Below are 72,089 nucleotides of genomic sequence, written 5' to 3' on the forward strand. Positions count from 1 at the left end.
TGTGCTTTTTGAGTTTTGACATTTGCAAGAGATGCTCAGAAAAAAATTTACTCATTTCAGTACACTGAGTATGCCTAGCTACACCCGTGTGTGTGTGTGTGTGTGTGTGTGTGTGTGTGTGTGTGTGTGTGTGTGTGTGTGTGTGTGTGTGTGTGTGTGTGTGTGTGCATATATTCGTAAATCTCTCTCTCTCTCTCTAGATATATATATATATATATATATATATATATATATATATATATATATATATAATTCCATTTATTTCTATGTAGTTTGTTCATTCCCCTTTCTAAAGATCTTACTTCCATTTCTTTTATCTCTTTAACAATAGTCAGTACTTCAATAACAGTTTGTTTAAGTTTAGATTTCCATTTTCTAGCAATTACTTTTTAGCAGCCATGGGGACAATATATACTTCCTTCCATTGCTCCTTTGTAAATTGCTTTTCCAGTCTCTTTCCCTTCCCAATAATTTTTAACACCTATATTAAATTATCACTTAAGACATAGACAAACATACATTAACAGAAAAGAAAACAAACCATATCAACATTTTCCCATTTACATGCATTATATATATCATGCATCTTTTCTTTTTCTTTGTAACTAAAGTCATGTCCAATACTACATTAATTGCTAAATTCCTGCCTTACCTTAAAACTTACTCCTCCTCCTAAACAGTTTTCTGCATATATTTTTCCCACAATTTTCATTTATTTCTATGTAATTTGCTCCTTAATTTTTCTAAAGATCCAGCTTCCATTTCTTTCATCTCTTTATAATATTCAATACTTCAAATACAGTTGGCATAGACTTTGATTTCCATTTTCTAGTATTTGCTCTTTATGCAGCCAACATAATTAAACGTAATAAGGCCTTACTGCTTCTATGAAATTCAGATTGTATGCCACAGTTCAAAAATAATTTCCTTAGTTGCAGAAATTTGCTCACCCAATATTTCTGACACTGTACTCTGTGAGGAATTTTTAAAATCTGCCAACTTTATTACACTCCCAAAACATATGGTCTCATTTGTCATTTTCTTCCCTATCACACCTCCCACGTTTGCTCTCTACTTGAGGAAAAATTATTTAAATTCTGTTTGAGGTATAAAAATACCCATGCAAACACTTCCAAGGAAAGATCCTAAAGCTTTTGAGCTTTGTTGCATACCTGGGAGCCATAAATATATCCTTCCATTGTTCTCTTATAAATTGCTTTTCTATTCTCTTATTCAAATCTTTTAAAACCTCCTCTGATTGATTCTTGTAGTTATCCTGCAATATTTTATATGGACTACTAATTATCTCATTTTAACAGCAGCTTCTGTTCTAAATTCAACTAAAACCTCCACAAGAGCACGTTTTTCAATTAAGATCCCACTGTGTCTTTCTCTTGGCCAAATAGGTTGATATTAATCCCTGACATGGAAGGCAGTCCAAATGTCTTTTTGGTCTCATCCCACTCTATTACCTTTCCTTCTCTGGTTATTTGCTCCCAATACCTTTATTCCAATACCTTTATTTCCTTTGCCAAGACTTCCACTGTGGTGCAGCGGTAGCGTTGTTGCCTCACAGCAAGAGGTTCTCCCGTTCGATTCTCGGCTGGAGTGCAGGGAGTGCCTTCTGTGTGTAGTCTGCATGTCCTCCCCGGGGCTGGGTGGGTGTTCGAAAGACATGCGTAAATGGGCGTGCCTTCATTGAAGGTTGAACATCGAGCTGGCACCTCGGTGTTCATGAAAATCTACTGCCAATCATTAGCGGTCCAGAGTTCCGCTGTGGTGACCCCTAATCGGGAAAAGCCGAAAGACAACAACAGCCTTTATTACTTTGCCAGATTTCTCTAGTAAATTCCTGCACCCTTGCCTATTTTCTTTACCCCTGCTTGCATTCATTACTATTGGCAAAATGTCCTTCCTCCATTCTTGTGTTGGTTTAGTTTTTAGAATAATTTCTGCTACTTTATGAATATACTATTCTGCATGATTGCTTTTATTCTCCTTAAGGATTATCATAAAAATTCCCAAACTCTCTTTATCTCCTAAAATTCCCCCATGCTTCATCATCATCACTTTCCATTTTGAATTATAACCTCTTACTTGTCTTACATATATGAGCCTTAACAGGGTAGCTGTAAGATATCCCTTCAAATCAGGTAATCCTAAGCCACCTTGTTCTCTTGGTAGCATCAACTTATCATACTTAACTCTTGTCTTCTTCCCCGTCTAGATAAATTCCTTCAGCTTATTATTAATTATTGTCTGCAATTTCTCCTCTGGTTGATAAAAATATGCGTGATCCATATATAAAACTAAAGGGACTAAAAAATGTTCAGTACTTGTATCTTACCACACATATCCATACACAACAGCTTAGGGTTTCTCAGCTTTTATATTGTCTTTTGTTTAATTTCTTGCCACATATCCTTATCAGCCATGACAGAAGCCTTTTTAATACATACTCCTAAAAACGTCATCATATCGTGTCCCAATAACTATGGGTATTGCTGAACAAATCTGTGTGTGGTTACATAGTTTATGGCTATACCCTTTATCTTCATTAATTTTATATCCAGAAAAACTTGAAACTGTCTCTAAATGTTCCATAACACTGACATGTCCTTTTCTGGATTTAACAGGAATGAAATGATATCATCTGCAAATAAAATCAGCATTTTTTGATTACCATGCCAGTTTCATCCTTGCTTTTCCAAGTCCCTTATTTCCTATGCCAATGGCTCTAAATATAAAACAAATAACAAATGAAATAGAGGATACCCTTGCTTGGTTCCTCTGTTCAATGAAAATGTATCAGTGAGGAACCCTCCCACTTTTAATTATTGCCTACAATTCTTCATATATCTTCCTAATTAACCTTATTATTATTCATGGAATGCAAATTTGGGAAGTCATCTACCCCAGGGAACTACCACATTAGTGATATGCCCCTAAGACTTGACCCAGTTGCTTGGGATTTGGAAACATATATTTATTTATTTGCATTTGTTTACTGGGATGGTCCAGCTGGGCCAGAAGTGCCCATTTTCAGTGGAGTCCCAGGGAGAAAATCTCCACATATAAGACATTTCACATACAATACAGGGTTTACATTAATAAAGACAATTAGTACATATTATTGGCAGCTTATACAATTGATGAAAAAAAAAACAGTACATAAGTAATCATTCTCAAATCAAAGATATTATACAAGCAATACAGCTTATGCACATGAGAACATTCCATAAGAGTAGTTTTCAGCTAGCAAAATTTATATAGGACACTTCGTGCAGTGGGTACAAAGCTGATATAAGAATTAATCAGAGACTAGGTACTTAAACATTTCACATCTTTAAGAGGTGTAATAGCTGAGCAATAGGCTATATGAGTCCTGTTGCAGGAATCAACAAAGTTGGTGGATATTGTTGCAGGTATAAGTGGTGTATGATATTAAGGTAGGCTGCGAGAGTACCTGAATGTCTCACCTGGTTCGATGGTAGGTCTATAAGGGTTAGGAAGAGAAGGAAGTAGACAGAAGGGGATCAATGGTAGGACAATGAGGGTTAGTAGAAGAGGGAAGTGGACAGATTGGAGAGGCAGAGTAAGTAAAAAGACAGGTGGATGTGAAAGGAGGGTGCCAGAGTAGTAGAGTGGGGGTTAGAATAGTTGTGATGGTTGAAGTTAGGTTATATGAGATGTGGAGTTAGCACATGTGCACAGCCAAGATGAGGACAGGTGTTGTTTCAGAGATGTCTTGAAGAGGGTTACTGAGCGGGTGGATTTAAGTGTTGGGGGGAGGGATTTCCAAAGTTTTGTGATAGTAAAGGAGTAAACCATCTGGCCAGCTGAAAGTTTGGGTTTTTCTACATTTACTAGCAGTTGGTTGTTGGATCTGAGTGGTCTGCTAGGATGGTATAAAGTAAGTATAGAAGATAGAGCAGGGCACATGGATGTATTGTGAATGAGTTTGTGACCTGTAGCTTGATAAAGGTGAGATAGTTGGGGAGCTCAAGCCATTTTAGGTTGCGTAATGATAAGCAGTGGTGGGATGAGTAGGAGGCATTAGTTACAAACTTAGCAATTGTGTTGTAGCATGAGCCTAGTTTGGACTTTAGAGAGGACTGAATGTTGGTGAGGAGGGGGACACCATATAAAAGAGAGGGTAAGAGAAAAGAAGAGGCAAGGAAAGTCAGGCTGATGCACTGAGTAGATGTTAGTGCTGGTAGAGAGTGCCAAGCCTTTGATGTGTCTTTTTGATATTGGACTGGATGTGCAGGTTGAATGTGAGGTTTTTGTCTATGATGACACCTAGGAGTTTTGTGCTAGGTACAGTGTCGACTGTGGTACTATTTAAGGATTGAATGGTGAAGTTCTCTTTTTTGTAGGGGTGTGGACTTTTTAGGGGCAAAGATTATTAGTTTGGTTTTGTTGGGGTTCAGGGCAAGATGATTATTAGACATCCAAATTTCAGTGGAGGTCAGGGCATTTTGGGTGAGTTGGTGTAGTTCTGAGGAGTTGTTTGCAGTGCAGATGATAGTGAAGTCATCTGCATACTGGATGACTGAGCCTTGAGAGAGTGTGGTGTGGAAGTTATTGTTAAATATGCTAAACAGAAGTGGGCCTAAAATGGAGCCTTGAGGAACACCAGTGGTGGTGGTTAGGAAAGGGGAGTAAGAGTTCTGCCATTTAGTTGATTGTTGCCTGTTAGTGACGTAATTAGTGAACCTGTTTAGAGTTTGAGGTGAGGTACCTATGTTAGAGAGTTTTGTTAGAAGGAGAGAGTGGGATATAGTATTAAAAGCTTTAAAAGATCAAGAAATAGTGAAGATACAATTTTACCAGTGTCACGGGCTCAGTTGACAGTGTCCATGAAGGATATGAGGGCAGTGGTAGTACTATGTCCTGGCCTTAATCTATGTTGGGTGGGAGAGAAGATGTGGTTCTGAGTCAGATGGTGAAGAAGCTGAGAATGAATACATTTCTCCAGAATCTTAGAGATGGGTGATAGGATAGCAATGGGGCATAAGTTGATGGTGTCTATGTTGGGGCTTCCCTTGTGTAGAGGGAGGATATAAGCTTTTTCCCAGATGATGGGCATATAGGATTCTTGGACAAATCTGTTGAGAAGTATGCTGATAGGGTAAGCAATTGAGTTGGCTGAGATTTGCAGGTATTTGGCGGGTATATTATCAGGGGCATTTGTGCATGGTTTGAGTTTTAATAGCAATGTTTTAATAGTCAAAGTGAGTATAGGTGACAGAGTAAAGTTGGGAATAGGGTGTGTACTGGTGTTAGCTGTGGCAAAGTCTGTGGTGGACAAGTTGGTCTTGGGAAAGGTAGCAGTTAGATTGGATATAGTATCTATAAAGTAGGAGTTGAAGGTTGCAACAATTTCAATGGGTGTTTTATTTGGGTCTGGGCAAGGATTATTACTAGAGCCTGGGTTTAATAAAGAATTGAGAGAGCTCCAGAATTTCTTTGAGTTTTGCTTGTGTTGATTGTGTTTATATATGGACAGTGACTTAACTTTTAACCAGCATGTATCCACTGTTGTAAGAAAGTCTGTCTATAATGCACAGCTTATAAACAAAGGGATTGTGGCTAGATATAGGGGGTCATCATCCCCCTTTACTCAGCCCATTTTAGGCCATTCACTAAATATAATGTCCCCTTTGGGATGTATCTGTCTAGACATTTGCAACAAATGGAACACACACAGAGAAACCTTACTGAAAGGATACAAGACTGAAAGAATATATCCTAGATGGACTGAATGAAAGCCCTGCCACCATTCTCAGGATTTTACAAGCTGCTAAGAGGTGACCTGTGTCTGATATCAAGGCATTCTATGATCCATTTCTGATGGATTTACTGCACATCATCAACTGAAATGGCATCTAAAATACTCAATATTGGGATCTGAGCCTCTTCTGCAACATCAACAGAATGGTTTGGAGGGACATGTATATGTCTCAGAGGATACCTCTACTGTGGAACACACTCCCCATCCACACAAAACAAAGTTTATACCTGTCTGTATTTAAATATAACTTACATATATTGATAGGAAACAGAAAATGTACCCCGGGACTGCCCTATATTCTACTATTGGACAGAGGTGGCTCCTAAATTCTTTATTGCATGAATGGGTCCCCTCAAATTATCTATGATATGATCCCAGTTATTCAGATTAGGGGTAATATATAATTATTGACCATGGGGTGGGCAAGGCCAATATATAACAAAATGGGATAGGTTATTTCAAGTGAAAAAAAGGGAAAGTAGCTAGGCTTAAAATGGCTTGCAATGGCAGCTAGCCTAGTACCTACCTATGAACCTATAAATGTTTCCATTGCCCTACTGATAAAATCCCAGCTTACTCTGTTGAATGCTTTCCCTGCATTGAGACACACCATCAACAGCAGTATTTTCTTACATTCTGTTTCCTTCTGGATCATTATTGCTCTATTAATGTTGGCAAAAGTTTTCCTCCTCTTAACAAAACCACACTGATCCATAGTTATCAATTTTGGCAACACCTTTTCCATACTTTTTGCGAGTATAGACATAAATACTTTATAATCATGCTTTAAAATTGTAATGGGACTATAGGAAGCTGAGGCTGATGGACCATTACCGTCCTTAGGTAATACAGCCACCGTAACTTCCTTCCAAGATGTTGGTACTTCCCCTCCTTTTAAAATACTGTTAAACAAACTTTTCCATATCTTTATTATTTCCTTCCCTCCAAAATTCCAAACTTACACAGGAGTACCATTTGTTCCTGGATACTTTCCTAAAGATTGATTATACATTACAATTTTAATCTCATCTCCTCCTATCTTATCTGTTAGTTGTTGAGCCTCATCTAACTCTAACCTTGGCATAACTTAGTCTTCCATAAATATTTCTATTTGTACTCTTTCTTGATTTCCACGTCTTTACTTTATGCAAATTTTCATAACATTTCAAAGTTATCTATAACATCTCTGCACAATCTCTGGTTATTTTTCTTATTATAAGTTCCCTATGTTTGGTGACAACCTTTTCTACTTTTTGCTGCTGAAGTTGTTCTGCTACAAGTTTATGTGCCCTGGAATTATTATCAAAAAATTGTTGTTTAATAGCACTCCTTCTAAACTCATACATATTATTTGGGATTCTCTTATTTTCTCTTTAGCACTCTGCATTTATACCTCTTCTTGTTCTGCGAGATTACCCTTATTCTTCAATACTTTGCCATATCTCTTTCTCTTTTATATCTACCCTGACTTTAAACTCTATTTTCATTTTATCCCACTCACTAGTCATAACTTTTGATGATGTTTCCATCTTTCCTAATAACTCTTGAATAATTTCCACTAAACATTCCTTAAATTCCTCTCTTTTTTAACAGGTAGATGGGAAAGCACCAGTGTCTCATTTTTACATCACTACCCTGCATTTTTATCTTAGTTTGTATTGGTGCATGATCTGAAATAGTTATTGAATGTATGTCAAAGCTTTCAATTAAATGCATATATTCCTGTGAAATATAGTTTGTATATTGTCTAGCCTATTTATTGTACCTCAGGGAATGATATGTAAATTCTGTCCATGTTTCTACTACCACATCTTCTATACCAAATATTTTCAGAAATTCCTTCAGAAATCTATCCTTGTTTGTTATATTTTCCCTTACGTCCCCTGACACATCATCACTATTCCAAATCAAGTTCCAGTCCCTACATAAAAGTAATATTCTCTGCTGAAAGCTGATTATTTCCCCTCAAATTTTCTTTAGCTCCATAATAGCAGTTTTTGTTGGAATATTAATACATGTCAGCATAATCCTCCTCCCTTGCCAAAAGCCCCTTACTATCACAAATTTACTATTATTTTCTTTTTTCCTCTTATATCACTGTTGGAGTCCCTCTAGTAATTAGTGTAATTGTTCCCATTTTCTTTTGCCCCTGATATTCTGTGGGATACCCATCCTGAAATCCTTTCTTTGTCAAATTGGCATGCACATTTTTTTTCAAAATATGTCTCCTATAGCATTGCTATTTGCACTCTGCATTTGCTATTCAATTCAATACTTTTTCCATTTTTGCCTGTACCTGTAATGCTATTTACATTATAAGATAACATGGATAGCATAGCCATTATGATAAAATGCTATTGTTCCCACCTAGTATACATGATAGTTTTTTTTGAATGTGTATTTCCAACTTTCATGTTACATGCACACACTAATGTTTATTTCGCAGTCTGTCAGTGTGAGACATGATGTTTTATGCAGCTGTTTCTTCTCATCTCCATTTGAACCTATGTCACATTTTTTCAAGGCTTTTTGTTTCAATGAAAACCCTCAAATATAAAAAAATAAATATATTTTCAAAATACTTCTATTATCAATTAACTTAGGACAAACACACAAAACTATGTACATCTTCAGAAAATGAAGTCTAACCTCCTAGATAAGAATAATTGCCCCAAATTGACAGCTGCACCCACAGGTATTGCCTAACCATAAATTAAGGTTACCCATGCTAGAGCACATTCTGCAGCCTGTATTTGCATTTAAACTGATAGCTGTCCATTCTTTTCTTATCTATATTCCCCTCCTAGATTTGAAAAAAAACCATCTTGTATGCTTTCAGAAAACATTAACTTTTAGCCTTAAGAAAATATGCACTATCTATCCTTAAATAAAACTAAATTGTACATTGTTCTATTAAACGCATTAACACATCAACACATTAACATCTATGTAATGTGGAATGTCACACATCCTTACATTCCAAAGCATTCTCTGGGAAATCAACTTAAAATGTATAACACAAAAAATGTAAATATTTTGTCAAAAATAAAAGCTAAAAATGCAGTACAAACAGCATGTTAACAGTTCAGTGTCTTCATTACCTTGATAATAGGCAGTATTGTTGCAGTCATTACATCAATGCAGTTAATATAAGTAAAAAAGCAGCAAACTGAAGACCAGAAAGGAACCGGACCACAAAACTTATAAGCTTTCGTTCGTTTAATAAAACACCACAAACTTCATCAGAATAAATACAAAAACTTGAAACCACCCTTTAAATATTTGCCATATGCAAAAAATCATCCAATGACAAAATGCTTCACATAAATTATTTAAATAGCCATTATGATGTCATGCCAAAACTGCTAAAATGCGCACTGCACACAATAAGAGAATGTTGATAAAAACACAACTTAAATGTTGCGAAGCCAAGTACAAGTAATGATAAAATCCAAATAATAGTGAGCGCTTTCGGCAAGTTAAAATAACTCGCCTTCATCAGACATACAACGAGACTAGGTCAGGATATCTTATACTTAACAATTAAAAACAGCAAGCCAATCATATTGAAATGCATTTGCTAATAAGAAAAACTCCATAGCAACCTTAAGAGAGTATTACTTCTAAATGCAGCTTAAAGACAGATCAATCAACATCAGCGGTTACTGTGAAATGATACAATAAATATAACAACACCATGACAGCTGGCTACATACATTTCGAAAGTTAAAGCACAAAAGTGGCGTGTAACCTTAAACATTAAAAAATGCTATATATAGCAAATAAGCACGGCATACTCATGTGCTAAATAACAAATTCATGAGTTGTTATTGTATCAAATAAACACCTGATTCGGTGTCTTGACTGAGTTATAAAAACTACAAATCAGTTAGTTTATTAGAGCGCCAGTGCGCTTTACTTATATTGCAAGTATCATATATTTTCATCCCAATAAATTGATGCATAGATCAAAATAAACATAGGCATCCAAACTACTACATGGCTAGAACTAACACCCTGAGCGATCTAAAAAACGACAGCCCATACTCTTGGTTTTCTGCTACAATATGTTGCTAAATCGAGAAAATACAAGAAAATATATACAAATGGCAGTCGAAGCTGTATAACCCCTAAAATGAGCCCAATCCAAAATTGAATAACAAGTCCGACTCGTATGGGACCCGCTTGATATTACAACATTAGAAAAATAATGATAGAAACTGTAATGGCGTGTTGGCCTGAAATGCCCTAGACATGTTGATTTTATTAATGGACCATCAATATGTCCATAGACTAGGTGGCCAAGCATGATTAAATGTGTAGATCAACCAAATTAAACTAAAGTTGCTACAAAAAATGCTAAAATGCACTAGTATATCAGGTTTTCTACCTATTATGAGATAGCCTTTTTAGAACGCATTTAATTGACAGTCCCTCATTAATACCAGGGAATATATGAGCCCTGGTCCTAATCTGCCATAACAGTTCGTCAATTTCTAAGCGGATTTGCCATGGGCCACCCCTTCTATCCATTTCCCTCTGTTGTAATACGAGAAATTGAAAAGAATGTCCTGTGTACTCTAAGCAGTGTCTAGCTAAAGCGTTGTTAACATTTTCTTTGATGATAGCATATTGATGTTCATAGATTCTGCTTTTTAGCTTTCTCTCGGTTTTACCGATATAGAACGCGTTGCAGAGATTACAAAGTGCTACATAAGTCACCGCCTTGGACTCACAATTGTGATGTCCAGTGCACCTATACTCCTTGCCATTGATGTTAAACTTATTCACTACTCTAATATATTTACATTGGGAGCATGCCCCACACCTAAACATACCATTAGGTCTGTTAGGTCTATGGAATGATCTTCTTTCCAGAATACTTTTCATATTGTCGCCTCTTCTATAGGTAATCCTGGGGTAATCTCCCAAGAGGGGACAAAGAGATCTGTCATGCTTAATAATTTCCCAGTTTTTATTGATAACTTCTTTGATTTTCAAAGAATCGAGGGAATAAGTGTGTAAAAAGCTAATATTGAACCTACTCGTGTCAATGTCTTTGTTATGGAAAGAAGTTGTGCTAATTTGGGATGATATGGGGTCATCACAAGGCATTAGATTATCATTCAAATGCCCCGAAAGTAGGGGGAAAAAGTGACCTAAGTCACGTTTATGAATAACCTCTGCTACCACTTTAGAAACAAGAGGCCGCGGGTAGCCTCTTGCTAGGAACATGTCAGTAAGGTTGTTACATTCTGCAATGAAGTCATCTGAATCTGTTACCATACGGGCAGCTCTTACAATCTGCCCTTTAATAACAGCTTTCTTTTGATGATATGGGTGGTTACTTGAGAAGTGTAAAAAAGCATTAGAATATGTTGGTTTTCTATATATCCGACTTTTAAATCTTTGGTTGACTCTATCCTTGATTAACAAAATATCAAGGTAGTTAATCTCTGAATCTTCTATGTTGTATGTAAATTCTAGAAAATCTGTTGTTTTTGTGATTCTGTCAATGAATGTCGGAATCAACTCTCTTTCACCACCCCAAATACAAAAAATGTCATCCTGGTAACGAGTATACCAGGTGACATATTGTAAGAAAAATTCATCCTTGAATAGATAGGTAGACTCCCAATAAGCAAGCACAGCATTAGCGAAAGTTCCTCCACAGGGCAAGCCCATGGCTACGCCCGAGGTTTGTAAATAGAACATCCCTTCAAAAATAAAGAAATTGTTAGATAAAACAATTTCTAACAGAGTCTCTATCAAATTGATGGTATCATGTTCAGCATTTTTTGCCAACATGAAGTCCCTCACCCAAGCCAAGCCAATATTTTGAGGGATGACAGTGTATAAATCCCTGATATCTACAGTGAGAAGCAACATGTTATCATTATAAGTAAGCTTGTTGATGTCTGTTAAGAAAGACCACGAGTCTTTACAAATGTGGTTCTCACTGTCGACCAAAGGTTTCAAAATACTGTCCACATATTTTGCACATGCTTGGGTGATAGAACCCCTCCCATCTATGATAGGTCTAAATGGGGGCGCAACCAATCTTTTGTGTAATTTAGGTGTTCCAAAAAATGCTGGAATTCTTGGGGCCGGCATGGTCAAGTATTTAAAAGTGTCCATGTCGATGTAACCCTCCAAGAACAAGTCATTAAGCATGTTATTGCTTTTCCTATAAGCCCCATTTATCTCATTCAGGGATGATGTTTTATAGGCAGGCGAATCAAGGTGTTGAGCCATGTATTTGACGTATTTGTAATGATCCATGAAAACAATACCCCCACCTTTATCTGGTTTCATAGCTCTAATGTGATAATCTTGTATTAAATGAATAAAATCCTTCTCCAAAGGGGCAATATTGGAAGGATTCTTCTGTTTGTTATACATAATTTGGTTCTTAATAGCCCACATGTCCATCTCGCACATTTTTTCAAAAGTTTGCAAGGTAGGATGTAAAGGTGGGTTATAGGAACTAGCTACCCTAAGTAGACTAAGTGCAGATGAATCATTACCCATGAGACAATTTAAGTTAAGTTTACGTATGAATACCTTCAAGTCAATGATTAACCTGCCTATATCCATGGAGCGCCCTGGCACAAAAGAAAAGTCCTTAGCTAGAAAGTCAATAGTGTCCTGTGATATAACCAAAGAGGTATAATTATACACAGTAAAGTCACCATTAGAACTTTTGTAGAGTATTGGATATGCACCAATATTCAGCGAGTCTATCACCTCCTGCGCCCCCGTCTCTTGTTCCTCGAATTGCTCTGAGGTTGGACTCGTGGGCGGTTGTTCCCCCGGTGATTGTTCACCAGTTGAAAATCCTGATTATTATTATTGTTCTGAAAATCGGGGTAATCAGTTGCTGGAGGAGTCGGCTCACCCCCTACAGTAGGGAGATTTGTGATGTTATTGTTATTGTTGTTAAGTCTAGGACTCCTTCTAACAACAGGTCTACCGTTGCCATTGTTGTTACTGGTATTTTCTATGTTAATCTGGAAAGGCTGAATATAGTTAGGATCAGCTACCAAATTATCAGCAGGATTGTTAGTTAGACTCTGTACAAGTCTGGGATAAGCACATTTATTTGCATAATCCTTGATATCCCTGGCCAATTTCTTTTTCTTGTTAGAAATCAGTTTGTCCATAGTAGCGTCGATGCTAGCGAAAATCCTACAATATTCGTATTTATATCTGGGGAACTCAACATCTGATTTAATGTCTGTTTCAAGTATTTCAAGTTCTAATTTTAGTTTACAGATGTCAGCAGTATAAAACCCAATTAGGGCTTGCAGAAACTCAAACCCTTGTCTGTCAAAGAGCTCAATCAGTTCTTGATAGAAGGGAGAAGCTTCTGTTAGTCCAGCCGGGAAACGCCATTGGCGTAATCCTTTGGGAATGACCTTGTTTTTAATGCATTCCTGTAAATATGATGTCTCCAATTGCAATTTCTTGCATTTAAACAATTTGACATCAAAAAGATCGATTTTAATGTCCAAGTTCTGGTTCTTCGCAACATTTAAGTTGTGTTTTTATCAGCATTCTCTTATTGTGTGCAGTCCGCATTTTAGCAGTTTTGGTTTCTCGTTATTTGTTTGTTGGATTCGTGTCTTCATGGCGGACGACACCGGAGATGCTGGTTCACCTTCTATTTTCACACAACGAGACTTGGGCAACAGCAGCAACGATTCTCAACCAACTAATCTTACATTGCTTATTGAGGCACTGCTCCATAGAGTCGACGCACTTACACAAAAGGTGGACGCTTTTTCTAATTCGGCTGTACCAGCTGGCGTTCATCATAACGACAGGAACTTGCCTGCAACAGATTTTAGTGAAGGAACCATTCCTAACGGCCAGCGTTCACCTTGTCCTGCGCCTAATTATATTCCTCCTTCTGAGGTAAGTGGCCGTGCAGCGGTGACTGCAGGCTCACAGCAGTTTCCTTTACCTTCTATTAATCAATCTCTAAGGGATTCAGTCCAACCTGTAGTACAAACAAGAAGGAATGGGACTGGTACTCGTCATTCTGATGGGATCCCTGCAATAAATAATTTCTTGGACAACAACAGTTTTTTTACAATTAGTAATAATATAGAAGACAACAACTCGGAGTCTCTTGTTGTGGAGAACCAGAACTTGGACATTAAAATCGATCTTTTTGATGTCAAATTGTTTAAATGCAAGAAATTACAATTGGAGACATCATATTTACAGGAATGCATTAAAAACAAGGTCATTCCCAAAGGATTACGCCAATAGCGTTTCCCGGCTGGACTAACAGAAGCTTCTCCCTTCTATCAAGAACTGATTGAGCTCTTTGACAGACAAGGGTTTGAGTTTCTGCAAGCCCTAATTGGGTTTTATACTGCTGACATCTGTAAACTAAAATTAGAACTTGAAATACTTGAAACAGACATTAAATCAGATGTTGAGTTCCCCAGATATAAATACGAATATTGTAGGATTTTCGCTAGCATCGACGCTACTATGGACAAACTGATTTCTAACAAGAAAAGAAATTGGCCAGGGATATCAAGGATTATGCAAATAAATGTGCTTATCCCAGACTTGTACAGAGTCTAACTAACAATCCTGCTGATAATTTGGTAGCTGATCCTAACTATATTCAGCCTTTCCAGATTAACATAGAAAATACCAGTAACAACAATGGCAACGGTAGACCTGTTGTTAGAAGGAGTCCTAGACTTAACAACAATAACAATAACATCACAAATCTCCCTACTGTAGGGGGTGAGCCGACTCCTCCAGCAACTGATTACCCCGATTTTCAGAACAATAATAATAATCAGGATTTTCAACTGGTGAACAATCACCGGGGGAACAACCGCCCACGAGTCCAACCTCAGAGCAATTCGAGGAACAGGAGATGGGGGCGCAGGAGGTGATAGACTCGCTGAATATTGGTGCATATCCAATACTCTACAAAAGTTCTAATGGTGACTTTACTGTGTATAATTATACCTCTTTGGTTATATCACAGGACACTATTGACTTTCTAGCTAAGGACTTTTCTTTTGTGCCAGGGCGCTCCATGGATATAGGCAGGTTAATCATTGACTTGAAGGTATTCATACGTAAACTTAACTTAAATTGTCTCATGGGTAATGATTCATCTGCACTTAGTCTACTTAGGGTAGCTAGTTCCTATAACCCACCTTTACATCCTACCTTGCAAACTTTTGAAAAAATGTGCAAGATGGACATGTGGGCTATTAAGAACCAAATTATGTATAACAAACAGAAGAATCCTTCCAATATTGCCCCTTTGGAGAAGGATTTTATTCATTTAATACAAGATTGTCACATTAGAGCTATGAAACCAGATAAAGGTGGGGGTATTGTTTTCATGGATCATTACAAATACGTCGAATACATGGCTCAACACCTTGATTCGCCTGCCTATAAAACATCATCCCTGAATGAGATAAATGGGGCTTATAGGAAAATCAATAACATGCTTAATGACTTGTTCTTGGAGGGTTACATCGACATGGACACTTTTAAATACTTGACCATGCCGGCCCCAAGAATTCCAGCATTTTTTGGAACACCTAAATTACACAAAAGATTGGTTGCGCCCCCATTTAGACCTATCATAGATGGGAGGGGTTCTATCACCCAAGCATGTGCAAAATATGTGGACAGTATTTTGAAACCTTTGGTCGACAGTGAGAACCACATTTGTAAAGACTTGTGGTCTTTCTTAACAGACATCAACAAGCTTACTTATAATGATAACATGTTGCTTCTCACTGTAGATATCAGGGATTTATACACTGTCATCCCTCAAAATATTGGCTTGGCTTGGGTGAGGGACTTCATGTTGGCAAAAAATGCTGAACATGATACCATCAATTTGATAGAGACTCTGTTAGAAATTGTTTTATCTAACAATTTCTTTATTTTTGAAAGGATGTTCTATTTACAAACCTCGGGCGTAGCCATGGGCTCGCCCTGTGGAGGAACTTTCGCTAATGCTGTGCTTGCTTATTGGGAGTCTACCTATCTATTCAAGGATGAATTTTTCTTACAATATGTCACCTGGTATACTCGTTACCAGGATGACATTTTTTGTATTTGGGGTGGTGAAAGAGAGTTGATTCCGACATTCATTGACAGAATCACAAAAACAACAGATTTTCTAGAATTTACATACAACATAGAAGATTCAGAGATTAACTACCTTGATATTTTGTTAATCAAGGATAGAGTCAACCAAAGATTTAAAAGTCGGATATATAGAAAACCAACATATTCTAATGCTTTTTTACACTTCTCAAGTAACCACCCATATCATCAAAAGAAAGCTGTTATTAAAGGGCAGATTGTAAGAGCTGCCCGTATGGTAACAGATTCAGATGACTTCATTGCAGAATGTAACAACCTTACTGACATGTTCCTAGCAAGAGGCTACCCGCGGCCTCTTGTTTCTAAAGTGGTAGCAGAGGTTATTCATAAACGTGACTTAGGTCACTTTTTCCCCCTACTTTCGGGGCATTTGAATGATAATCTAACGCCTTGTGATGACCCCATATCATCCCAAATCAGCACAACTTCTTTCCATAACAAAGACATTGACACGAGTAGGTTCAATATTAGCTTTTTACACACTTATTCCCTCGATTCTTTGAAAATCAAAGAAGTTATCAATAAAAACTGGGAAATTATTAAGCATGACAGATCTCTTTGTCCCCTCTTGGGAGATTACCCCAGGATTACCTATAGAAGAGGTGACAATATGAAAAGTATTTTGGAAAGAAGATCATTCCATAGACCTAACAGACCTAATGGTATGTTTAGGTGTGGGGCATGCTCCCAATGTAAATATATTAGAGTAGTGAATAAGTTTAACATCAATGGCAAGGAGTATAGGTGCACTGGACATCACAATTGTGAGTCCAAGGCGGTGACTTATGTAGCACTTTGTAATCTCTGCAACGCGTTCTTTATTGGTAAAACCGAGAGAAAGCTAAAAAGCAGAATCTATGAACATCAATATGCTATCATCAAAGAAGATGTTAACAACGCTTTAGCTAGAAACTGCTTAGAGTACACAGGACATTCTTTTCAATTTCTCGTATTACAACAGAGGGAAATGGATATAAGGGGTGGCCCATGGCAAATCCGCTTAGAAATTGACGAACTGTTATGGCAGATTAGGACCAGGGCTCATATATTCCCTGGTATTAATGAGGGACTGTCAATTAAATGCGTTCTAAAATGGCTATCTCATAATAGGTAGAAAACCTGATATACTAGTGCATTTTAGCATTTTTTGTAGCAACTTTAGTTTAATTTGGTTGATCTACACATTTAATCATGCTTGGCCACCTAGTCTATGGACATATTGATGGTCCATTAATAAAATCAACATGTCTAGGGCATTTCAGGCCAACACGCCATTACAGTTTCTATCATTATTTTTCTAATGTTGTAATATCAAGCGGGTCCCATACGAGTCGGACTTGTTATTCAATTTTGGATTGGGCTCATTTTAGGGGTTATACAGCTTCGACTGCCATTTGTATATATTTTCTTGTATTTTCTCGATTTAGCAACATATTGTAGCAGAAAACCAAGAGTATGGGCTGTCGTTTTTTAGATTGCTCAGGGTGTTAGTTCTAGCCGTGTAGTAGTTTGGATGCCTATGTTTATTTTGATCTATGCATCAATTTATTGGGATGAAAATATATGATACTTGCAATATAAGTAAAGCGCACTGGCGCTCTAATAAACTAACTGATTTGTAGTTTTTATAACTCAGTCAAGACACCGAATCAGGTGTTTATTTGATACAATAACAACTCATGAATTTGTTATTTAGCACATGAGTATGCCGTGCTTATTTGCTATATATAGCATTTTTTAATGTTTAAGGTTACACGCCACTTTTGTGCTTTAACTCGAAATGTATGTAGCCAGCTGTCATGGTGTTGTTATATTTATTGTATCATTTCACAGTAACCGCTGATGTTGATTGATCTGTCTTTAAGCTGCATTTAGAAGTAATACTCTCTTAAGGTTGCTATGGAGTTTTTCTTATTAGCAAATGCATTTCAATATGATTGGCTTGCTGTTTTTAATTGTTAAGTATAAGATATCCTGACCTAGTCTCGTTGTATGTCTGATGAAGGTGAGTTATTTTAACTTGCCGAAAGCGCTCACTATTATTTGGATTTTATCATTACTTGTACTTGGCTTCGCAACATTTAAGTTGTGTTTTTATCAGCATTCTCTTATTGTGTGCAGTCCGCATTTTAGCAGTTTTGGTTTCTCGTTATTTGTTTGTTGGATTCATTATGATGTCATGAAAATTTAAAAATACACTACAGAATTTTTAACCTTGTATATATATATATATATATATATATATATATATATATATATATAAATACGAAAATGTATATATATATATATATATATATATATATATATATATATATATATATATAAAATAGTCAATAATAACAAATAAATCCCATTTTATGAAGTACTACAGCAAAACCTTTGTAACTGAAGAAAACACAATGTTAATAGTTTCATTTAGTCTTGGAGGGTAGCCCGCTCTTAAAGCTATCTGCCATTTAGCTTCCCTACATTCATATTCCCTTCATAAAATGGTCTTTATTTGATGAAACACTGGTTAGTAGTTTGTTATTATTGACTATATATATATATATATATATATATATATATATATATATATATATACATTTTCGTATTTTTATATATATGGAATGTTAAAAATTCTGTACTGTATTTTTAAATTTTCATGACATCATAATGGCTATTTAAATAATTTATTTGAAGCATTTTGTCATTGGATGATTTTTTGCACATGACAAGTATTTAAAGGGTGGTTTCAAGTTTCTGTATTTATTCTGATGAAGTTCGTGGTGTTTTATTAAACGAACAAAAGCTTATAAGTTTTGTGGTCTGGTTCATTCCTGGTCTTGAGTTTGCTGCTTTTTCACTTTTACTTTGTTCTTTGGAGTTGTCAATGCAGTTAATATATTAATATACATACAAATCCAGAATGATATTTGTCTCTGATGTTTCGCAAACTAATTGTCATATCTTGGAAATTGTACAACCTAGAGATATTTTGTCAACTTACTTTTGCTTACCAGATTTAAACTTTAAACTGAAGTAAATGCCACAAAAGTTTAACTCCTTACAAACCCCAGTCTGGTCAGAAGACCAAGATGTAAATCTCCAGAAAATGCTGAATAATGGATAGTACCATTAAAAACCTCTTTAATACAAATTATTATTTAAAATAAGATAAGTACTTACTTTTTGTTTCACCACAAAACTTCATCAGATGGTGTTTTACACTGTGTACCTCAGTAACATGTAGATCTCACAGTTTTAAAAATATGAAATGCAAATATGAAAATATGAATACTAAGGAGAAATCAGTGGTTAATTTCTCCACTGTAGAACATCTGCAATTAATAGTCTTGGCACTTTGCATTTTTTACTACTGCCTACTATTAATTGGTGACTCACTTAGGTAAGGAAAACAGACTCAAAAATGTCTGGACACCATAAGGAGTTATAGCTGTTAATTGGAACAATGCAAAGCTTGAATGAGGTAAGGCTGCTACCTCTTATTAACTTCCCATAATTTCAAACTTTAATTTTCTCTGAACTGCTTGACATTGTACCTTTACATTTTGCAGTTCCCTCAGGAATGAATGCTCAAGGTTAATTGCTTGCACCTGCAGATAATTGGTCTCCAAGTAAAAGTAGTTAGCAATTAATCTTTGTAAATTTTACTCAAAACAGAATGAACAACTGCCTTCAGCTGCAGGCTTATTGATTCATGCTGTACATTTGCTAATGGAAAAATGACAAGTTAATATCTCCGCAGATGTAAGAGACTTGGCATATTCCATGTCTTTTAGCATTTTGCTTTATTTTTAAGCCTACTTGTTACAAAACACTAATTCATAGCTTAAGCTATGAGCATTGATCTATACATTTACCCTTACAAAAATAAGAAAAAATGTAATTCTACATATAATATAATCAGAGCACTTTTACACCCCACCCCACCCCATCAGTCCAGGATCACATAATATTATCATTAAGCTTGCTTTTGTCCAGCCTTTCCTTTCTTGTTCTACTGCAAAGCCTATATTTATTTCTTAAAACTAAAAAGTATCTGTTTACTTTAATATCTTTAACACATAAAACAGTCACTGAAAATACTCCCACACATTTAGAATACTCTTACTATACTCTACACAAAACTGTTTTACTATATATAACATGCAGTTTATATCATGAACAGTTTTAAACAGATATTAATAAGAACAAAAATATTTTACTTACAGTTACTTTCCCCCTGTTAGTGTCCTTCTAAACATTAATGACAAAGTGGGGTATTTGCCTTATAGTCGATTCACAACCTTAATAAAGTCAACAAAAGTTCAGTCTTTATCAGCCATTTATTTCTTGCAAAGCCATATTTATGATCAGTGCTTTATACTCTCCCATTTATTCACTAATTTCAGTCTTGTTGGTCTTCTTCCTGTTCATTTCCATTTCCCAGTATCAGACTCTGGTTCAAGTCCAATGTAGTCTTGATTCTTCCAGTCAACTCTTGTGCTTTTTTTCTTGCATCTAAAGTATTTTCCTCTGGAACATTGAAAAAGGGTTTCACTGGCAATGCCTCTCTATGATCTTTATTGTCAGAAAAATGAGAAGTAGAGCTCAATTCCATTTGCTGGCTCACTTTTTGTTGGATAAATGTTTGTATTTCTTCCTTGTTGTGCATCTGAAAATGTATTTGATCCCCTAGGAAAAATATTCTGAAGATAGCTGGATATAGCACCTTAAGTCTCACACCTACCTCTCAACATTCCCTGATTGCTGAGATAAATTTGCTTCTCTTCTGCCTGGTGAGCAGTGAATAATCATTTTCCGCAAGCACTTTGCGGTCTCTTATACTTTCCCTTCTCCCACAGTTTTGTCAGGATCAACTCTTACTGCTAGTATGATTGCATCTTTACTAATAAAGATGCAATCATAGTAGCAGTAAGAGTATGATTGCATCTTTACTAATAAAGGTATTGGCTGCTTTCTCTAGTCCAAGTTTGGAGCATACACTTGATGTGCCCTTTCAATCAACAAATCTTGGTGTGGAATACCAATCCATTTGCTTATTTGTGCTTTCATTAAATTAATGCAGTCTGTTCCTTTCAGTTCCTCTGATACAGCAGAAACATCTTATGTTTTCTGTGCACACTCTGCATTTTTATTCTACCATTTTGTTTGAAACAACTCTTCTTGAGACGTCTTATACTCATCCAGCCTTTTCTTTGTTTCAACCTTTTATTTTTGCAGTTTTATCAATTCACCTAAATAGCTAGTAAAGTATCTTCTATTTTTTCCAATGTTTTGTTATTTGAGTTGATATACACCTTCAATGTTACATTTATTTCAATTACTTCAGACTACATTTGATTTTTTTCCAGTAAATTACAGGAAGCAATGTCTTGTACCAAAGCTGAAGACTGAACTGCATTTTGCTGAATATTTGCATTATTCTTCCCAGCCACTGTTTTCTCTTCACCTTTCCTGGTTGATTGTTTTTGTTGTCATCCAGGTAGTGGTGTATTTACTAGCCAGTAACTGCATTTTACTCAAGGTGACAGCATCATTGGCTCTTATTTTTTCCATTTCTTTTTTCACACTGAGAGAGCTGAAATTAAGCTGTTGATCATTGAGTAGACATCTTTTTCTTTCCCAATCTTTTCTAACTTCCTCCAATTGATTCTTTGAGTTATTGTGCAATATTTCTCTATGCCCTATTAATTATCCTTTTTTAACACCAGCTTTTGTTCCAGATACAGCATTTTCACTTAGAACTCTCCTATCCCATTCTCTTTGCTTATACTCTGATATCAATCCCTTGGAGGGAAGACAATCTCTAACAAGCAGTCCAAACTTCTGCTTGGCATCGTTCCATTATAGTTATTTGCTCCCAATATATCAGTTTCTTTGCCAGTTTTCAGCAGTAAAATGCAACCTTCTCATGCCTGTTTTCTGTACAACTACTTGCAGTCATACCTACTGACAAAATCTCCTTTCGTCAGTCCTGTGTTGACGTAGCTCTTTGAATACTTTCTGTAACTTTATGAAAGTAATATTCTGTAAGGTTGTTATTATTCTCCTTGAGGCTCTGAATCCAAAATCCTAATCCCTCCTTATTTGTTGAAATCTTCAACTGCTTTATCATCATCCCTTTCCACTTTGATTTAAAATTTTGGTTTGTGTTATGTACATATGAGCTTTAACTGCATAGCTTTAAAATATCCATACAAATCAGGTAATCCTAATCCCCTTTGTTCTACGGGGCTGATCAACTTATCAGTTTATACAACTTAACTCTCACCCTTTCCCCCTCCCAGATAAATTCCTTGAACTCTTTATTAATTATCATCTACAACTTCTCCTCTGGTTGATAAAAAGTATGCCAAACGTATACATAAAACTGAAGGGACTAAAACAGTTTCACTGCTTGTATCTTGCTGTCTGTATCCATAACAAGACCTTCTAGTTTTTCAGTTTTTGTATTGTCTTTTGGCTAGTCTCTTCCCACATATCTTTAGTGTCTATAACAGAATCCTTTTTAATCCATACATCTAAATATCTCATCTTATTGTGCCACATAAATATGAGTATTGCTGAACCAATTCATTTGTGGGTACCTAATGTACTACTATAGGCCTTGTTTTGTCACCCTTAATTTTTTAACGTGAAAAAATATGAAACTGCCTCAAAATAATCTCCAACACTGAAATGTCCCTTTCTGAATATATAATGTTCAAAATAATACTATTTGCAAATGACAACAACTTTTCTTGATAACTATACCAATTATATCATTGAATATTTGAGTCCCTTCTTTTCTTTACAATGTTTCTTAATATAAAGCAAATAACAAAAAAGGGATAGAGGGCATTTCTTCCTGAATCCTTTGCTCAAACACAGCTCCCACTTTAATTCTTGCCTCTGATCCTTCATATATCCTCCTAATTAACTCTATAGTGTCAGGGAATACAAATGCTTCCATTGACCTACTCATAAAATAGCAAGTTTATTTTATTAAATGCTTCCTCTGCATCTAGACCAACCAACAACAGTGGTATTTTCATACATTTTTCCCTCTGGTTCATCATTGTTTTGTTAAAGTTATCGAATATTTTCCTCCCCTTCACAAAACTACTCTGATCTATTTCTATCAAATTTGGCAACACCTTTGCCATTCTCATATCTAGTATAGACACAGATGCTTTATAATCACAGTTTAAAATTGAAATGAGTCTGTATGAAGTTGGGTCTGATGAGTCTTTACTCTCTTTCAATAATACAGCCACCACAGCTCTCTTCCAAGATGCTGGTGTTTCCTCCCCTTTTAAAATGCCATTAAACAAAACCTGAACCAACCAACACCAGAAACCGACTGTAGAAGGAAAAAAGGCTAGCTGGTAAAATATAATAACTTCTGCACAGCTTGAACAGAGTATAACACACGTATAGCCAACACTAGTGTTCCACCAAAATTCAGGCTAAATCCACTCGTAATGATAAAAAACGATTCTTTTATTGAAAATAAGGTTTAGCGCTTTCATTTGTTAAAAATCAGACTTCCTCAGAACCAAAATGGAGTACTTCCTGTTCACATTTAAATAACCTTTCTGGCGCCAAAAATTCAAAGGGAAATGGAGCTCTTAAAGAGACATAGTCATAATAACTCCATATATACATACTACTATGCTAAAAACAGCTAAGCATTTCAACAGATCCAGTGTGCTGATATTAAAAAAATGGCAATATAAATATAATGACAATGTAAATAAATAAAAATGATTATGGTAAATAAAATAAAATACACTCTACATGTACTAACTTCATCTTAAAACATACTCATGATTTCAGTGTTGCTGGTCTTCTTCCTAATAATCTAAATCTCCAATCACCAGACTCTGGTTCAAGTCCAAGGTAGTTATGTTATACTTTTTTCTGTCTCTCAAGCATTTTTCTTTAGAAAACTGGAAAAGTTTCACTTTCAAAATCTCTCTATGAGTTTTGTTGTCAGAAGAATGAGAAGCAGAGTCCCTTTCTGCTTGCTGGCCTACTTTTTCAGAGATAAACCTTTTTATTTCCTCCTTAGGCTGTTCTGCATCAAACAATGTCTTTGATTCTCCAGGAAAAAAATATTATGAAGACAGCTGGACATAGCAGCTTGAATTTCATACGTGCCTGTTAACATTCCTTGACAGCTGGGACAAATGTGCATCTTTTCAGTCTGGTATACAGTGAGTAATAATTTTCCACAAAGATTTTGTTGTTTTCAATTTTAACAACTTTCTTTTTTGCAGCATTTTTGTCAGGATCAACTTTTTCCTGTTGGTATGATTGCCTCTTTACTAATACTGGTCTTGGCTGCTTTCTCATGGCTAGGTTTGGAGCGCACACATGATGTGCACTTTCAATTAAAAAATCCTGTTGTGGAGCATCAGTCTAGTTGCTTATTTGTACTTTCATAAAATTAATACAGTTTGCTCCTTCCAGTTTCTGTGATATAGCAGAAAATAATTTAGTCTGCATGCTCTGTCTTCTAACTCCTAATTTTTGAAATAATTCTTCTTTAGAAACCCCATGCTCAGCTAGTCTTTTTTTTCATTTCAGCCTCTATTTTAAGCAGTTTTATCAGCTCAACTGAATAGCTAGTTAAAACTTCTTCTGTTTTTCCAGCCATTTATTTGAATTGTTATATTTATTCAAAGTTTTATTTATTTTACACACCTCTGAGTACATTTCTTTTATTTTTTCCTCTGAATTACTAGAAACCATCTCATGTAACAAAGCTGAAATCTGAACCACTTTTTTCCTAAATAGCTGCAGGATGCTTCCCAGCCAAAGTTTTCTCTTCACATTTTCTGGTTGATTTTCTTTCGGAATGTCCAAAATTCTTCTTTGCTGGCATCCATGCAGTGTAATTATTAGCTACTGACTGAATTGTACCCAGACAGTTTCAATTGCCCTTTTTTCCATTTTCTGATTTTACACTGGGAGAGCTGAAATCAAACTCTTGCTTAGTGTGCAGACATCTTGGAAGTCTCAAACTACTACTGTTCTTCAGGGTCATTTACTTCCTTGCCCACTTCCTTCAAGTTCTTTATCATAACCCAGGCAATGAACATCCTTTAACTTTGAAACAGTGTATATTGTTTTACCCATGAAAAGAAGAGTTAAAATAAATCTCACCCACTGCCCCAATCTATTTGGTGTTGATCGCATAGACTTTCAAATGCCTTAATGAAGCTATCAGTATATCCCCCTCTTAAAGCTATGGAAATAATTTGGTACTAACCTTTCCATTTAGGTTTTGGCTTTCCCCCTCTCCAGCACTCACATGTATTTGGTGAAGGGTTAACATGCCTCCCTCATGCTGGTACTGCTTCTGTCTTCCCTCAGCTTGATCTCACTCTCTTTTGTACCTCTAGTTATTTCATTCTCATGTTTTTCTCAGGCTTCAGACATTTCATCTTTATGTCCAGTCCTTTTAATGCCATCTGGGTTTCATGGTCATCTGGCAATGGGGTGACCTTGTCAGGCTGTTTTCTGATGTTGAGGGCTGAATTCCAGCTGCATATATGGCTGATATCAATATTCTTAGGAAAACACTGACATGTGATTAGTTTTGCACTCTTAGTTGTGACACACATCTTGACATAGTCTTCAGAGTTTATATTTGCCTGCTTCCTCAACTAATTCTAACTAAAAAATAAAATATGTTCTGGGCAATCTATACATCTGTATATTTACTTTATAGCTGCAAGAGTATGAACACCTTTGGTGACAAAACTGCTTTGCAGGTAAATAAGGCCAATTTAATATCCCAGTGCAGGAAATATACACTGGTGCCATGGATATGGCCTACACCACTCACATCCAAGAATAGGCTTCAAACTAAGCACCACACAGAGCAGTGCCTTTGGTCTAGCTCCTCAGATGCCTGTCTCACCACCCTCTCTCAGTCCATATTCAGGAAATTTGTGCTGCTGCCATGGATATCAGACTACAATATTCACATCTAGATCTAGACTAGGCTTCAGACTGAACACCACACAGGGCAGAGTCTTTGGCTTAGCTCATTACACCCCTGTCTTGCCATCCTCTCTGAGTTTTACACAGGCACACACGCACACACACACGCACACACACACACCCACACACACACACACACACACACATGGACACGTACACACACACACACACACACACACACACACACACACACACACACACACACACACACACACACACACTCACACACACACACACACACACACACACACACACACACACACACACACACACCTACAGTTTTCTGTCTTAGGTCTCAGTGGTAAGCTGCAACCATACTGCGTTATCATGGTTGGGGATCTCCCACTTATTGTTGCACTCTTGTTAAAAGGCAAATAATAATAAACACAAATGTAATGTGTGACTAAGCAGTTTGACTGATTAGAGGTAAATGCCAGCACCTTGTTGTGTTTAGCAATAAATATACTCTTATTAATTTACAAATAAGTAAAAGATGACCAGCCACAAACTTTTAAAAGTAAAGTAATGAAACTGTAGAGTGGTGATTTATCACTGGACAAAGCAGAAATTCCCTAAGACTCCTAGAGCAGAATACGTTATTTCTTACATTTATTTCATTGAATTGCAGTTTTTAACACTTATAATTGTGCTAAACAGCTAGTCTAATACATTTTGTACTGTTATAAAGCTTTTTTTTACTGTTTCACTGCATTTGTGTACTGTATTATACTGTTTTAACTGTATTTTCCATTGTCAGGTAGCATAGTCTGGATAGATGCCTGCTGTTATCCAGGCCTGGTTGTTTTGTTTTTTATTTATTTTATTTTATTTATTTATTTAACATTTGTTGACCGGGAATGTCCGACTAGGTTCCACAGATCCTGTTTTCAGCGGAGGCCCGGGGAGAAATGCTCCAGATGCTCCAAATGTTTGTTTGTTGAGTTTCCTGTGTATCTGGCAGCCATGTTCTGCTGATAGACAACACAGAGCACTATGTGTAAGGTATGAACTGGAAATATTCTCCATTTGTTAAACATCTGTTTGTTTGTTCTGATTTCCTGCCAAGGAGTGTATCGTATAACTGATCTGTTTGCAGTTAAAAACATTCTCTAGAGTCTCCTTGCTCCTTTATTTGTTTAAAATGTTCATTTAGTGGCTGTTTCTCTGCTGTGATAAACATTTCTGTAGTGTATTCTGCCAACTACTGTAGCTACTAGCTGTAATACTTCCCCAGCGCCCCTCTCCCTTATTGGTGTCTTGTTCTTATACTTGGTGATTTTGCAGTGGCCCTCCCCTACTGTAAATTCAATCTGGGGCACTCCTCCCAATCTAGTGTCATTAGCTCATTCTACCTAATACAGAGAGAAAAAAAACTTTGCTAGAATCTCCTTGTGTTCTGACTGAGTGTGCTTCTCAGCTAATAAGTATATAGTTCTAGCACTTTTTAACTGTTCAGAGTTGAATAAAACAATAATTAAATTCAGTTCAGAATACAGTTTGAATAAACTGCATTTATTTAAACTGTATTTGCTTTAATATTGCTACACACTCAAATGTGCTAACTTGCACTGCACTTGAATTGTTTTAGTGCTGTTTTAGCTGTTTTTCTGTAAAAAAATTCTAAGCTTGTTTTCTGTATTTCCTGTAACTAGTCTAGTCCAGATACAGATTTGCTGTATCCAGGACTCTTTGTAAGCTTCTGAGCCCCCCCCCCCCAAGCCTTTCCATGTTGGAGGGAAGCCTTCTAGCTTATCAGTGGGAGTGGTAAGCACTAGATAGCCTATCTACCACAAGAGGAGTGGTTTCTGGCTCAGACATTGTAGTTTATTGGCCATCTGGGCAATTTTTTTCCATCTTTTTCAACTTTCTGGTTTAAAAGCCTGCATTTGTGATTGTTTCCCCCCTTTTCTGTAAGTAGTCTAGTCCAGATACTGATTTGCTGTATCCAGGACTGTTTGTAAGCTTCTGAGCCCCCAAGCCTTTCTGTGTTGGAGGGAAGCCTTCTAGCTTATCAGTGAGAGTGGTAAGCACTAGGCATCCTATCTACCACAAGAGGAATGGTTTCTGGCCCAGCCCAGAAATTGTAATTTGTTGGCCATTTGGGCAGTTTTTCCATCTCTTTCAACTTTCTGGTTTAAAAGCCCACATTTGCACTTGTTTTCTGCCTTTCCTGTAACTAGTCTAGTCCAGATAAACATTTGCTGTATCCAGGACTGTTTGTAAGCTTCTAAGCCCCCCAAGCCTTTCTGTGTTGGAGGGAAGCCTTATAGCTTATCAGTAGGAGTGGTAAACATTAGGTGGCCTATCTACCACAGGAGGAGTGGTTTCTGGCCCAGAAATTGTAGTTTATTGGCTGTTTGGGCAATTTTTTCCTTCTCTTTCAACTTTCTGGATTAAAAGCCCTCATTTGCACTTGTTTCCCACCTTTCCTGTAACTAGTCTGGTCCAGGTACAGATTTGCTGTATCCAGGATTGTTTGTAAGCTTCTGAGTAGTGCCAAAGTCTGCTCTTCAATTTTTCCTTAGATCTGCTAGTTCCTTTCTCTCCTGCACTTTTACTAGCTTATTAGTCAAGCACTTTACCAGACTTCTTGTAGAAATTCTTGTAGCACACAAAGTGCTACCAGCACTAAATGTTCTACAAGGAAACAGCTCCAGAACTTATTATTAATGCCCACCTCTCCAGGCATGTCTAAAGGTCAGTTCACTGTGCTTTCTCCTATTAACCTGGTGAACTTGGGCATCCTGCGGCAATGTAGCAACTGCCTCATGTACATTGACAACCCTCTCCTCTTACCTCCCAACACTCAGACTTGGTAGAGATGCACTTATATATCCAAATTGGAAGCCACACACTCTCTAGCCAAGACCGGAATAGCTGGTCAAGAAGAGAAGGTCACCACTTGCACCACACCACATGGAACACATAGCCCTCCAGAACACACACCAGCACTGTCTTCACATAAAAACACAAACCACACACCCACCTTCATGGAGGTTCTCAATAAAAATTTACCCAAACAGCAGAGACCTCCAAGACAGAAACACACTTTACCACCACAACACAACACTAATCATGAGACACATAACTCTCCTAAACAGTGTGCCACTCAACCACAGCCCCTAAGGCAAAACAGCATGCCCAACAGACTAGTCATAGGTGACTCAATAGTGAGGCACACTGATGTCCCACTCACTAGGCTGAAAAAGGAGAAAGTAACAGTCAGCTGCCTGTCCAATGCCAGGATCCACCACATGATGCACACACAGAGGTGCTCTAGGATTATGTAGCCCAGGCAGGTATGACCCTAGCCCCGAGCAGCATCCTACCATCACCCAGAATGATAGCACAGTACAAGCAGGAAATGATTGATTTCAACAATTGAATTAGTTTCTGGTGTCATTCTAAGGGGATCCAATATCTGTCTGCCTGGGATGACATGATTGACAGATGTCAATGCTGTGTCAGAGATGGCCTGCATCTGTCAACCTTGGGCTTCCGGATACTGGCCAAGGTTCTTGCCACCCCTATAGTGCCTTTTTTAGGTGGTGTTCCAAAGACCAAATTACCCCATAACAGCTACAAACAAATGCAATCTGAGGGTGATGCTGCTCAATGTTAGAAGTCTAAATCTCAAAATGCACTCACTCGAAGCACTCTTCAAAATGGAGAACATCGACATTTGTGCTGTAACAGAGACCTGGTTTAAAGCAACAGAAAGCACCCCTGCACTACCAGGCTATAACTCCTTCCACACCTTTTGGCCCCAGAACTTGGACCAAAGCTCCAAAGGGGGTGGTGTTTCCATATTCATAAAGGATGTGCCCACCTCCAGACTGGTAGCCCAACATAACACATCAGAGATACTCCAGGTGCAGCTAGCATTGGGTAAGACAACAATTCAGGTTGTAGCCTGCTATAGGTCCCCAGCCATGTCCCAAGACTCACACTCCATATTCCTAAGCACCCTGGAGAATATTAGGGTCCAACCTAACACTCTCATACTGGGTGACTTCAACTACCCCTCCATTAGCTGGGAAAACTACTCATGTACCAATACACTTGCCCAACGTTTCCTGGAATTCATTAATTCCAATGCCCTGGACCAGCTCATTCTTACCCCCACTAGAGGTAGCAACATCCTTGACCTGGTCATTACTAACATCGGCAATCGTTGCTCTACACCAATAGTCAACTCCTCCCTGGTTAGATCTGACCACAAACTAATCACCTTGGAAATACACATCCACCTCCCCACAAAGGTAACCACCATGAAAAACTTCTCCAAAGCTAATTCTGGGCTCCTAAAAACAGAAGTGGCTAACTTCATGGCACCCATACAAATGGAGAATTGTTGCATGACTACCGAGTCATACACCAATACACTGTATGAACATGTACACAAATACATGGATCCCGCCATACCCAATAGAACCAAGATTCTCTCCTTCAAAAAAAAGGAAGCCAATCTGGTGGTCTCTTGCCATAAACAAACTCTACAACAGAATGAGGAAACTGATGCGGAATACGGTGAAGTCCCAAGAATGGAAAAACTCCCTTATCAGCTTCAACAAAAAGTTGAGATTCCTCATCCAATGCTCTAAAACTAGCTATGAAAACAGGATTGCAGCAGATAGTAAAGGCAACCACAAGGCCTTCTATAGTTATGTAAAGAATCTCCGTGGCAATACCCAGATTTGCTCTAAGCTACTGCACAATGGTACCTCTTATATCAAGCCAACAGATATTGCCAATATACTGCCAACTTTACCCCCCCAAAGGACCAATCACAATACCAGTAGATTTCCAGGCACCCAATATTACTGCTGCACAGGTAAAAACAGCACTATCCAAGGCCAAGAATACAGCTTCTATGGGACCTGACAATATCCCTGGCTGTGTTCTACATGAACTACAGAGTGAACTGGCACCTCACCTGTGTACCCTGTTCAATCACAGCCTCACTTCAGGCTTTGTTCCTACCAAATGGCGCACTACTACAGTCATCCCATTCCACAAAGGAAGAGCAATTACAGACCCTGGGAACTATCACCCCATTAGCCTGATGAGTCTGATATGCAAAGCTATGGAACACATCATCATGGACCTAATAAACAAGGATATAGGGAATCTCCAAACTCTGAATCCCACACAGTTTGGTTTTGTGAAGGGTAGATCATGCCTACTCAACCTGGTTGACTTCTTTGAGTCAGTCACCAGAGTTGTGGATGAAGACAAGGTGCTTCATACAGCCTACCTTGAGCTGGCCAAGGCCTTTGATATCATTCTCCACTCAGGAATCATAGAAAAACTCACTAAGCTAGGCATCAACCCAAATATCACTAGGTGGGTTGCAAACTGGTTCACAGACAGAAGCCACAGTGTGAAAGTAGCTGACTCCAAGTCAGACTGCCAACAAGTCACGAGTAGAGTCCGACAGGGTTTCGTCCTGGGTTCTCTCCTGTTTGGTATCTACTTCTCTGAAGTCCAGGCCAAGACAAAGGGACTCTGGCTGACAAGGTCCGCAGATGATTGCAAGTTGGGAGCTATTATTAACTTCCCAAGTGATGTTAACATCCTACAGAAAGGCCTCACTGAGACCAACGACTGGTGTCAGAACCATTGCCTTAAGCTCAATGCCATAAAATGTGTTGTCATCCCCTTTGGGAAAAACCTGGTACCCATGAATTACCACATGGATGGTATTCCACTGAACACAGAAGATGTTATAAGAGATCTGGGAACACAGGTTGACAGCAACCTGTCTTTTGACCACCACATTGCCACTGTGGTCAGAAAGTCCTTCTGTGTGGCACATTTCATTACTAAGGGTTTTGCATCCAGGAAGAAAGAGGTCATTGTCTCCCTCTACTCTTCCCTCATTAGGCCAATCATCAAGTACAATGCCCCATTTGGCATGTATCTCACTAGACACCTGCAATAACTGGAGAGGCAGCAAAAGTACCTCACAAAGAAGATCCTAGGCCTTAAACACTTGTCCAATATGGACAGGCTCAAAAAACTCCAACTATTCTCTGTCTCATATCGCCTACTTAGAGGTCATCTCTGCTTGATTTACAAAGCCATGTCTGACCCTGCTCTGTTAGAAATGCTACATCTAAAGAAATCCCAATCCCTCCACACCACACACTTCAGAGACCTCTACCTCATTACCACAAGCAACAGAACATGCTGAAGGGACAGGTTCATAACTTAGAGACTGCCCATGCTATGGGAATAGACTTCCAATGCATGTCAAATGGAGCACCTCAATGCCCCTCTTCAAGAGAAATCTTGATGAGTAAATGGGAAATAGAAAATTCACCCCAGGGATCACTCCAGTGGCTCTACTAGACAGAGGCACTGGGAACTAACGTTGGCTGGCACGATGCTAGGGTAATCTTATAGGCTAGGCTTGTAAAGGCTCCAGGGCCATTAGCCTAGTACACACCTATGAACCTATAAACCTAGAAAAGACCAAGTTAAGCAACACAGTTAATAGTTAAATAAACACAGAGGTATGGACTTGCACATGGAAATGGAAAATAATTTTCTGAACATACAGAATATAAAAATGAAAAACAACTAACTCCAGACAGTCATCCTGAACTAAAAAAACTTTTCAGTCTTAAGCTAAACTATGTGAATTTTCAGACAGAGACAAAACTGCACAGAAGAAAACCCATGGTCTCCATTTCAAATGCTTCAAGTAGTTTTGTCTTCTGTCTGTTCATTCAGCTGTGTGATAAATATCTTTTTCATACAGAAATCACGGCTCCACTCAAGAAGGATTTCATGTTTACATACTAATGAGATTGTTTACCCTCTCTCGGTTACATCTTCTTAAAGAATTTTCTAATTATTCTTTTATAGCCAATTAACTTTCTGGCCCAAGAAAAGCTACAGGTCTTATATTTCGTATCCTACAGTTAACAAGTTGAAGTCCTGATGTATGCATTTTAATAGTCTAAATACTTGCAAGTAACCTTGCAGCCTCCAAAGTTATATAGTGGAATACTGAATTTGTTCATATGCATAAAAATGACTGGGATAAATAACTAACAAGTAAAAAGCATGCTGTGATGCAAACTGTAAAAATAAAGGATCAAGATGTTAGATGACAGAAAACTCAATATTTCTTTTAATGATTTTTAAGCATAATGGTGATGACAATGAACATAGCCTCCAAGCAGAAATTATATGTTTGAGAAGATGCTCAAGTATTTCATATGTAAAGTGCCCTGAAGATGTGGAATGTAGGACAGCTGCAGCCTATATAGGATTTGGACTGCAACAAGGAATGGGGAAGGAAAGGACTAGATGGGTTACATGGTCCTTATCTGTCAATATAGTACATTTCCATGTACCAATCCATCCATCCATCCACAACCCCTTTATCCCATTTTTGCACATGGGGTCGGGATGACACTTCAGCAGTGGCAATCATCTAGAGACAAGGGCCCAGATTCAATAAAGCCTGCACTAAGTGTACATGATAAGTATTCAAGCACATTCTTATCACATTTTTTGTGCTTTCTAGTCACTCAGAAAGACTACACTAAGTGTACATGTAGTCTACACTTTGTGATAAGCTTTATCAATTCCTGTAAGTATTTAAAGCTGCAAGAATATCAGTAGGAAAACTAAAATTAGGAGGAAGAAGGTGTGAGTTATGCCTGTGTTGTCTGTTCACTCAGAACAGTATACAGTTAGTGTAGGGATTATGTTATTGAATCCTTGGGAACTTTTATAATTTTTCATATTTCTTAAGGTGTGTAAAAATAACAGGGAGAAAAAGCCACTTAGTATTCTTGTAGTGGTGGAGTTTTGAAAGTGTCCAAACAGTGTAAGCTATTCAGTGAGGTTATGAATGCTGAAGTATTGAGTGCAAAGTGATCCAAGTTTTACCTGTGGAATTACATCAAGGAGCAAACTTACTTATCTATGGAAGTATTTAATATAAATGGAGCCATATGTTTCAGAACTATATGTGCTGGAAGAAAGTCAACAAATAAAAATGAATTCAGACTAAACAGTGCTGCAGATGAGGCTTGACTGATTGTGACAGAACACAAAGTGATCATGTGCTACACATGTAGCATGCGAGTCTGCTGACATATATTATTTATTTATTTGTGTATTTATTGGCATTTGTTTACCAGGAAAGTCCACTGGGCAAAGCAGAGCCCATTTTCAGTGGAGGCCCAGGGGGAAAAGCTCCACAAGAAACACAAACAGAATATATAGCATGTCACAAGGCACACATTTTGAGTATATACAGCACAGAGGGAGGAAACAGTTCTTAAACTAGCAGTACATTTAGAATATATACACACACGATACATACATAAACTAATTACAGTGTAGTACAACTATAGTTGATGTAGTAGCATGGGTGAATATAAGATGCTTAGTACTCAGATAATGACTAAGACTTAGAGATAGGAAAGGCATTACGAGGCTATATCAGTGATGTTGCAGAAGTTATAGTATACAAGAGGAAATGAATGGATGAATATGAGAAGGAACGTGTAAGAAGTTGTGAGTGATAACAGTAGATGTAAGAAGGGTAGGAGTAATAGAGATGGAGATCAGGACAGAAGGTTGTTAGCAGTAATGGGTAAAGAAAGTGTTAAGAAATGTGAGTGTATTTGAGATAGATATATAGAAAAATGTGAGTAGAAAGGACTCAGACTGTCACCTAGGGAAGGTCTTCATAAAATGCATAATGTCAAATAAGTGAAAATTCTCCCCTATAAATTTAACATCTTGTACTTTTTAGAATTAAAATAGTACCTTAATAGAATAAGCAATTTAATTTGTTTATGTACTGACAGTCAATAACTTGTCTTAATAATAAAATCTAGCCAAAAATCATTGTATATTGTTGCAGAAAGGAACTTAAAAGGTATTATTAGTTTAGCACCCTATTTTGGACCTCATGCTTTAATTGCTCCTGGGACATGAATCCAGTGATGCTTGTTATAAAGGGTGCTAACATTGTACTGGGACTCAAAGGCATTTTAAATACCACAGGCATTTTCCAATGCATCAGGTTTATGTGTTTATGTTAATGTCTATCTGACACTCCACTATGCTGTTGCATGGAAAGAACTGAAACCAAATTCTAAAAGTAAAATTATAATCTGAACACATGGTATCTAACTTAACATCAAGATTTAATGAAGACTACCTCTTGTGTTACCTTCAGTATAACACATGCCTTTAAAAGAAAAAAAAATGAGTCGCATCCAGTTCCAAACTGTATACTGTCCATCAATTGAGATGTTAACTTGAGGTAATCGATGATTTTCTGGTAGATGTTGCACATCCTGCCATACTTGTTTGGTGAGGAGTAAGCAAATGTGTCTATTAGAGCTCCATATGCAAAACAGAAATTATTATTATTATTAGTATTAGTAATAATAATAATAATAATATCACATAATGCAGAAAAATAGCTAAAAAATACTGCACACTCTTTGTCATTTTTGACATTATTAAATGGTAATACATTTGAAAAAATAAGATATGGTGAAATAAAAGTTCTAAATTAAAAATTCAGAACTGATGCCTCCAGATCTGTGGCATACAGGGATAAAGCCTTGACTACAATACAGGTGACTTGAGATCAAGTAGCAGCTCAGAAACTACAAAAGCCATGTGAGGGAGGCTGGGAAATGATTGGCCTTTCAGATTGCTTTACTGGGAGCAGGGAGATGGTGTCCCAGTTGACTGAGTGCATGAAAGAGGTGGCCTTCAACTAGGGAAGTGGGCTTGACGATCTGTGTTGGTTCAGTAGGTGTCATAACACCTACATCAGAGGTAGACCATAGGGTATTACTGCAGTGTTACGTGTGCCCACATCAGTCAGCACTGGATGGGGTTAAGGCCATAATTGAAATGTCCCCATAGCTCTCATTTTACATATAATGACACTGCTAGTGAGTTATGTATCATGTAGTTTTCAGCCTAGGAGCAAACTAGAAAGGATATCATAGAGCCCTACTCTTGGGGGTAAAGCCAGACTTGCCTGGGTCATGGGATGAGGATGTGTGACAGCAGCAAGTTCCATGGATGTTGGCAGGGGCACAAAGAACCATCATAACTCCTGTTTCTCTCTGGATGGCTCACTCTCTTCTGATACATCCCTCATATGGGAGATACCTCTGCCAGGTCTGATTGTGGAGGCTTTGATGGCCACCTGGCACAGGGATTAAAGCACACAGAAAAAAAAGACAAAATTGATGGCTTCATGGTACATAGAAATGAAGGCCAGACTGCAACCTCAGTGATCCAAGATAATGTCATTAGCCCTACTTTTATGAAATTGAAAGTGAATATCAGATGTCACGGCCTGGCCTGGAGGTTATCTGGGGTGAAACAAACTTTTCCTTAGATGTGAATTATTAGTACATGTTTATCCAAGTTAAGACCTTATACCATGTTTAAATCATGCCATATGACTTATATCTTCAGATTCGCTAAATTAGTGCATGCTGTATTCAATGGCAAATAGAAATAAGCTGGGGAAAACTTACCACACCTCCAAAACACTATCACTCTTTCAAGATTATTGCATTGCCAGAAAGCAGTGTAAGCAACTAAGCCGCATTTGCCAAAGAGAACTTGTTTAGCCAAACTCCAAAATTCCTATAATTCAGACTCTCAAACCTTTTGGAATAGCATATGCAGGATATTAAACCCAAGTACATGGATTAATCTAAACACCTTACCTCAACAAAATGTCTGCCAAAACACTTGGTAACCATTTCAAGTTAGTAGTTCCTAACCTTCATTCTCTCCATTATTTTCTAAGCCTCATCTGGATTTAAATCACTAAGTAAAGAGTTTTTCATCCCTACTTAAGAAATAAAACCATGTGACTAACCACAAGCTTACTGAATTTTTCACAAAATTCCCTGGATGATCAAATTTAGTTTTACTGTACCAGTTTCCATTCTATTCTGTTGTGCATTAACTGAATCCTAAGTCCTTATAGTCTGGAAAAAAATCATCCAGTTATATAAAGCCAGACCAAACAATACTATTAACAAGTTCATTCCTGCATACCCACTACCCTGACTCTCAAAACTTATAGAAAAAAAGCTGAGTGTATACAACTGTTGAAGTATGTCAAGTCCCATTACTTAACAGCCCACCTTTAGTATGAAATCACATCTTACCATATTATTAATACTTCTCTGCTAGCCTTTACTGATGCCAGCAGAACCAAATTAAACATGATTCCTTTCCTTAGTGCATCCATCTTTGCTCTCTTAAAAGCTTTGGATACTATGAACCACTTTGCTCATAAACAGCTACTGAACTTAGATCTTCACTCACATGGTGAATGGTTTACAGGTTACCTATGCTCTTACGCCTAGTAAATGAAATGAGTGGCAGACATCTCCACCCATAAAGTTGTGCTAAAATGCATACCATAATGACTTGCCCTTGAGGCACTGTTGTTCATAGTGTTTGTAGACAACATGGAGTCCAGTTGCACTGCCTCATGCCTTATGCTGTAGAAAACAGGTAATAAAGCACAATCAAACTGTGGTGCACTTTTGCTTCTCTACAGCTTCCGGTTAAAATTAATTCTTCCCTTGTACTGTACTCCTCAGAGCTGAAATGCATGTAACTTACTTTATGTGCTCACTCCCACATTCTTCAGATATGCACATTAGATTGTACCCATCCTGAGACAGTCAGGACTATCAACTAACTTGGGAGTTCTTCTGGACCAGATTCTCAGTTTCAGTGATTATATCCATACCTGCATCATCAACTCCTACAAAGTGCTGCATTTGCAATTCTTAGACAAACATCATAGTGTCTCCAGACACTATAATAAAAACTGCTTCTGCCTATCTGCTACCAAAACATTTAGTCAGACATATCCTCCTCATCCAACCTTGTTCCAGCCTTGTTTAACTAATGCATTTCAGGTAGCCTACCATTAAGCCACTGTCCCCAAATGAACACATCAATGCATTGTTGTCAAGATACTTAAACTGGCTCTACCTTCTCATTCACCATCTTACATCTCTCAAATGTTCACCAAACAATTCATAAAACGGTGTGTCCCTGGGTTACCCATAAGACTCCTATAATCAGATTTTTTAGCCTCAAGAGATACATGTAAACCACTAAATAGATTTGGTGATGCCTTTTTGCCATATTATATGCCAAAACTTGAAAACTCCTTCTACCCAAAGTCTGTACGGGCAGCCTTCACCCTTATTTACTTCATTAGGTAGAGTGTACCTACCTACCACAGTCACTTCATGTGAAATAACATAAGCCATTATAAAAAATATTTTGCTTCTCCACAGAACATTATCCATTAGCCTTCTATTCAGTCCACAGGCCCCCCTTACCGTCTCCTAATGTTATCAATTTTTTTCTTATACCCTAGTATTGCTTCTAATACTCTGCAACATTTAATTTATCTCCTACCCACTGTCTATATTTCTATATTTCAGCTGTTTTGAAAGTACTTAAGAACTTAATGTAAGTAGTTTATAATCTCACTGCACTCAGTTTATGTAGAGTGTAGCTCTTAAATTAGTAACTATACACCTCATAAATCATTATGTGTACTATGAGCACATAATCTATTGCATTGTATTGAAACCGAGAGATCTATGTGCTTGTGTTTTTCATTTACCGCTTGGCTCTATATCTATATATACTTTTTTACATTTTACCTTGTTCATATTATCTCTTCTCACTATCAGTCTTATTGTATATTCATGTTGTTATACTCACTTTGACTTGTCATATCTTGTATGGAGTTTTACTCTCAGTACTCCACTGAGAATGAACAATGCTCATTTGGGTATTTCCCAGTATACAAACAAATGAAAGAAAGGAAAAAAGTCAAACAACAAACAAATAAACAAATAATAAACAGTCTAAACTCTTAGTTTCGGTCCATTACCTTGACACCCATGCTTAGAGAATGAGCGACCTGTAGATCACACCCTGATTGGAGAATGAACATTCTCCAGCAGGGTGTTAATCTACATATAATGCCCACTGGAAAATGAGTCCACCATTTCATGGCATCATATCATGGCCATGGAGCTTGGACTGAAAAAAACCTAACAGCTGCCATTTATTTACGCTCACTAAGCAGTGCTTTTGCTGTTTAGCGGGTATAAAATAATAAAAAAAATTAAAATAAAAAGCATATATGTGTATGTGTTTATGACTGTGTATGAGAGTTTATGCATGTATAAGAGAGTGCATGCATGTATAAGAGTGAGATAGAGATCGATCAAGGTATTATTTTATACAAACTAAGCAGTGCTTTTGCTGTTTAGCCAGTGTAAAAAAAAAAATAAATGAAACAGAAAAAACGCGTGTGCATGTGTGTTTATGTTTATGTCTGTGGGTGTGAGTGAATGCGTGCATAAAGCAGAAGAGACTGTGTGCGCGCGCGTGTGTGTGTGTGTGTGTGTGTGTGTGTGTGTGTGTGTGTGGGGGGGGTGAAGAGTGAGAGCGAGAGTGATCGAGTGATCCCTGGCAGCAGCAGCAGTTAAGAGGTTTGCATGCTTCAAGATATCTGGATAAGTCTAAAATAAACAGGGGACAAAGGCTCAAAATAGGAACATATTTTAAATTTTGCTGTTAAAAAATTAAAGCATTACTTGAATGTTAGGGTTTTTGTTAGCATGCATTTTCTGAAGCAGAGGTGTATGTGTGTGTGTGTGTGTGTGTGTGTGTGTGTGTGTGTGTGTGTGTGTGTGTGTGTGTATGTGTATGTGTGTATGTGTGTATGTGTGTGTGTGTGTGTGTGTGTGTGTGTGTGTGTGTGTGTGTGTGTGTGTGTGTGTGTGTGTGTGTGTGAGAAAGAGAGTAAGTGAGTGAGATCAACCACTGGCAGCAGCAGTAGTAAAGAAGTTTGCATACGTCTGGACCTTTCTTCTGAATAAATCTGGATAAAGCCTAAACTAAAGGGGAACAAAGGTTGAAAAATAGGAATATATTTTAATTATTGCTCTTATAAAATTATAAATTTGCTTAAATAAAAGGATTTGTGTTAGCGTGAATTTTCTGAAGGAAATAAAAGTCTGAAATTCAAATGTATGTCATTATTTAATGATGTCAATCTCCAATGACTGGCAACAAACCAATCATTTTTAAGAGTTAGGGTCCAAAAAATAAAGTAAATACCTGGATATTTTTAAAGTGCTATATTTTGGATGTAAAATACTTCCTCCAATACTATTAACATATGCTACAACAAGTTTGAAACATTAGGTGGACGAACTATTTTACATAGAAATATAAAAAATGATATCTTAATAAAAATATATAAATAAATAAATAAATAAATAAATAAATAAAACACAACAATTTTACAGATAGCCCATTCTCTAATTGCAATAATGTCCTCCAGGGTGTGTGTTATTGTGGAAATAATGTCCTACCAGGGGTGTAAATGCCCTCTGCCTGCAGCATCAGGCCTCAGAACAACCCTGGGTGGGTGTTATTTCTGAAACAACACACACCCTGTTGGAGAGAGAAGATGTAACAATTAGAGGAGTCTAATAGCTAGGTTTGCAGAGTGCATTAGTAGAGACCTGCAGGGGTCACTAATGGAGTTACCAGTGTTTAGTATCTTCTAAGAAATTCAGCTATTTTATGGTATCTGGCTGTCAAAGTTCGCTGTTGTCTACAAATCTAGTAGTACAGCATGACCAAGAAAGAAGTAAAAAGTTACAAAATACTGTAACAGATTCACATAACTAGTGTTTAGTTAACAGTATTTACTCTCTGTGTACAGGCACACAGCCATAATGCTGCTATAACTTGTCTAGGGGTTATACTGAATAGCAATACACTCCATATGACTGTCACAGACATGGGTGCACATTTAAATAATAATCTAAAAGTTTAGTTTCGATGCCATGACTATCAAGAAAGACTGAATATAGATCTATGGTGATAGTATTTTAATACATTATTATTATTATTATTGTAATCTAAATCATCCACTGTGTCCCTAAAAGATCACAATACCAGGTTTTGTCACTATTCTGTGTGATATAAGACTGATACTCCATGCAAGACATAGCAAGTGAAAGTAAACATAACAACATGAGACTGATAGTATGTGTTCAGAGCACTTCTACAAGCTGTGCTATCTCATTTTGTAACCTTTTATGTGGATCCATTCTTGCCCACTGAAGTTTTACTGTCTGATAAATGACTGATGGATGGTCTGTGCCTCATTTGTTTCATAATACACAAACATAGATTTGTGGTAAGATATGTTATAGCATCTGGAAGCTATAAAACCATTTTAAAAACTTTCACCCTTCCAGCATAGCAATTAGTTCACCCCTAAGGACAATGCAATAGGATTCCTAGTCCTGGTTTTCAGACGTTTTTCTCTGTCTGCAATCAGAATTGTAAGATACAAACTTTATGACCTAAACCAGGTAATTTAATTTTAGAGTACTTTTCAAAGTTAGCTGGACTGAGATTAACATCTTCTCTTACAGCATCCTTGGTTACAATATAGTCATTTCAACAGTTATGATACAGTCTGACATACAGGTGTATTTATTTTCTGTCCAGCAGGACCCACTGTTGGTACATTTTTAACAGAAGCAGATTTAGAAATACATTTTCAACACAAGCACCTGTACAAATCAGTTTGATATACAAATGACATATAATTATTTACAAAACTCTAGCTAGCTATGCTGGCATTACCTCACATCATCACGCACACAATTAAATCATTTCCTGCTGAAACTCAGTATTAATAGGACAATTAAGATGAGAAATGTGCTGCACAAAGACATGGAAGGCAGAAGAAGCAAGTTACCCCCCCCCTCCACACACACACATCAGAAGAATTCCAGAGCAGGTGTTAGAATTCCACTGTTCAGCAGTGCTCTTTGATGGCCTCAGGAAAATGATTTTGTGATGGCACAGGCTGCCACCAATAAGTAATGACTACCAGCGCTATCGCCAAAATGTTATAGACCAGGAGCAATGGTCTTTCAACCTACTCCCCTACCCGAATAAATATTGGTAAACAACAGCACGAAACAAAATAAAAAATAAACATATTTATAAATTTTAAATCAGTAAAAACAACTAAGAAAAGTTTGATCTTAAGACTATGTAGGAAATATGTGCAAGTGCACAGACACTCCCACAGACACACAGACCGGCATACAGACACAACACACAACACACACACACACACACACACACACACACACACACACACACACACACACACACACACACACACACACACACACACACACACACACAGTATTCCAGTACAAGCTACCAATACCTTCAAGTAATGCCTCGTGACTATCAAGATGTTTAACAGAAATAGGGTTTTTTCCCAGAGTCAGCCTTTACTAACAAGCTATCCACACAATTGCTCAACTCAGCAAAAATCTGCATTGACTTACCCTGTCCTAGCAATAGCATTTTTATCAGTGTCTCCCATAGCATACCTCACATTTCTTAAAATGTAATACTTCAGCTTCCTGCCTTCCACTTTAAAGCCTTTAAAAAGACAGTAAAAGCCTTTTTAGACAACAGTCACCTTAATTACAATCCACTTGTACATATTTTGTATCTAACGTTTCTACAAATAGGGTGTGACATATTACATAAACCCTTGACTCACTAATTTAATAGTACCATACCACTAAAAGCATTTCACACAGTTTCAAGCACCCAAAACTTCAGTCACCTATCTCTGCTACTGAGTTTAGGCCTATTGCAAACATCCCTTGCTGAGATAGTAGAAAACATGTATATGAATAAACACTGGAGTTTATTCAATATGAGTTACAGTACTTTTACATAAGCAACATAGCTCCATACCCATATAATAGCAGTACAACTGTTTCTGCACTCTTACAGACTAAATCCTACACAGCATAGAAGAAGGCAGACTTACTGCTGCAGTCTTCTTAGATCTGAAATGTGCCTTCAAGACTGTCTATCCTCCTGCACTTCTTCAAAATCTGTCTCAGGTTGGGTGTTCCATAAAAGCAGTCCAATGGTTTAACAACTGACTTTTAAACAGAACCTTTAGAGAAATAAGGGGCAACACTATTATTGAGTTTGGGCTCTTTGATAAAGTAATTCCTATGTGTTCAGTGTCAGGCCTTATGATATTCTGTCTTTTTGTTAATGACTTGCCCAGGAACTATCATAATATGATATTGTGATTACAAGGTCATGTAAAGATTCCAGTATATTAAAAGCTGATCTGCACAAAGACTTTAGCACTCTTTTAAACTGGTTATCTACAAACCAATTAACTCTCAAAAACAGAGAAGTGCTATCTGGCACATATGGAAAGAGTATTATCAGCTAACTCCCTGCCAATTACAGATCCTACAGGTTTCCCAATCGATGTATTTGGGCTCACTTCTAGACTGTTCCATTTATTTTCATTCATATACTGAGACATAGACCACCAAAGGCCTGAATCAGCCACATGAAGCCTACAAAGTATCTTGCTTACATACTTTGGAGTCTGGGTGATCTATAACAGTAAACATATTGTTCCCAGGCTTGAATAAGCCCTGTCCACAATAGCTGTAATCTCAGCCTACAACAACTGTTCTACAAAGTAAAAAAAAAAAAAACCCTTCGGTTTATCCACTTATCCAGCTGGAATGAACACCGCTGTCTCTCTATAAAGTGGGCTAAACTGTTACTAGTCACTACCAGAAATTCTTTCCTTCTTAATACACTAACTTACAAATTGCTAAATGATAATTACTGCTCTATGTTAATACACGAACTTTCAATAAGCGATACTAGCTGCAGAGTCAGAAGCCAAGATGTCTTGTGGTTTGTTAGACCTCATTTCACATTATCTATTGCTGAAAAGAAGCCTTCTCTAAAATTTCCCCCACGTCCTGGAACAGCATGCCTACTTAAATTAGCAAGTTAAATAAATCCTCCCTCAGCAGGAAACTAAAAGCTCATCTCATTAAGATTATGCATATAACTGTTCCAGAGACATAGGCTGATCCTAATTTCACATCCATTACATGTAGCGTTGACCAAATGGCTTGAATAGTACAAGAAGAAGAACAACATGTGGACATGAGCAGTACACTTTCTGTCATGCATTCTGTTCTGCGTACACTATACCATATCGATTATTACTTATTTTCTATAAATGCCTCTCTAGTAGTAATGTCGCTGACCATTGCTAAGATTGTAGCTGAAAATGATCATTGGGGCAGTTAAAATGTTAAGTAAATAAATGCATGGATATCTATATAGAGATTAGACAGATGAATAAATAAAAAAAAAAATCTGCTTTAGGGTAGAACTGCCATCATTCAGATCAGGCCTGGAAAACTCTGGTTACTATTCCAGACTTAAAAAAGTCACATTAAATATAAGAACTGATATTAGTCTTAGTTAAGCAGTTTTCTCTTTTTTCTTTCTCTCTTTCAGGGGCACATTTCACAGTCTGGAAACAACGTATAAATATACATTTCTAATCAACCACAAGCTTTTAAAATGAAACAGAATACTTTACTAAAAGCTGAGCAGTATAATTTAATAGTGTGTGTATGTTTGTATGTAACAGATAGGTGCCGAGTGCTAGAACTTGCTATATCACCAGGTCACTCATGTTCCTTCACCCATGTATGAGTATGACATGGTCATTGTTCATGCAGGTGTTAATGACTTGTGATGTAGCCCTTTAGACTATATGAAGAGAGACAAGATGGAGGCCTTGAAGAACATCTTGAAAGCTGTAAGGAAACTAGTCTTGAGCAATATCCTACAATCACTGAGAATGATGCCGTAATACAAGCAAAACATGGCTGACTTTTTTAATTGCCTTGGTTATTGGTGACACATTCAGAGGGAACCCAATGTGTATCAGCTTGGAAAGGGGTCAGAGACAGTCCTGCATTTTAACAAGGGCAGTCTGCATCTATCTTATCAGGGCTTTCTCATACTGGCTAAGACCTTCGGTGTTCCCACAGTGCCTTTCTTTCTACTGAACTCATTTTAGGCAATGCCAGTCAACTCAGTCTAATGAACTAGTAAACACACATTACAATACAACAACTGTTAATGGATATCTGTGTTGTCATTGCTGAATAATAACATCACTTTCTCCTCACCTGGCTTCTCTGTCTACCACTCATTAAGGCCCACAAATGTGAATAATAGTAATGCTGGTGGTGGCCTTTCTGTCTTTATCTGAAACACCATCTGCACTGGGCTACTAGACCACAAAAATTATATCAAAATCCTCATTGCCCAATATCAGTAAACAAGATTCTCCACCACTTTTTGGTCAGCTACAGACCCCTGGCCATAATACCTGCCAGTCACAAAACATACCTTAATAAACTAGAGTCCTTCTCCATTAATACAAACACCATCATTCCAGGAGACTTTAACTATTCCTCCATAAACTGGGACATCTAAACCACTACAAATAAATATGCTTGTAGCTTTCTTGCAAACTTCCTCAGTCAAATAATACCCTCCTCTACCAGAGGCGCCAGCATTTTCTGTCTGTTTTCTCCGCTCTCCCATTGTCATACCTTCACTGGTCAAATCAGATTGCCATGCTGTCTTATTCAACATATGGTACCAGTGCAGGTTGCTAACCAACCCAACTATCTTTAGAGACTTCTCCAAGGCCAGTTTCCTTGTGCTCAGTGAGGACTTCATATAGTTCAATATTGCCTATCCCTTAATGACCCTAAAGCAAATACTCCACATATGCTCAAAATTTGTACTTCCATCTCATTCCCTGCAAAGAGGCGTATGTTTCTATTCACAACAAATAGAATGCCAAGTTTAGAATCTTACCTCTCTTTTGAAAATCATATGTAACCCAACTCTATAGTAAAAGGAAATGCATATAAGCTCAGTGGGTTATAATCAACCTCAGAAGGTTTAAAATAACTCAGGACTAAAATCAAATCCTGCAGGGCTAATTAAGACCTAAAAATTACCACAACAGCAAAGGAAAACTAAGACATTCCAAATCACAAATGGATTTAAGAATATGAAGGAGTTATATGTCATTTTCCTGCTCTATTAGTTTAGAGCTGATGATTTAGTTATGTAAAGAACCTCAGAAATAATATGCAGCATTGCACTGAGCTTATCTCTAGTGACATTACCCTCTCAAACCCTAAGAATATAGTTAACATTTCTGCAGATAAATTCATCTCAAACATCTTTCCTCTGGCACCAACAAACTTGTCAGTACAAATTGTCCAATTCATACCCCACCAAATAATTATCCCAGAACAAATACTAAAAGCATTCTCCAAGGAAAAAAAAAACACTAGCTGCATGTGTCCAGATAACATACCAGGCTATTTCCTGGTCAGTATGAAATACCTGCTGTCAGACATCCTTTTTAAACTATTTATTCACTGCCTCTTTACTGAATAGATACTGAACACTTGGAGAACAGTTGTTATACTTCTCGGGTCTATATTACATGATCGAACATTTAGGTGATCGAACACCTAAACGTCGACCCATAAATGTCAAACTCTGACAATCGCAAATGGACATTTACACAAATGTTTTCCTGAGAAAAAATTCTCTTGGCCATTATTGGTAATTTGCCCTTTTCCCCAATGTAGAGCAATCTCGAAGTTGGTATATTTAGTTAGGGGGGTGTGGGGGGCACAGCCCCCCATGTCGGGGTGTGTGTGGGTGGCAAAGCCCCCCGCTTGAATAGTGTTTAAAGGTTTGTTTTGTTTCCTACGGCCAAGCAAATTTTTTCCTTGGAAAAAATTTGCATAAATGGCCGTTCGCAGTTTTAAGTGTTCAACATTTATGTGTTGACGTTTAGGTGTTCGATCACCTTAATGTTCAATCATGTAATATAGTCCCATACTTATCCTGCAGAAGAGATGCCCCACAAACACCCTGGCAACTGTAGACCTATGTATCTCACCAGCATTATTTATAAGGTGATAGACCACATCATCATGGACCTCATAAATAGGAAAGTAGGGAACTTAGAATCACTAGACCCAAAACAGTTTGGATTTGTAATTGTAGATCCTGCTTAGTAAACCTAGCTGACATCTATGAAAGAGTCACAGAGGAACTAGATGAGGGTAGCTCCATGCACGTAGTTGACTTAGCTAAGACCTTTCCACTGTGCCTCACTCTAGCATCATCAGTGCACTTTTAAACTCAGTATAAATTCTGGTGTAACCCACTGAATTGACAACTGTCACAGTGATAGGAGGCACTCTATTAGAGTCACTGTCACAGTATCATTTAAGAAACTTGTCACCAGTGGTATACCAGGGTTCTGTTTTAGGACAGCATATATTTGGTATCTACTTATCTGATGTCAAGCCAGACACTGAAGGTCTCTAACTGACCAAGTTTGCAGGCAATTGCATGCTTGGGACCATCATGAACTCCCTTTGAAGATATACAGATCTTCTAAAATGGCCTAACTTAGGCAAACTCATGGTGTCAGCATCACAGTGTAAAGCTGAACACCAACAAATGTAGCATCACACAGTTTGGAAAATAGGAACTCAGTCTTGCACACCTACCACCTAAACAACACCCCCTTTAAATAGACACTGATATTAGAAATCTATGTACCTTCATGGATAACAAATACTACTTTGGTTTCCAAACATCCAGTCTTACTAAGAAAGCCTTCTTCACCCAATTGATTATTGAGGATATCCCTTTTCAGAGACAAAAAAGTGGTTGTCATTGCTCTGTACTCATTTCTTATTATGTTATTGTTGTTGTTGTGTCTTTCGGCTTTTCCCGGCTAGGGGTTGCCAAAGCGGAACTCCGGTCCACTAATGATTGGCAGTTGATTTTTATGTGCCAAGTTGCCAGCCCTGACACACAACCATCAACGAAGATACGCCCATTCACGCATGTCTCCACGCAGAAGACGCTCTAACTAAGAATCGAATCAGACAGCGTCTTACTGTGAGGTGACAACACTACCGCAGCACCACCACCGCGGATGTACTCATTTCTTATTATATTAATTCTAAAATACACCACACCCTTTAGTATGTATCTGTCCAAACACTTAAACCCTTCTGACATATAGATGTTCCAGTGATTAGGAGCAGAGCACTTCAGCCCTCTGTATTCTGTCACCATTGTGACAAGTTTCACAGTTGCTGATGATAATGAGCCAAGAATCTCTCTGAGAATTGTATAAGCAGCTAAGCTTCAAGTTCATCTTAGAAGATACAAAATGTATGGGACAATATGAAAGATGATAACAGCATTGACTGCCCAAAGGATTAATCAGTAGCAACATAATTAGGTCTGCCTATAAAATGTACTGCCTACACCCTTAATATGTCAACAAGACTCTTAGCAGCATCTTACACTATGTGCAAATATTTCAGCATTAACCAGCTACCATGATGGTTATTACAGTTTCAGAAACAGTCATCAAAATCTGGCAGCTAGCAACAAATGTCAGATAGTTGGTTAGCTTCTGAAGTGGAAGAACAAATGTACTCCCTTGAACAAGCAACAGATATTAGAATACTGCTGACTCCTAACTGAACTAGCAATATACTGGAGTGATGTTTTAATGAAAGATTACAAAAAACGTCTGGTAAAAGGACACTAGTTATCTGAAGCAGTGATGCTATAACATGCCATAATCCCATATTATATGCAATGTCTGTGATTGATCCTAAAGCTCTTTTTGCTGTCAGTATTTGTTTTCCTTAAATTTGCACTCCAAATGACAGTGTTATAACTCCTACAGCTCTCCATATTACTATGCAATGCAACCATCTCCCTGAATGTCTTCTGTTTCACCTTCGTTAAGTGCCAAGCACTGAGACTTAGTATTCTGGCCACAGCCACTACTTTCTGCTTCATTTTTTCTTCTTTTGTATATAGCAAGTCTAATCCAAAGGACTGCATGATTTCATTTTGATATTTTGGATTTTGCTGAACTGCACACAGTCATAACAAAGATAACTGATGTTACATTCTTCATGCTATAATTAGCATTCACTCAAGCCAATTTCTTATAGAACAGCCCACACACATTTCCAGAGCACTTGCTAAACTAATTACAGCTACCTCTAGTTTCTGGACAAGGAAAATTATATATAGAACAGTTTTGTCATTGCAATGGCCTCTATATAACTAAGTAATTGCAGAATGTGTGCACACATAGTCTCACGTTCCTCACTTTTTCATTGCACTGAAGGCAGTACTGTATGAAAAAGTACAGTAATAGAGCAGATGATAAGACTCAGAGATATAAGTACTTCTAGTAACCAAGGAATCGATGATGTGTTAAGATCAGAAAAACACATAAATACTGTATTCTACCATCTACAATGTTTTAGCAAAATTTCACTTCAAAAATCTAGTAAGTAAATTGCAGATGTGAAAGTGAAACTTTTTAATATTGTTGATGCTAACCAAAGAAACATGCATGTAAAACAGCCAATTAAATAGCTCTTGTTCTACCCCGCAGAGTCCTTCTTTAGCTAGACTGACCTGAAATTAATTTCAAACTTCGGGGAACCTATCTGTTGTCAGCTAGTGAGTAATTAATATAAAATTCATAACACTAGCCATTCAGAGATGTAAAAATTTGTGCTAGGTGATTTGGTCACATTGACTATTGCTGATGTGACACCCTGACCCCATATAAATGAGAAAAAGGAGGTTGATGATAATGACAACATTGCAATGAACACTATGAAAAAGTAACATATTAGCAGATTATTATATACAGAACTTCTGCACTGCCTTTGCACTATATACTTGAACATGTGTGTGTGTCTCATAAACTACATATGCATGGTTTTGTAAAGAAACAAGTTTATACTATAGCCATTTTATTAGAACTTGGCAATGTTTTTTCTATCTGATGTTACTCTTCATATAACCACAACATCAGAAAGTTAACAACTTTCAATAATGTATAAATAAATCAATGCAATACAGTAATTGTGTTTTCTCTGCATTAAGTAATTTATGATAAGCTGCAATAGTAATTAATGTTGTTTATAAAGAGTCACAACTTGTTACTTTAATGTTGGTGATCAGTGCAGTTCAGCATCAGTTGAATATGCAAATCCATCCATCCACAACCCCCTTTCCCATTTCCACACGGGGGTCAGAATGTCATCTAAACAATGATAATAGTCTAGGTCTAAGGGTTACACCTCTTAGGGGCTAGCTCTGTCATGGTTGTTCTTTCATACCACTCAGATGCATACACACACACACACACACACACACACACACACACACACACACACACACACACACACACACACACACACACACACATCCAGTTTTGAGTGTCCAAACCATCTACTACATGTCTTTTGAGTATGACAGCAAACTGTAGCACTTAAAGAAAGCCATGCAGACACCACACAGAAGGTCCCCAGATGAGAATCAAACCAGAGAACCTCTTGCTGGGAAGTAAGAATGCTATCCTCTACACCACTGTGCAGCCCTCAATCGAATATGCAAATGATCATGTTAATAAACACAGTTCCAATTGACCACTGCTGATTATCTGACCTCTCTGCATGTGGTCTCTGGCCAAATCATCATTCAGCACTTGTACTGATGGCATTCTGTGATCTGAGCTACCTAACTTTGTGAAAGGGCTTGAAAGCTACTAGTCTGAAACACAGAAGTAAGTGTGTCCAATCTCTTATCTGCAGCAAGGAATCAATCTAGAAGCTGCAATGCAAGTCAATGAAACTCAATGGAACCGATCCTTCACAGGTGATAGTAGGTTAACCACTGAATCTATCTGCCCTAGAATGCTTCCAGTATGACTAGCATTTTGGGGAAAATCAGCCCTTTTTGCTAACTTCTTTCCAGCACCCTATCTTTCACTAAATCCTTCAGTGGGGCACATAACTTAAAAAAAACCCACTATGCTGGGCAATTATACCTGCCTTAAAAAAACAAACAAACAAAAAAACACTATGCTGGCAATTATACATGCCTTTTTTATGATAACATCACACTCATCTCCATCATAAAAGAAGACATCTGCAACTACATTGTTCTTAAGACTTTTCGGACATAATATTTTATGAATAACATTTATCTTCTCAATTTGGTATGACCAGAGTAAAAGTAAAAACATTTCTAAACTCAAGCATTATTTAGGCTGTAAAGGAGCAGAATGATTAAATAGTAAACTATCAATATTACTATGTGTATTGTATAAGAAAAAATATATTAGGTTATTATTGTTTGTCCAAGAAGGTTAGTGATATTAGAGTGTTAATAGGATGTATGGTAGTTTATGTATTTACACCTGATACTAAAAGAATACATTTTTTTCAAGAATTAAAAAAAAAACAAAAAAACACACACACACACACACACACACATATATATATATATATATATATATATATATATATATATATATATATATATAATTTGAATGTTAACATGAATATAGTGATTTTGGGAGATTCTAGTTGCGACATTTGAGTAAGAAAAAAAGCAAGTGAGAGAAGATAAAAGTGTGTCAATAATGTTTTTCACAATTTTGAGTAAATATAGGACAGGAATTTAAATATTCATCATTGAAAAAAAGGTAAAGGCAGAAACTGATTTTGTGCATTCTCTGAGAGATTAAAGGAAGATAATACTGACACTTTATTTGTGAATTTTCCAGTCTTGTAGCAGAATGATCTGTTTTTGGGTACAAACAGTTTCTTGTTCAAGAAGGCAAGGAATGTAAGAGATTAACTGTGTACTACATAGAATTGCAGGTGTTACACAATGAAAGGCAGGCATTACATGCAGAGCATTTACAAAGGGGAGAATTGTATAGGAATTTGTTAGAGAGATGAAGCGAATAGAAAATAAAATCTAAGAATATGTATCTTATTGTAGAAAGTTTGTGGCATAAGAGTACAAAAGAAATTTATAAGGAAGAATGCCAGAAAGTGGAAGTTATCGAAGGTTAGAATGAGAAGGCAATAATGCAGCAAAAATTAACACTTATGTTGAATGAAGCAAATATATGAGATATGTTATTAAGGCAAAACATGTTGTTAAAGGTAGAAAGGAAAAGATTATTCATTTAGATAGGCAAATAAAATGTAATGCAAGTATGTTATTGAAATGTACAGAATAAGGAAGGCATGATAGTTAAACAAAAAGAAATGAAGCTGTAAAACTGTTTTTGAAGCAATGTATGCACATAGATTATGTATGATGTAAGACAGAGATTAAAAACATTTCTAAAGAAACAATGGATATACTAAGCAGAAAAAAATGGTATTTAGGAAGTTCAAAAACGTATAAAGAGAGGAATGATCGAGTCTGTACCAGAAGAAGATGGTACTGATTACACATTTTACAGAAAAATGAGCAAAGAACTGAAATGTTTTCAGGAAGTGATATGAAATAGGTAAATCAAGGCATAAATTCAAGAGAAATGTGTGTAATAGTATTATTAGACTTTACTTGGAAGAAGGGTGATAAGATATTATTAAGAAATTGAAGATCCACATAATCTTTAATAATCTCATAAAAGCAGCAACTGGTGACAGTATATAGGATGAAGGGAACAAATAGTAGTGATATGTTGGCTATAGTTAAGGAAGTAATAGACAAAACTGCACAAAAACAAAATGAAGGTAAATTGATTTCATGTGGCAGTAAAAAGACATGTGGTAATATATGTCATAATCAGTCATGAACTCTTTTAAAAAAGTATGATATTCTGGATAAAATTGTTGTTTTTTTAATTTATTTATGAAAAATGCTGCAACAAAGATATTAGTAAATAATTAGTCAAGCAAAGAGATTGGAGTTAAAAGGGAGAATACATTGTGGATGCCTGATAAGTATGATTCTTTATAGCTGGGTAATAAATGCTTTTTAAAGAAAAATTACAAATAAATAATACTGAGGCAAATTTGATTTACAGGACTTAGTAAAATTGCCGATAATGATGTGTCATGTAGATGATACTGCTATAATAGTAAAAAAAAAAAAGCATAGATAAGTGTTATCATGACAGATTTGTGTTCTCTTCTGAGGATGATTGGGTTATTTTTAAGGTCTATATAAAAGTTAAGCATTTGGAGAAATGAAGACGATAGGTGTTTTTTTAGGCATGATACTAAAGTGTGAGACATTTAATTCAAAGATCATTCTAAAACAATGGAATGATTTCATGCAAGTAGTAAATGGTTTACCTGTTGCATGGGTATAATGCAACTTATGCTTAAAAATATTATTTAATACATTTTGTAAATTTTAGGAAATATAGGTTCTTTAAGTAGAGTATTTAAGTTTCCAGGATAGCTTAAAAGGATGTATTAAAAGATGTTTTCCATAGTTTGGGGTTCCAGATTAACCCCATTGAAAAGAGGTATAGTGTGCAATTTTAAAAGACAGAAGGGGTGGGTTTTATAACTTTAATAATGTTTTGTGCTCATTGCATTTATTTTGGGTATTAGAATGTTATACAAAATAAAGAAAGATATGTTGCGACTAAAATATTAAGTGCAAAATATGAAAAAAATTTTAAGTTGATCTAATCCAAGAAGTGTAAAAGAGATGAAAAATGAAAGAGAAACTATTGAATATATGAATAAAATAAAATAATGGAAAAGTCATTGAGTAGAAGTGGCAAAAACAGGAAACATTAGTGTGAAAACAGTATGGATAACTGTTACAGTATTGACCTTCAGCAGGGAATGGAAATTTAAATTAAAGAAGTCATTGTAAAAGTAATAAAAAGGTTTGGGTATACTAAGGCATGTAAAGATTTTTGTGGAAATTGTAATTAATCACTTTCCAGTAAAGTCAGTCATGAACTGCAGACAGTTATTGGAAAGGTTATGTTGTATATGTAACAAGGACAAGCAGCTGAACATGCTGTTGAGACCATGGAAAAATAAAATAAATTGTGGACAGGAATGGGGGATAAAAGGAATACTGAAAATGATGACTAGCAAATGGGTTCATAGGTTCATAGCTAAGTACTAGGCTATTGGCCCTATGGCCTATACAAGCCTAGCCAAAAAGGTACCCTGGCTTTCGCCACCCAAGAAAATTATTTTCCTGTGCCCCTGTCAAGATGAACCACAGAAGTGATCTCTGGGGTGAATTCCTATTACCCATCCAATCATCAAGATTTTTCTTGAAGAGTGCTAATGAGGAGCTCTGTTTGACATAGACAGGTAGTCTGTTCCAGAGTCTGGGACGTCTCTGGGACAGGAATCTATCCCTCCAGCATGTTCTGTTTATTGTGGTGACAAGGTTTAGGCCCCTGGAGCATGTAGCTCGGAGGGATTGGGATTTCTTTAAGTGGAGCATGTCCAACAGCTCTGGGTTTGACATAGCTTTGTATGTTAGGCAGAGATCGCCTCTGAGTAGGCGATATGCGACTGAGTAAAGCTGGAGTTTTTTGAGTCGGTCTGCGTAAGGCATCTGTTTGAGGCCAGTAATCCTCTTTGTGAGGTATTTTTGCGGCCTTTCCAGTTGTTGCAGAGGTCTTGTGAGGTAAAGGGGTGTTGTACTCTATAATGGGTCTAATGAGTGATGAGTAGAGGGGAACAATGACCTATTTTTTCTGGATGAGAAACCTTTTCTGATGAGGTGTGCCACGTAGAAGGATTTCCTGACCACTGTGGTGATGTGACTATCAAAGAAGAGACTACTGTCCACCTGTGTCCCAAGGTCTCTTATCACACTTTCGGTGTTAAGTAGACTACCACCTATGTGGTAGTTCATGGGTACAGAATTTTTACCAAAGGGGATGACAATGCACTTTTTGGCATTGAGCTTGAGACCATGGCATTGACACCAGGCATCTGTCTCAGTGAGGCCCTTTTGTAGGATGTCCACATCATTAGGAGTTTCAATTATGGCTCCTAGTTTGCAGTCATCTGCGAATTTAGTTAGCCAAAGACCTTCTGTGTTAGCCTGTACTTCAGAGAAGTAGATACCAAACAGGAGAGGACTCAGGACTGAATCCTGTGGTACTCCACTTGTCACTGGTCTGAAGTCTATTTGGAGTCTGCTACTTTCACAGTGTGGGTTCTGTCAGTAAGCCAGTTGGCAACCCATCTTGTGACATAGGGATTTATATCTAGTTTAGTGAGTTTATCTATAATTCCAGAGTAGGGGATGGTGTTGAACGCCTTAGTGAGATCTAGATAGGTTGTGTGAACCACCTTACCCTCATCTATGGCTTTGGTGACTGCTTCAAAGAAGTCTGTCAGGTTTAGGAGACATGATCAGCCTTTTACAAACCCGAACTGTGGGGGTCCAGAGTTTGGAGATCTCCAATGTCTTTGTTTATGAGTTCCATGATGATACGTTCCATGGCCTTACAGAACAGGCTCATCAGGCTAATGGGGCGGTAGTTCCCGGGGTCTGTTGTGGCCCCCCCCCCCCTTTGTGGTGTGGGATAACCATCACGGTGCACAATTCAATGGGCACAAAGCCTGATGTGAGGCTATGATTGAACATGGTACTTAGGTGGGGTGCCAGTTCATTCTGTAGTTCATGTAGAAGGCAGCCTGGGATGTTGTCAGTTCCCATGGATGCTGTGTTCTTGGCTTAGGAGAGTGAGGTGTTTTACCTGTGCAAAGTGATTACAGGAACTTTGCATTATTCCGGTATAAAGATGGGCCCTTTAGGGGGCAAGAGGGGGGTAAAGTTAGCACTGAACCTATCTCCCAGGATGTTGGCAATATCAGTTGGTTCTGTATATTTAGTGTCATTGTGCTGTAACTCAGAGCAGATCTGAGTGTTGCCATTGAGATTCTTAACATAGCTATAGAATGCTTTGTGGTTGTTTTTAGAATCAGTGGCAATTTTGTTTTCATAACTAGCTTTGGAAGATTTTATGAGGGATCTCAGCTTCTTACTGAGGCTGACCAGAGAGTTCCTCCAATCGTGGGATTTTACTCTTTTTTGCAACAGTTTCTTTCTTCTGTTGTAGAGTTTGTTTATGGCAGAAGACCACCAGATTGGCTTCCTTTTTTTGGAGGATAGTATCTTTGTTCTGTTAGGATGATCCATGCACTCGTGTAAGTGCTTATAAAGTGCATTTGTGTAGGATTCAGCAGTCATACCTCTATTGTCCATCTGCATGGGTGTTGTGAAGTTTGCCACTTCTGTCTTAAGAAGTGTGAAGTTGGCTTTGGAGAAATTGTTTACGGTTGTTTTCCTAATGGGTTGGGAGCGGGATGTGGATGTCTAGGGTGATTAGCTTGTGGTCAGATCTGACCAACGAGGAGCTGACCTCTGGTGTGGAACACCGGTCACCCATGTTGGTGATGACCAGGTCTAGGGTATTGCTGCCCCTGGTGGGGGTGTGGATAAGTTGATCTAAGGCGTTGGAATTGATGATTTCCAGAAAATGTTGAGCAAATGAGTTGGTACATGAGTAGTTTTCCCAGCTAATGGTGGGGTAGTTGAAATCACCCATTATTAGGATGTTGGGTTGTACCTTAATATTTTCCAGTGTATCAAGAAAAGAGGAGTGGGAATCCTGGGGCATGGTGGGGGGTCTGTGGCAAGCTACAATCTAGATTGTGGTTTTGCCCAGAGTTAGCTGAACTTGGATAATTTCGGATGCATTATGCTGAGCAACTAGCTTGGAGGTGTGGATATCCTTAATTTATATGGACACGCCTCCACCTTTAGTGTTTCAGTCCAGGTTTGGTGGCCGAAAGGTGTAGTATGAATTATAGCCTGGTAATCCAGGAGTGCTTTCTGGAGCTTTGAACCAGGTCTCTGTCACTGCACAGATGTCGATGTTCTCCATTTTAAGGAGTGCCTCGAATGAGTGCATTTTGAGGTTTAGACTTCTAGCATTGAGTAGCATTACCCTCAGATTTTGCTTGTTGTACCTGTTATGGTGGTAAATTTGTCATTTGAACCTTGCCTAAAAAGGCACTATAGGGGTGGCAAGAGCCTATGCCAGTATCCGGAATCCCAAGGGTGACAGGTGCAGGCCATCTCTGGCAAAGCAGCGTGGTCTGTCGATCATGTCATCCCAGGCAGACTGATACTGGATTCCCTTAGAATGACACCAGAAGCTTAGCCAATTGTTGAAGTCAATCATTTTGTCCTTGTACTGTGATATCATTCTGGATGATGGCAGGATGCTACTCAGGGCTAGGGTCATACCTGCCTGGGCTACAAGATCGGAGAGCTCCTCCATGTCTCTTTTCATGTAGTTCAGGGAGGTATGTCTCAGGTCATTCACACCAACATGGACAATGAGAAAGTCATATTTGTACTTGTTGTGGAGTGACCTGAGTGCATGCATTATGTGGCAGATCCTGGCACCCGACAGGGAGCTGACAGTAACTTTCTCCTTGTTTAGCCTGGTGAGTGGAACATCAGTCTGCCTGACTATAGAGTCACCTATGACTAGAGTGTTGGGTACATTATGCCTTATGGGCTGTGGTTGAGCGCACACTGAGTATGTGGGCTATATGTCATTTGGGTTGTGTAGGGGGGTTGAGGTTGCTTGCATTTCTGCTTTGGAGGTCTTGGTTGTTTGGGCAGATTTTTACTGAGAGCCTCTGTGAATGTAGGTGTGTGTTTTGTGCTTCTGTGTGTGTGTTTTGGTGGTGTACGTTTTGAAGGACTATGCGATGAGTGTGGTGTGGTGCAAGTGTATACCTTCTCCTCTTGACTGTCTAGTCCAGTCTTTGGTGAAGAGAACTTTGCTTCCAGTTTGGCTATATAAGTGCATCTCTCACAGGTCATAGTGTTGGGTGGTAGGAGGAGAGGGTTGTCTGTGTACATGAGGCAATTGCTGCATTGCCCCAAGATGCCCAGATTCATCAGGTAGACAGGAGAAAACACCGGGAGCTGACCTTTAGACATGCCTGAATAGGTGCTTATTTATTAAATACTAAAAACTGTTTTCCTCTAGACAAGTGAGAAAAGTTGAGTGCTGTAGTAATTTGTAGCTTATTTAGTGCTTACAATGAGTTCTGAACAAGTGCTAAGCTCAAAGAAACAGCTTTGAGTGCTAAAACTAAAAAGATGGCTAGTTGCAAGGAAAAATTTGAAGAGCAGACTTTATAGCGCCAGGAATAGTTTAACCCTAGTTAAGATGGGGGGGGGGGGCTCAGAAGCTCACAAACAGTCCTGGACACAGCAAATCTGTATCTGGACAAGACCTGCCACAGGAAAGGGGGGAAGCAAGCTTAGAATTTTTTTTTCAGTAAAAAAAATGTTTTTTCCAGTAAAGTGGAAATGGAGAAAGCTGTAACAGAAGTTAATTCAACGTTAAGAATCTGAGTGGGTTGGCCTTCACAAATGTTCTCTGTTAGATTGAATGAACTAATGACACTGGACTGGGAGAAGTGTCACAGATCAAATATACAGTATGGGCAGGTAACTGCAAAGCCACCAAGTATAAGAACACCACAACACTAGGGAGGGTTTGTGGGAAAAATTACAGTTCCTAGCTGTAGCCACTAAATGAAAGTTTTAAACAGATCAAGGAGCAAGCAGACTCTAGTCTAGAGAATGCTTTTAACTGTAAACAGACAATTATAGTAATGCACACTATTACAGTTCCTAGCTGTAGAACACAGAAACCTCAAAAAAATCAAATATGCACAGAAAAGCTTGGATAGAGCACTCACAAACAGAAAATACAACTGTCAGTATGAAAAAGCAGTTTACAGTTAAGTAATTCGGTAAACATGCAATTAGAGTCATGAGACAGTATCTAGCAATAAAAAATACAGTTAAAAAATTTAAACAGTACATAAATGCAGTGAAACAATAAAAAAGCTTTATAACAGTGCAAAATGTAGCAAATCAACTGTATAGCACAATTATAAGCATTTCAGAAGTGCAGTTCAGTGAAATAAGTGTAAGAAATAACTTATCCTGCTCTTGGAATCTTAAGGAATTTCCGCTTATTTTCAGTAATGAAATACAATCCACAGCCTGATAAATACAAGCACAACCTTTTCAAGACACAGGGTTTATATACCAGTAAGGATGGAAGAGTTAGAAGGTCATATTACTACTCAGCCCCTGCTATTACCCAATCACTCGTACTACAGAAGGTCAGGAGGCCTTGTTACTCTCAATAATAATGAAGACAGACTATCAGCAGAAAATGGCTGCCAGAAACACAGGCAATGCAAACAAAACTACCAGGCCTAGACAACAGACCTCTATCAAGATTATGCCACCTGAGCAGAACACAGAAACCTCACTTTAAAAGCATAGAAAGAACACTCACAAAGAGAAAATACAAGTCTCAGTATGAAAAAGCAGTTTACAATTTAGTAATTAAATAAAAATGCAATTATAGTAATGCACACTATTACAGTTCCTAGCTGTAGCCACTAAATGAAAGCTTCAAACAGATCAAGGAGCAAGCAGACTCTAGAGAATGCTTTTAACTGTAAACAGACACATATAGTAATGCACACTATTACAGTTCCTAGCTGTAGAACACAGAAACCTTAAAAAATCAAAAATGCACAGAAAAGCTTGGATAGAGCACTCACATACAGAAAATACAACTCTTGGTATGAAAAAGCAGTTTACAGTTAAGTAATTCAGTAAACATGCAATTAGAGTAATGAAACAGTATCTAGCAATGAAACATCCAGTTAAAACAGTATAAAACAGTACATAAATGCAGTGAAACAATAAAAAAAGCTTTATAACAGTGCAAAATGTAGCAGATCAATTGTATTTGCACAATTATAAGTGTTTCAGAAGTGCAGTTCAGTGAAATAAGTGTAAGAAATAACTTATCCTGCTCTTGGAATCTTAAGGAATTTCCGCTTAGTTTCAGTAATGAAATACAATCCACAGCCTGCTAAATACAATGATTTTATATGTTTTGTATAAAGGAGTTGAAAAAGATATGAGTAATACTATGGATAAAGAACTGTTTGCATGCATTTGGCATATTTGGTTGGCTAAATGCAACTAAGTTTTAAATAATAAAAATGGGATGAGCATGATATAAGACGAGTGTGGTTATAGTTGAAAGGATTGTAGGGGATAAGGAATATGGTCACTCTATTTAAACATGTTGAACTTCTCATTACCTTCCTAAAAATTAATAAGCACAAAAGCATTTGCATCATGATGCTGTATATATCTCTCCAGGAAACAATATACCTATAGCTGAAGATGTTCTCTTGGATAGCCAACACAATACTACAGGAGTCTTTAATAATAAGTGACCTGGATATAGAATGGCAAATTGTCCTGTTTTAACTATAACTATTGCCTTACCCAACTAAACTTTCCAATAAGCTGTAATAAATCCATTAACAAAGACTACCTTATGCCCTTCCAAAATCCCTCATAGAGTCTCTCAGTGATCACCTGCTAACTTTCTCAAACAGAAATTAATTCACCAAGATCTCACCACTATAATGTAATTCATAATAAATCAAAACTTAACCCTGAAACTTTCATATACACATTAAAAGCTTGCAATAGGAATTTTCTAAAAACTCCAACCCTTGAGGTAGCCATCTTAGAATTCAGTAACACATTCCTAAATGGAATTAATGATCAAGCCTCTATCAGAATAAAAAGGTAAAGAAAATACTGCACCATGGCTCAACATGGCTAGCAAACAACTTATGAACAATTGAGATTAAGCTTGGAAGGTCTGGCTATAATGTAAGACAGAAAAAACTCCAACAATAAAAATATCTTAGAAATATTATGAAATCACAAATTATAGGTAACAATAAACAACACTATATTAATATCCAAAAAACTAAGCAAAGAAACCCTAAGCATTTCTAGTCAAGTGTTAGACAATTATTACAAACAAGTAAAAATGAACAGACTAAACCCTTAGCAAATTTATCACCCTGTAATATAGCATCTCATTTTGACTGTCATCTTATACAATCCTTTAAGTCTGTCCTAAAAAAAAAACAAAGACATCAACAACACTTAAACTAGTAGCCCATAAAATCTTATCCTGCTGTCTCCTCTCAAAAATCTGTATAACTTCTACAATAAGAAAATATCTCTAAAATGATGCAATACCTCTATAGCTGCAGTAGCTGCAGATACCCTTGTTTAGCTAGTTTCTGTGTTAAACAAATTAAGCTATTATTCATATATTCCGTCTCTCTGGGGAAAAATCCCACATATACTTCATAAAGAAGGTAACTCCACAATCTTCTCAAATTATAGGCCGATAGCAATTGCATCTCCCTTATTCAAAATAAAAGAAACATGTCTTCATATCCACTTTCTCCAGTACCTACTCAATCACCATCACCTTTACCCTAAACAATATGGCATCTGCTCCAATCATAGTGCAACCACAGCCCTACTTATTTTTGTCAATACAATGACGCAAAAAGGATCTATTTTGGAAGTCTGGTGACTGATATAGTTATGGTGCTTGTGGGTACATCAGTACTCTGAGCAAGAAATGAAAGAGAAATAATACTTACATGTACTAATTAGGGAAACAGATGGCATTTTTGCCTAGATTAAAAAAAATCAGTCAAAAAGTTAAATCTAGTTGTTAACAAATATAGGTGTCAGCATTTCTTATTCTACTTTTACTGAAGTTGGCATAATGATTAAGGTGTTTACCTTGCAGGCACAAGGTAGAGAGTTTGATTCTCACCTTTGAAGGGAAATTGATTAAGCTTAAAATGGTCTGCAAGGGCAGCTAGCCTAGTACTTACCTATGAACTCAGGAAGATGCTGTAGTGAATGCATGGTAAAGAGAAATGTGTTTCAGTGGATATTTGAAAAGGGAAATTGTCCATAAAGGCTTACCTGATGGCTGAAATGTTGATATAGGAATGTCAACATGCTATTATACAATGACCCCCCCCATTAATATTCCAAAACGTGCATGCTGATTGGTCAGCGTGCACGTTGTAAATCAGAGTTATAGTAATGGAAAAAGGTCCGGTCACCCGGACTTTTTCCATTAGTATAACTCTTTTTTTTTTTAATAGCAACGGAAAACGCAAGATCTCTGTTGCTTGTTATAACCTGTCTCGCCATGTTAAATGAGTTTAACATAGCGAGACAGCTTTTAAAAAAAGCAACAGTGCATCTACGTTGCTTTTTTTAAAGTTGTCTCACTATGTTAAACCCATTTAACATAGCGAGACACTTTAAAAAGCAACAGAGATCTTGCTTTCTCCGTTGCTTTTTTCAAAACTGTCTTGCTATGTTAAATGGGTTTAACCTAGTGAGACAGCTTTAAAAAAAGCAACGGATATGCTCTGTTGCTTTTTTAAAGCTGTCTCGCTATGTTAAACTTGTTTAACATAGTGAGACAGGCAGTAAAAAGCAACGGAGATCTTGCTTTCTCTGTTGCTTTTGCCCACAGCTCTGATGTACTGCGTAAATATACGCATGCGCAGTACATCAGAACTGCCGCAGAATACCCAGACAGCTGCGGAAGGGCAGCAAGGAGGCATTATACAATGCCATTATTTAAGAAAAATAATTATATTTTTTTCTTAAATAATGTCATTGTATAATAGCAATAACCCACTTCTGGGTGTGGGTAATGCTGGATTTACCCACGGTTGGCTTTGTTTGGCCACTCAGGCTTCGCCCTCGTGACCAAACCACACCAACCGTGGGTAAATCCAGCATTACCCACACCCAGGAGTGGGTTATTGCTATATTATATAATTTGTATGTTATTATAGGTTCTACTATGTCACTTAACTTTCAAAGTTTGTTGAATTTTTTTTGTCTGTGTTATCGAAGTGTGATAGTTCTACAATGTCAAAAATATTTTGCCAGAAAATGATTTACGGAGTTAGAAGCACAGATGTCATTAAGGGTGCTAACTTCACTAAGCAAAATATGCAGGGTGAAAGCCTCCCAATTTAGTTATTAATGATCAATGCATGAAATGATAATTTGCAGTGGCAATGATAGGGAGACATTTAAAAATCATGACCCGGAATGCAAATGTGAAGAGTCCCCTTCTGTTTGATGGTTCACATTTTTTGGAGAAACTTTTCTGTTTCCTTGTTAGCCTGTCCTACATCAAAATATGACTTTGATCCTCCATGAAAAAAATAAGATGAAAACAGCTGGGCACAGCAACTTGAATCTCACATGTGCCGCTCAACATTCCTTGATTGCTGGGATAAATTTGCTTCTCTTCTGCCTGGTGTACAGTCATTCTCCCTACTGGCTGAAACTCCTTTCTCCATGCCTGTGTTGGCTTAGTTCTTAGCTGCTTTATGAATATAATATTCTGTATGGTTATTGTTATTCTTCCAAAGGATCTGCATCTGAAATCCCAGTCTCTCCTTATTTTTGAGTTTCCACACTGTTTCATCATCATCATCATCCCTTTCCACTTTGAATTATAACTTTCTGCTTCTGCTATGTATAGGAGACTTAATGTGTAGTGCTGAAATACCCCTTCAAATCACCTTGTTCTATTGGAAAGATCAACTTATCCAACTTGACTCCTCTTCCCCTCCCAGATAAAATTCTTCAACTCTTTATTAATTGCTATCTGCAACTTTTCCTCTGGTTGAAAATAATGACTGACTTGTATATCAAACTAAAGAGCTTAAGAGATTTTCACTGCTTCTATCTTGTTATCCATGTCCATAAAACAGAGCTTTCAGTTACTCAGTTTTGGTATTATCTTTTGTTTAGTCTCTTCCCACATATCCTTAGCTGCCATAACAGAATCCTTTTTAATCCATACCCCTAAGTACTTTAATTTATCATGTCCCCATATATATGAGCATTTCTGAACAAATTTATGTGTGGATACATAGTTTGTAGCTTTTGCCTTTGATTTATCTCCATTAATTTTGTATGCCTAAAAGACCTGAAACTGTCTCAGTATGTCCCACAACATTGAAATATCCTTTTCTGGTTTTATCAGTTACAAAATATTATCAACTGCAAACAAAACCAACTTTTCTTGATTAGCATATAAATTATATTGTTGAATTTCTGAGTCCCTTATTTTCTCTGCCAGTGGCTCTACATACTGTATTATGCAAATAACAAAGGATAAACAGGACAACCTGCCTGGTTCCTCTGTTCAAACAGAACTTATCAGAAAGTCTCTGATCCCTCATATATCCTCTTAAGCAAATGTTTCCATTGCCCTACTCAGAAAATCCAAGCTTACTCTGTGGAGTGCTTTTTCTGCATCAAGATTCACCAACAACAGTGGTATTTTCTTGCATTCTGCTTCCCTCTGCATCATCATTGTTTTATTAACGTTGACAAATGTTTGCCTCCCCTTCACAAAACTAGATTGATCCATATCTTTCAATTTTGCCTTCACCTTTGCCATTCTTTTTAGCCATTATAGACATAAATACTTTATAATATTCCTCTTAACTTGGAAGCATCAAAAATCTGGAAAAAGGCCCATGAAAAATCAGGATGCTGATTAACATTCAGTTTACATACATAATTGTGCAGCCACGCCCACTCCAGTGGAATTTTGGGATACCATCAACATGCCTTTTCTACACAGTAAGTTATGAATATCTAATTTCTGGCATGATGAAGAATCAAAATCAGGGGCAGATGACACTGAGCTATGCAGGAGAGGTCTGGGAATAGACAGTACTAAGGCAGAAAATAAAGAGATATCCAAAATAATATAAAATATGTCAACATCAACAATTTTGCAGTTACAATGCACCGCTACTTTAAGTGCCCCTTTAAAGAATGAACTGATTCCTGATTACTTTAGGAAACAGTTGTAGATCAATATTCAAAGTGGAGAAATATACAGGCTGCATGGAGTAAGCTGAATTTGTCTGCAGTCATCCTATTTATTACAATGTGACAGAATGTTTAAGGAAAGCTCTGATGACTTCTATTAAAGAGGGAACTTTCCTCATGGTTTTATGATGGTTACAATTAATGTTGTGGAAGTAGCAGCATTAATTACAGCCTCAGTTTGGCTGTTCTAATTGTAATAAATTGCAACAGATTTGCGCACCTCCAAAACTCAGCTGTGCTGCTGTCCAGGTCACTCCTGCTCTGTATTTAAAATGTAAACCAACTGTCAAGGCAGCTGTAGCAGGTCAGTAACAAAAGGATCAATACAGTGCTCAGAGGGGTACACTGTAGAAAGTACACAGAACCCAGACTGTTTAGACTCCCATCAGGGATAATGGGACATGACACCAATCAAAGAGAAGCTGCAGTTATAACTCCCCTACTACTACTCATAATTTATGAAATAAAAACAATAATATAAAAATGCCAGCTACACCACTTAATTTATAGAAAACCCATAAACAACTAGGGACACAGACACACAAACACACTTGTGCACACGCACACACACTGCAGGTGCATCCCCAAAACCTTGAGGCTTTTCCCATACAGCTGATAGCATTAATAATATGCTTGCTACATCAGTGTCCTAGGCTGCTGTAACACAGGGTGTTAAAAGTGAAAGCTTGAGAATTAGCACATCAAAGTTCGACTTCAGCTAGCGTTAACATCCACTACAGCTTAGATAAGTGTGCTCCTTTACTGTGCTTAACAAAACCTACCTTAAAGTGTGGTTTAACGAGTATTATATTTATACACCATCAGAAAACATAGTCTTTGTCCCAATTTATACCTTCAAAATGTCACTCATATTTGTAAATCTCACAATGCTTGTGTACCACAGAGAGAAAAGCAACAGTCGAATATGAAAGTTTTTCGTTAATATTAAAATGTATAATTAGAAATACTATGTGTTTCATAAACTTAACACCAAAAGCTTCCACTATTATGTACTTCCTGCATTGTGTGTTGGAGACAGAATCTGTGCTTACCATGATATAATCTGGTTAAAAAAATGTTACAAGAAAAATACTATTAACTTTCTCAAGTTTAGTAATGACAGAATGCAGCACAAACCCAATTGCAAAAATGAATCTCCCAGAACTCACATCAATCACGCCTCTCACCGAAAATGTTTTCATGAATTTCGTCCAAGTTGAAAACAATGTGCGCAATTCATGTGAGTTTGGCATCTTTACACACCGAAGACACCAGGAAGTTGAGAGAGAGTTGGAGGATTTGAAGATTCAGGGATAAGGAAAACTTCATCAGCATTTAAGTTGGCTTAGTTTTCTGCAAACACAATTGTGTATAAATTGTTAGAAAATATAACCATACTTATCAGCAGTATAATGCAATAATGTGTCAGCTAGTTTACTAGAGCTAGAGACTAGAGTCATCAGAAGCTGGGCAGTAGGAAAGCCTGAAGTAATTCCTACAGTCAGTGAATGTGCTCTAAATCTAAGCTGAACAGTAAAACTACAAGCAGTTCCTGTAAATATACAATAAGCTTGCAGAGCCCTGGGGAGGAATTATTACTTTCTCAATGATAGTGTGCAATCAGTTAGTTTTACTTATTTATTCAGTTATGCTTGGGATGGGACCACTGTCATTCATTGTCTCACAATGCTGACATCATCTCACTCGCCCCTGCATGTTGATGATGTTGCAGGATATGCTGGTGATGCATGATGATGTCGGCATTAACTAAAAATTGTAAATAAAGAAAAAACTGTGATTTCCAGGGGCCACTCGGGAATTTGTGGCATCCTATTATTTTAGCCTCAAAACCAGGAAATTCTGTGGAATTCAGTACGGTTGAGAGGTATGGTTTATGGGTATTTACCATCTTTAGGTATTACAGCCACCTCAGCTTTCTTCCAGGATCTTGGTGTGTCTCCTCCTTTTTAAATACTGTTAAATGAAACCTTCTAGATCGTTATCACTTTCTTCCCTCTTAGCTTCCAAACTTCCACAGGAATACTATCTATTCCTGGAGACTTTCTTGTAGATTGGATATACATCACCATTTTATAGGCTCATAGGATCATAGGAAATTACTAGGCTATTAGCCCTGAGGCCCTTATAAGCCTAGCCAAGATTTTAGCCCATGTTTAGAGAAATCAAGATCCAAAGCTCCTGTCCAGCAGGGACACAGGTGGAATCCCAGATGTGTATTTTTTGTTTCCCATCCAGTTCCCCAGGTTTTGCTTAAAAAGGGATAATGAGGTACTCTGCTTGACGTGGAGAGGGAGTCTATTCCACAGATGGGGGAGTCTCTGGGACACAAATCTGTCCCACCAACAAGTCCGATTGATGTTACAGACCAGGTTGAGGTCGCAAGTGTGGGTTACTCGAGTGGAGCTTGACTTGTGAATATGCACCAGACCTATCAAGGTGGGGTCTGAGATTGCTTTCTATGCCAGACAGAGGTCACCTCTGAGGAGTCTGTATGAAACTGAGTAGAGGGACAGGGCTTTTAGCCTATCTGTGTAGGGTAGATATTTGAGGACCTGGATTCTCCTGGTGAGGAGCCACTGTGGTTTCTCTAGCTGCTGCATGTGCTTTGCAATGTACATGCCAAAGGGGGGGCATTGTATTTAGTAATTGGCAATATAAGGGAAGAATACGGGGATGCTATGACCTCCTTGTCTATGGATGAGATACCCTCACTTATGAGGTGGGCCATGTAGAAAGCTTTCTGTACAATGGAAGCAACATGGGGATCAAAAGTCAGGGTGCTATCAACTTGGTACCCAAATCCCTCACGATTGATTGAGGCCATGTTTATGGCACCAGTCATTTGTTTGGATGAGACCCTATTGGAGGATGTCCACATCACTTGGGGAATTGATGACCGCATCCAGCTTGCAGTCATCTGCAAACTTGGTCAGCAATTGCCCACTGGTTTTGGCCTGCACTTAAGAGAAGTACATCCCGAATAACAGAGGCCCCAAGACCGATTCCTGGGGTAGGCTGCTTGTTACAGGTCTACTGCTTGAAGTGTCTTCCCTTATTTTGATTAGGTGTGTTCTATTAGTGAGCCAGCTTGCTACCCATCTGGTAATATATGGATTGATACCTAGTTAAGAGAGTTTATCTATTATGCCTGAGTGGGGAGTAGTGTTAGTAGTGTTGAAGGCTTTGGTCAGGTCAAGGTAGGCACTGTGCACCATTTTCCCCTCATCCATGGCTTTGGTAACTGTCTCAAAGAAGTCTACCGGATTTAACAGACATGACCTCCCCTAGACCAAGCCAAACCGTGTGGGGTTGAGTGTGTGGAGGTTGTCAATGTCCTTATTAATGATGTCCATTTTAATCCGTTCCATGGCCTTGCAGATCAGGCTTGTTATGCTGATGGGTCTATAATTTCCCGGCTCAGTGGATGCTCCACCTTTGTTATTGCAACTCCTCCTATCCTAACTGTTAGTAATTAAGTCTTATCTACCCCTAGCCTTGGCATATTTAATTCTTTCATAATATGTACTTTTTCTTGATTTCCACATTTCATTGCTTTATACAGATTTTCATAAAATTTCTGAAATGTTTCTAATACCTCTACATGATCTGTGGTTATTTTCCTTGTTATAGGCTCCCTAAGCTTGGCAACAATCCTTTCTACTTTCTGTTTCCTGCGCAGTTTTGCTAAAAGCTTTTGTGCTCTGGAGTTATTATCAAAAACAGTTGCTTACACTCTTTCTAACCTCATGCATATTATTGAGGTAGTCCCTTAATTTTTTCTTTAGCACTCTGCTGTTGCACCTGTTCATGTTCAGTGAGATTCCCCCTATTTAGCAATACTTTGTCAGTCCCTCTAGTTCTTGTTACTTCTTAACCAGATCTCTTTTTATTTAATTCCCACTTTATTTTTAAACTCCACTTTCATTTTATCCCACTCCCTAGCTATATTTTCTGAAGACATTTCTGTCTTCCCTCTTAGTTCTTCATAATTCCCAGTACCTATTCCTTAAATGCCTCTCAGTTTAACAGATAGGTGGGGAAGCACCAGTGTCTCATTTTTTATTTTGTTACCCTGCAGTTATATTTTAGTTATTATGGCATGTCATCTAAAATAATTTTTGGATGTGTATTTTAATTAAATGCACATGTTCATGTTCCTGTGAAATATAATTTCTGTATTGCCTATCCCAGTTTTTGTACCTTGGAGAATAAAATAATATGTACATACTCTCTGAACTCATAGTACTGAATTCACATCTTCCATACCAGATATTTTCATAAATTCCTTCAAAATATTTTCCCTTCTAGGCCCCTGAGATATATCTTCACTGCTGCAAATCAAATTCCAGTCCCCACCTATAAGTAGTATTCCCTGCTGAAAGCTGATTATTTCTCCCAGAATTTTCTTAGGCTCCATTGTAGCAGTTGTAGTAGCAGTTGTAGGTGAAATATAAATACATGCCAGCATAATCGTCTTCTCTTGCCAGTAGTACCCTCAGTATTACAAATCTACCATTATATGTTCCCCCTCCCCTATCACTATTGGAACTCCTCTCCCAATATAGGTACTCCCCTTTTTCTTTGTCCCAGATAATCCACTGAATGACCATTCTGAAATCCTTTCTTTATCAAATTCTCATGCTCAGTTCTTTGCAAATGTGCCTCCTGTAGCATAGCTATTTACACTCTGCATTTTTAATATAGTTCACTACTATCTCAGAAGTCTCATCAAGTCCATAATTTAACAGATGTTTAAATAAACCTTTATTACTATCCCCCAGATTCATAGCTAGATTCAAGTCCCAGTCCAGTCTCACTTCATTTAAAGCTTTAAATATAATTTTTCACAATGCACAGAGTATCGAAAAGGTAAGCATGTCCGCAAATACATCCAAAAATCAGGAAACAGCACCAAATAAAAGTAGCCATAAATATGTTTTTTTATTCTGTGTTTAACATCAGAATAAAGTCATATTCATGGATACTTTTGTTGTTGCTGTTTTCTGGGTTTTTTTGTATGCTCATGTGTGTATCTCTCTCTCTATTTATATATATGTATGCATCTACTTCCAAAATATGAAAAGCCACTTACTCAAAAAACGTTTGATCGAGTCAAAAACAACGAATTCCCATTTAGCCAACTCCTCAGATTACCGAGACATTACCCAATGAAAGTTAGCAGTCGGCCAACACCAACAAAAAACATAGAAATATTTCAAACCAAAACATATGGGGGGGGGGTCTGTGCCCCCACACACCCCTAACTAAATATACCAACTTTAAGGTCAAACCATAGTGGGGAAAAGGGCAACTGAAAGGAAAGCATTTATACTGCTTCTACGCCTCTGCTGTGTTTCTGCTGGGCTTTTTGGTGACTGTTGCACATTTACTACATTGTTGACATGCATGTGAAAACTTACACAAGCTGTCAAGATACTGACTTAATAGTAAATTACTTAATAGAAATTAAGTAATATTAAAGCTATCATATGAGTTCATTGACTAGCTTAGATGTGTATTCATGTTATGTGCTATAAGGGAAACAAATTTTTTTGTATTTCACATCACCTTTAGGTTAGGAGAAGAAATGCTCAATGAAAGAATACAATATTGCCACATTGTAGTAAATTAATCCTAATATAAATTTTGTTGTGTAATAGCCTAATAAGTAAATAAAAACACTAATGTATTTCTAAATGTGTGTCTCCCTGCAGAGATATGTCATTGGTATTTTGTGCAGACAGAAGAGAAATCCAATTCTTGAAACAAATTCTTTGTAGACGTTAGGGTGATTCAGACATCCTGGTGTTATAGTCCTAAAGGCAGGGCTGGTCCAGAAGGTTGTTTTTTACTTATTTTTCTTTTAAAGTGGAAACACAGATGTGGTTGGCATTTGATCTTCATGAGCTGAGGACTGCATACATTCAGTCTGTGCCCCTGCAATGTTGCTAGAGCATTGTGTTGCCAAAGATCTCCTTGTACTTTGGCCAGCAACAAACAGCAAGTTAATGAGAAAACAAAATCTACTCATTAACTACCTTTGTACTCTCCTCCCACATGCTGATTATTGGTTAGTGTTGGTTGCTAGGAAACAAACAAACCTTAATTTAACAATTCACCACTGGCCATTTGCCATATGATCCAGCTACTGAGTTTCAGAGGTTATGGAAATAGCAATTTGGAGGCGCCACTATATTGGGAACTTGGGTCACTTACTAGTACTGCATATAATTGGATAGTGAGTCATCACATGAGTTTAGAATTGACAAGAAATATATTTGTTGTTGTTGTTGTTGTTGTTGTTGCTGTTGTTGTTGTTGCTGTTGTTGTTGTTGTTGTTGTTGCTGTTGTTGTTGTTGCTGCTGCTGCTGCTGCTGCTGTGGTACTTCCTGAAGCCCATTTTTTCCTCCCTACCTCATGTCCTCTAAGGCAAGACTGACTATGGATTGATAGTGTTAGTGTCTGAAAGTGTATAATTTATTAACTTTATATTTTATTAACTGTTGCTCCGAGTCCTCTTTGTTCTCATTTTCTACATATACACATTTCAAATTTAAAGTAAGATTACCTTCATATTTTATTCATAATGTTACTTTCTCGGCCATGAAGAATCTCTTTCCATATTCTTCTGCATTTTGTACTTATCACTTCTCTTTAGTCTGTGAGAGATAAAGCAAATACAGTCATTCTGTATGATTCCTTAGACAATGATGTTTGTCTAGAAATGTGTTTACTCTTTTGGTTTTATAATATATTTTTAAGACACAATGATTGATATTATAAATATTTCTATGATGAATAAAATGGTTTTGTAATTGATATTAGCTAATTTTATGATGATTAAAATGATTTAGTAATCATCATTACACTGTTTAAAAATAACATTATTTTGAAATGATTTTGGCATTTGGTATAAAGCACTGGGCAGGCATAATTCAGATTTTTTTGGCAACTGTTATTGAACTCTGGTTCCTAACTTCCTCCAGACAGCCTTCTCTTTCATAATCATTCAGTTATGTCTCTTCACTGGGTTGATCCCATCCTTCTGGTCATGATTTGCTTGGGCTATGAATGCCTCATTGACTGGGGGAAAGGAATGGAGAAACCAGAGTAATCATATTATGGCCAGATAATTTTTTAAAGCCCTACCTCCCATTAATGTGCAGAGCTGATGCCAACTAAGAAGACAAGTAATGGTGTCATAACAGAAATGCCCCACTTATGTCAAAGCATGTCTCTCTCTCTCTCTTTTCCCAACCACCTACTGCAGCAACAGCCCTTATTATAGGTGAGAATTACCACCAAGGCTCATGAAATAACAGCACCCTGACAT

The sequence above is a fragment of the Protopterus annectens genome, chromosome 3.part0 (genome assembly GCF_019279795.1).
Source record: "Protopterus annectens isolate FY-2018-M chromosome 3.part0, PAN1.0, whole genome shotgun sequence".
NCBI classification, from domain to species: domain Eukaryota; kingdom Metazoa; phylum Chordata; order Ceratodontiformes; family Protopteridae; genus Protopterus; species Protopterus annectens.